We start from the raw sequence: 69,295 nt of genomic DNA, 5'->3' as shown, positions 1-69,295 counted from the left end.
CAACATGGCTTTTGTCAGGCCATGGTATGATATAAAATTTGCAAGATTTTCAGGTCTTAACTATACTTAGGAAAATGTTTAACAGACAAATGCTAAGCGCTGACCATTTGATCCCTCCGAATGGTCTTCTTTATATCGGGGGAGATGTGGTATTAAATTGAATTAAAGACTAATGTTATCATCAGGAAAATACTTGCATAAAGTATGGCTTTTAACTCTGTCCTTTGATCTTAAAGTGTTTTTTGCGATATAAAGTTTTACTGAAAAATATAAGAAGATTTTTTATATATCCCCCGGAAACAATAATGTTGCATGCACATTAAAGACATGAATTGATGAACTTTATCTCTAAACTACTGACCTTAAAATCAATAGAGGTCTTCTTTAATCCAGAAGTACTTGCTTTATTAAATTTTATTCGAAAAACTCAAAGGCTTTTCGACATGTTACCATAACGTCGAATAACGTGTTCGAATCCCACTGTGGGACGTGGGGACCGGTCGTTCGGATGAGACCGTATAAATCGAGGTCTCGTGTCGCAGTAGGAGCTCGCATGAAAAAAACCCTCACTGCTGAATGGCCCGTAGTGCCGAGTATTGAATAAAATTTGTAGCTCTCCACCGGTAGGTGGTTGTGTCTCCATATGAAACATTTTAGAGAGGGATGTTAAACTACATACGAGGGACGTTCAATAAATAATGTCATCGGGGCTCGGAAAGAAGCAAAAGACGCTTTTTAATGATTTAGTCTTCATGCTTTTACTTATTAATCTCTTTTGATTAAAATAGATGTCGGTTAAAGTTTTTATTTAATTTCTGATTGTATTTAGAACACATTTTTGGGTATGACCCTTAGTATACTGGAAAATAGCAGATCCAATGATTTCCTGGACTTGTTTTTTTCTTTCTGAAAGGTGGTTTTTCAAGTTTGGAAATAGAAACAAGTCAAAAGGTTAAAGATCTAGCGAATATTGTTAATGTGAAAAAATATTGACTTTCTTTTTATCCCGAAAACCCAATAACTCTTAAGGGGTGCAGGGTTTGGACGCTGTCATGAAGAAATTTAATGTAGTGGATTCCTGAGTCTAGGTCCTTCCTCTAATAAACGTTTCGATTTTTTTGCAAAAAGATTGCTTTCTAGACTCCTCCAAAAATTAAACTGTCTCCCCGAATACGAAATTGAACAACAGTACCACTAATATTTAAGAGGATTGCATATAAATCTGTCTTTATGTTCTTGCATACCTTTGCTCTTGTCGGACCATTGCTGTTTTTATCAAGTACGTCTTATGGTAAATTTTGCTTTGATTGTTTTAAGCAATAGATTCATGTTCCATTATCTGTTTGAATATGAAACAAACTTGGATAACTAGTTACTGATATTTTAAAATAATTGTTAAGACATTCCTACACGCTGTCGTTTTCACTCATTTTTCAAAATATAGGGTGATCTTTGAGTACCAAGATTTTTTACCTTCAAACGTTTCTTAAAAACATTGTAAACTACTCCCAATATAATGTATATCAAATTTGCTATGTCTTAAAGTCAGTCATACGTCATCAGATATTATTTGTTGAAATTGGGTAAATAGTATATAAGTTGTTATAATTTTTGTTTGCAAGGACGGTACCAATTTTGATGCCCTTTATATAATTTTTTATCATTGAAATTCATTTGCTTATTTGTCTATAAAACAGGCATTGGTTGAAGTAAATGTCACATATCTTAGTGAAAATTTCTTTGGGATTTTTAACACGTTTTACAGCAGCTTTAATAAAGCCTTTATTTTCACTCTAGTTTACTGATTCTTTACCATTCATTTTTAATGCAGTGTCTCGAATAGCCCTTGTTAACCAGCTTCTCACGATGAAACTATGTGATGAAAAGTGGTCACATAAACTGTTATCAACTCATTAAAGATTCAATAATGAGAGAAGGTCTAGCTTAATGTCATATGATTTCTATGTTGTATGTCATCGAGCTAATGACATTATTTATTGAACGTCCCTCGTACAATCAATCAATCAATTAATCGATATGACACCAGAAAACGTGATAAATATCCTCAGTTAAAGTGGTTGACAATAATAATTAAATATAAATAATGCTTTAATACCTTGAAGCTAACCCCAACAGGTAGAATCGCAGAAGACGTGCTAAAATTGATGAAATTCGAATTTCCGTGTGCATTAAGATAATTCGTTAAATCGTATGGTTCAAAATAATTCGTGATGTATGCAACAACCAATCCTGCATTGTTGCCAATAAGAAGATGGCGATACTGTAGACATCGATGTTCCATTGACAACAATATTTCTGTACTAACAATGTCGCTTATTTGTAAAATTACATCAATATGAGTCAAGCTTGTTGTGGCCATTACAGACATGTTGTCAAGATCATAAAACTTTTTTATAACATCTGCATGAAATCCGCCTTCTATAAAAAAAAAAAAGGAAAATCTTTGATAAAAGATGAATCTGTAAATATAAACATTGATCAATAGTAACAAAATACATAAATTACCGTATCTATATTGGGTTCCAAAACATAAAAATCCTTGCAAACAAATCTACATAGCAGGTTCCTGTAAATGTTCTATCAACCCTTTTCTTTACTCCGAGCTAAAACATTAACCATAGTGAAGGAAAGACTTAAGAACATCTGTGCAGCAATATATTCTAGGAGTGGTGTAAATAAGATGTGGATAAATTCAAAGGACCTTTCAGAAAATTTGAAATAAAATTTAATCAAATCAACAGCATTAAAATTTACGACTATTCAATTTTTTACACAACCATTTCCCACGATAAATTAAAGTCTTAGCTTTTAAATATCACTGACACCTGCTTTTTCAATGAAAATACAACTCGTTAATTATTGTACCTTTTCATTGGTCATTTTCAAAATAAATTTGTTAAAAACAATTTTGATTGTACATAAATACTCTGAAGTTGATTTTAAAAAGATGCTCGAGTTTCTGATTGACAATATCTATAAAGTTTTTGGCGATCAGATCTTTCACAATCTTGGAATTCCCATTGGTACCAATAGCGCTCCGTTATAAACAGACCTATTTTCACGTTCATATCAAGCAGTATTTGTCCAAAACCTGATACATTAAAGTTCATACCATTATACCATCATATACACACGAACAATATATCATATTCAACGAAATTTTCCGTTATATCCAATTCAAGACAAGTAGCACACGGCGTACATGACCGGTCGGCAGGGGATACTCATTCCCCAATAGCACCTGATCCCACTTCTGATGTTTGCTCTTCTTCAATTATGTATTGTTTAATGGACTTTTGAACTGTTCGTTATCTCGATATATATTTCATATATATACTTAGTTTTTTATTTTCCATTACAAAAACGGTACGAAAGTCTAAATTATCAATCCAAGAATGTATATTTGAGCGAAAGTTCATGAAAGTATTTTCTTAAGAACTTACGTATGATTAATTTTCATGCAAGCACTTTATCAATCTCTGCATTTGGCTCAATAATATTCAGTCGCCCACGTGGCACAGTGGTTAGAGCGTTTGCTCTAGAGTCGCAAGGAGTTGATCCTTACGTCGCGCGTTCGAATCCCACAGTGGGAAGCGGAGATCGGCCTTTGAAAAGTTTCAGATACGGCATGTGTTTGTGAACACTAGTGCCTCTATTACTCATCATGTCCAAATTAAGTTTTTAAAAGTAGATCAAATTTCAAAGTATGTAAGTGAAATTCAGAAGCATACCAACTATTTATATGTTATTATCAGGATTAAAGCTTGTAAAGTTGATAAAAGTTCATGGTCAGGGTCAAGAAGTCAACCATGGTACACATAAAAAGGTTTTGTGACAAGACATGTGACGTAGGAATGCACTCTCACCAAATCTCAGAAGTTATGGCCAACGAGTATTACAAAAGTAGGTCAAACATCAAGGTCAAGAACATGAGGACAAAGACTTTTGTAGTCAAATTGGAATAACATTTGTGAAATACATGTATGAAAGCCCTGTACCAAATTATTAATAACCAATTACGTTTTTGCCTACAAACAGACATCTAGACAATCAGACAAACAGTTAGGCAGACAGACAGAAGAGTGCGGACCAACACTTGTACTAGTATTTCCCCGAATCTTTGATTTAGGGGAGGGGTGTATGTAGATCCCATGATAAACTAGAATAAAAAGGATAGTTTTCGTCACTTACCTGTTAGGTTTATGGAATGAGTTCTTCTTATGCTCCATATATCTGAATTTTGAAACTCTCCCCAGAGATAACAGAAGTCTAAATCAGCATTCACACCACAAACAAAAATGTTTGGTCCAGGGTAAACTAGGTTTTTCTGTGTTACCCATCCACATGTACCATTTTCAAAATTACACGAGGCTAAAGCGAAAGAAAATGCAACAACAGTCAAAGGCAAGCAATAAAATAAAATTATTTCATAAAGCGTAAGCCGCGCTTAGATAAAAGTATGGAGCATTAATAAAGTGTGCGCATATTAAGACCGTAAAGTTATGATAATTTGTATGAAGAATTGATTTATTGATTTATTTGTTTATTACTTTTTACATGAACAGAGAAATCTGTATTTTATTCAAATACTGTTATTTATCTGAAAAAAAAAATGATGTTCAATTCCATTTTACTTTAATATCTTTTGAAAAGTATTTTAATTAAATGCAGGGATATTCCAAATTATTTTTTTTATTAATTTTTCATATAAATGTTAAGCAGATATAAATACAGCAATTAAAGGTATAATCGAAGTAATACAATTATTTGAATGAAATAAAAAGAAAGTAAATAGTACTCAATATTCCATTGAATCAATACAGTCTAGTGTAAAGTCATTATTTCGTACGTTTTATTGCAGATACAGTGACATTGTATGTAAATATACAAATCATTATTATTACGAATGGTTCTGAAGCTTAAAGCTGAACTCTTCTCATAAATAGGCACTGTCAGACGAGTATATAAACCGTTCCCTTTCGTTACACCCGATTCACCCCTACTAATGTGTTCGGAACCTTTTATTTGTCGGTGTTCTGCATATCATAAAACCCGATGAGTTCAGAGTAGCTCTGACATTGGCTCTAGCGAGAGCTAGCGAGACTTCAGCGAGATAGAGTAAATTATTCACGGAAATGAGGCTAGGAAGTGACTAGCACGTGGAGACATGGTAAGGCCAAAAAAAAAATACCTGTGTTTCCGGTAACCCGACCGACCCTAATTTTACGCGCCGACCCTAGCACTTTTTATTGCAAATCCGGATTACGTACCGTAATTTGTTCTAAAACTACAGTCTTCAAATCGTGCGCAGTTAAAAAGGCACTTGCAACACATAAATAAAAACGTCTTTTCAAGCATTTTAAGTCTTTATACATGCGTAGATAATAGCTCTTTTCCCCTTAGATCGTTCCCTCCTTTACCCTTTAATGACGACTTTTGACACTTAGCATCCAACCCTTAATGAGACTTTTGACCAAATCGATGTTGACACGTGTGTATATTTTCATTGTTGACCGCTTGTTTTTAAATTATCAGAGCACAGGTGGCCACCTGCAGGTTAACAATAGATGATTGCATCATACTACAGTTGGAAATCACATGATTTACTTGTTTAAAAAAACATAAGAATCTCGGAAAGTCCCACCAAGATTCAAAATGGCGGACTGTTACTTACGATGTTTTTTGAGCATATAACTCAGTCAATACGCAATATTTTCTCATCCAGTAAAGCATTACACGAAATTCAAGCTATCAACTACATATTCCTTGAAAGGTTTGATAATTATAATGATCTACACGTGTAATAATATACTTCAATATAAGATACGAAAATTTTGTGAAGTTCGGGACCGCGCGGTGCCGATTTCGATTTCGGTTTGGCTACCGCGATATAATACACAAGATCTCATTGGCTACTGGTACATATTGCACTGGTGTAGAGAAGATCCTTAACAAAATAATTTTGCATAAATAATAACTATCAAATGATCTTAAAAATTACCAAAACGCTGTCATTTTACAAAAAAAATTGTCAGAAACTTAGAACAATATCGATTTTCAAATTTGCGCCAAAATAATATTTCGGTCTTCTCATGTGTCTTATACAATTGCATCGAAAACTCCCGAGAGTACCGTAGCCAATGAGATCTTGTGTATTATATCGCGGTTGCCAAACCGGAAGTGCTGAGCTGTTTAGAGATGTACTATTTCTTTCGATTGACGAAGCGTGTAATTTTATGGCCAGTGTCAAAGTTCGCGAGGGGGTTAGATAAGGAAATATACATGAGGTCCAAGAAAGGGGATTCCGCTAACCATTACATGTGGGGTTTCTGTGGCCAGCTGCAGATAATAAATAAAAACAAGAGTTTGAATTGGTGACCTACATTTTTGGTCTCGAGGAAGATGGATACCTTGTGTTATTATATAGTAGAAAACTAAGCTTACTGTATGAAACAAGCGCCTGTGTATCACTACAATTATTGATTTCTGAGGAATCAAACTTATAAAATGGATAATAAATAATAATTCTATCATTAATTACAACATCACACATAAATGTCATAGTTTTTAAAGACAATTTTGGCATATTTGTTTAAAATATCTATTTTGCGATTTACACCTGCTTTCAGCTGAATTATTTATTTATAGAAAATCACAATAAAAATTCTGTAAATAGATGAGAAAATTTTAATTTATTACGAATCCAATGATATATAATACATAGCATAAAAGAATTGTTTGACCCCTATTAGCATGATTAGTTCAGTTTTAAAATGCACTCCAATTCATTTAAAACGCTGTAAGGAGCAGCCACTAGGCAAACACTCCAGGAATATGGCTAGTGTGTCAAATTGTGGCCCCAGATGTATTGCATCACTTATTTTATATGTGCACCACTCAACTCCAAGTCCACCAGATGTTGTCATTGGGTTTAAGCTCAAGAAATTCCACACTCATACGAAATTACTGCAATATATAACTTTCTTTGGCACTGGACTGTGGGAAATTTATTTGGAGATAGTCATAATTTTGAAGCTAACAACGGCGGCATTTATTGGCCGTGAAAGAAATGGATATTAACTATGTCTTTACATGTAATGATAATGAGGTCGAGGTAGAAGTAGGCCTGAAAAACAATCTTGAATTCTTTATTTTACTTTTTTGTTAAATGTGACAAAATTTCATTATTAAATTGTGATTAAAATTCAAATGTCTTTTTCTGTAAATCAATTTCTTGCAATTGGTTCTGCTACCTAACAAAATACAACTTGTTAATATTTTAATATCATATACAGTTTACCTAAAAAAACAGTCAAATATAATGTTCAGTTAAATTAAAAAGTAAAAGTAAAAAAAAAGTAATTGCCTACCTACCTACCCTAATTTTGAGGGACATGTTTCCGGAAACACACATATTTTTTTTTTGGCCTAAACAGAAAAGTTATGTTGTGTTTTAGTTTTCACCACCCTATAATATCATTCTGTAGAAATGTACTTCAATCGATCTTTCTTGAATTCATTCAAGTTTAAACTATTTTAAAGTTTTTTCTATGATACAATTTTCTGATCTCATGAATTAGAATTTCTTCTTAGACAAATATTTTGCATGGGAACCGGGACTATATTTTTTGGCGTCAGATTAGCAAATGGGGCACCAATGTGACTTTAACTGACAAATCAGGTGAATGAGAATTGCATTATGGGTTACTATACGAATACTACAGGAATTTTACGCTTGATAAATTCCTTTATTGTACTATCGGTGAATACAATTGCCAGGTGGATACCCTTGCCAACACACGTGATCACGAGTATACATGTATAGTTATGTAAAAAATGTTTTGTCCATTTAAATGCATAGGAGAAGCTGCTCGTTTTCCTTATCCTTGAATTGCTGGTGTTCTGAACTTGACACGAACTACGTATACGTTTTATTAAGCATATTTTTCTCTATAGTTATATTAATAGTTTCTAATGTTTCACAGGAACATTTTTTTTACTTTGCACTCCATCGATATGATCATAGATTGACCAGAACCACGTGTTCGAAGTAACATGTAAACATGTATTTGGCGTTGCTCGTGGTAAGATCCTCTGTGCGCATTAATAGCAATAGCCATATAAGGCAAACAAAGGTTTGTCAGTGTAAATGATATTATACATTTTTTACAAGCATCTCGGTCGCTAGTGAGCTGTAATTTTTGCAGTTAAGTATAAGATGTATTAATTGTTATTTACCACCCCCCTTAAGCCATCCATTTCTGTTGAAAATCATGAAAGTCTTTCAGAAAGGTGTTCAAACACACATTTTTCACAGGACATGTTTCAGAAGAAACAGACTATAGGAATTTCCCGTTTACTGCCAATTTCATTTATAAAACCGGATCTACCCTATAACCTTTGAATAGGTAAATCTAAACCACGTGTCTTGAATTTAAATCACAATAACATTAGTAGGGGTGCGATTGCACTCTCGAAACTCGTGGCCGACATGTAGTACTCCTATCGTGGTCTTAGATTTTTTTTGGCGTTTATTTCTTGTTTTTATGTGCATTTTCTGTTTGTAAATAATGTATTGACCTGTGTTTTCCATGATACTTTTGTCATGTTTTGGAAAAATACGTAAAATTTGATAATTTCATCGATATTGAGTAGCACGCTTTGTCAGATGTACGTCTACACTCGTCGGATCTCTATAGTGAAATACATTGAACTGACTAGCGATCTGCTCCTTATATACGAGTTGTAGGGAGAGCGTTGAAGAACGAGAAATATGGCGGACTATGCCTATTTACGAGTAGTGTTCAGCTTTAACTTAAAGTCTGGAAGACAGGGTCGTAAAATGATGGGTAATATTTTCATTTGCTTCCGCTGATTCAATCAGTAATAAGTACCCATTAAGTGTGTTTCCTTCAGTTTTTTGATTATACAGAGCTAAAAAATAACATGACTTATTTTTTCTTTTATTTTTCATTATCCATTTCCTGTATTCATTTGGACGTTTCCTCAACGGAAAAGACATGGGACATGGAAAAATTGATATTGTACATGTAAGGCATGCTTCTTTTAATGCACTTGACAATTGTTTTGAGAGTAATAACAGATACAGAAACATGAGTAATAATGCAAAAGAGGAAAATTCTTTCCTTATGAATTTTCTGCTGAAGGCATCTACCAATCGAGATCAAAAAGTAAACAGTATTTCGCGCATCATCAATTAGTGGTCTCTGATATAATATTCTGAAGAAGTACATACATGTACCAATGAAAAAGAGTTCCATGGTATCATTTTTTTTGTTTTCAAGATTCTTTAACTTTTTGTGTTAAAATCAATAGAATCCATCTCTTTTTAGTTAAATCGGTTTATGAAAGCTCAATATACGAATGAGATCCCACCTTCTGATAGGTTTTTCCGGGTATTAACATTCCTGACTGTAATTTGTGGTAAAGAAATTGCTTAAGCATTCCTTGTTCTTGTCACAACTGTTTTGCATGTATTGAGCTAGGGACAGTGAAAAAATATGTAGCATCACGATTTTATATCAATTTGATAAGCATGAAATATGTGAGTAATAGTCGACTAAGTTAAGGTAGAGCAAGATAATCAGAAAGTTGTAGAAACTTTAGACACAAAACCTAACAGACCGTCTAATGTAACATGTACATGCAGAAGAAAAACATCGAATCATACTATACTTTAATTTTTCCAGTGGGTCTTTAAAAGAATTTAAAGGTTTAACAAATTTGAACGTATCTAACATTGGTCATGGGTTTTCAAAGATTTCACTTTAATTAATTGATGTCTTGCTAAAAGAATGGTTTAAAATCATTGGTCGACAAGCGTGCAATTAAGCACTTGTTAATACGGAAACTATATCCTTTCGGTCCCCCCTGATTTATCTTTCCTTATCTAATACATTTCTTTATTTGTTTTGGAAAATAAATGGATTCGATCATTTAATGTATTGTCCCCTACCTAGCAAAGATTGGTTATATTTTTATATTATATTTTACTTGTGAAATTGAAGAGGTTCATTAATGTATTCTCGATTGTTTTGGAAAATCTGAAGGTATATGATAGGTTTATTCACTATTCATGATAAATTTTATAACGATGAATTATTTTATTCCATTTTTTTTAATTTTACAAAATTCGAAGGTTGTTCCAGAAAAACAACGCCGACATTTTCACTATATTTGTTGTTTCATTAGCAACATTTTTCAAATAATTCACTTATTTCAGTAAAATATCTTTATTATAGGTATTCTTTATTTTTCTCTCTGGTAAATGAATTTAAAATAAATGCTGTAAGTGCAAAACCGACGACGTCAAAATGTAGCTCATGGGGTTTATGAATTTGCTATGGAATTGGAGTTTGAAAAATTCGACATTGAACTTAGTTTTGTAGTAACCTAGTTATTCATCTGAAATATAAGTAATCGCAGAGTTATTTTTTTTTATTTAAGACTTTCTAAACCTCGAATGTTCGTATAGTTAAACAGCACTCGTCACGTTTGACGTCCAGCTCCTAAATTTCAGTTTGTTTTCATTTTTGTTGGTCTATCAAACGCTTCTTCCATCAAAAGTCCGGTCAAGCCATCTTCAAACCTCTTTAACTAGGTATAAATCAGTATCTGAGACATATGTCCATGTAGTTACATAGTTAACATATCTCTCCCCATATTGTCAGGAGCCAAATCCCGCTCAGTACAGTACTGCTTTATAATTTAATGCTCTGCATTATATCTCGACAATGTTCGACAATATCTAACTAAAAGTGTTTTGATCTATAAGGTATTTTTGTCATGTGTGATATTCAATTAATGGATTATTGCATTTCATATGGCCATGAAAAAAAAAATCACTGAGAAATTAAAGCTATTCCTAAAAATAAAAAAAAATGCCGTGAGCAGGCCACCGATATTTGATTCCTTTTCAATACTTTTTAATGCATACGAAATTATAACATTATAACATAAAAACAATTTGTTTGAATGAAAAAAAAATATTATTTTCCAATTTAGTGCAAAAAATAAATTTTAGTTGAATAGTTTTATTTATTATATTAAAAAAGTTTTCTGGGACAACCCTCGTATTACGTTTGTGGTTAATTGTTAATTCATATATTTATTCGATAAATAATAAATCTATTTTATATTTAATTTACTATTTTAGAGATGAATATTCACAAACAATACATGTTGGCATCTTTCCTAAAGAATTATGAAAGATATCTTTTTTAATGATATAAAGTCATTCGATTATCATGTACATGTCAAGTATTTCTGTTTTGTTTTTTGTCTTGGCCTGTTATTGAAAAAGAATGTAAAGAGATACTGTATACATATACTTTTTTCCTATATTTTCATTCCGATTTATTCGTCTAAAACATGTTTTATTAAAAGGAAATTAAATATCTCTGAATCTAGTGTATAAAAAGTAAAGAAAACTTACCAGAATAATTAGCTTTGGCATCAGATATTGTGTTAGTTATGCAGAGGAAGAGTAATGTGAGCATCTTATTACAAAACTAATAAAGCTGCATTCCGGGTTAATTAAACAATGCAGAATAGTGCAATCGTCAGAGAATATATAGGGATGATTTTAACCAATAATATTCAAAAAAATCAATAAACATGATTTTTGCCGTTTTAATATAACGGCACTTGTGTACTTGTTATTGTTGTAAATTATATGCGGTTTTTTTTTTTAGATTTAATGGGAAAAAGAGATAATGTCTCCATGAATCCAAGGATCTTTTTTTAAGAAATCATGTGCCCTTTCTTTTTAGTGGGTTAATACAGTATTGTGGGCTTTATTTTAAAAAAACGTAATTTTTGAAACGAAGGAATAATACTACATGTTTCCTTAACCCCAATTATCAGATGCATGGTATAAAATGCTTAATTGCTAGTAGAGATTTGATATAAGGGTGAACTGGCAGATTAATTATTTAAAAGTTCAAAATTTCAAGCTTACACAATTATACAACTCCTGTTTCATTATAATATAAACAGAAGCCAGTAAGTTATCGGTCAATCATTTAATATTTAGAGACCTGACTGTTGCTTCAATATCCATTCCAAAACTGATGAAAATTTCTCAAAAAGACTACAAGACACTGAACATCCCATAGGCAGGCATTTGTCAAAGAAAAACATATCATTTATTTTAAAACCTAAAAGCTCAAAATCTGACGGGTGAACAGGAAGCAACCTAAATGCAGACTTTAGGTCCATTTTACCCATCAAAGCCCCCATACCCAAAGAACCTAGTAACCTAACAGCATCATCTAATGAGGAATAATTCACTGAGGAGAAAGATGGATCAATAAATGAGTTAACACTTGAGTTTTCAGGATAAGATAAATGATGTATCAACCTAAATGAGCCATCCTTTTTCGGTACTAAACCTACAGGTGAAAGCCTTAGATTGGGAAAGGGTCTTGAATGGAATGGGCCTGCAACTCTTCCAGCATTAATTTCTTTAAATACTTTTTCCAGAATTTCAAGCTCATTATCTCTAGCTGACTTTAAATTAGAACAATTAGTAACTACCCTTGGACCATTGTAATTAAGTTTAAAACCTTCAGAAAAACCCTTTAACAAAATTTCTGAACTCTTCCTATCATAATCAGAGTTTTGTAAATAAGCTTCAAGAACTTCCACTTTAATTGGGGAAAAACCTAGGCCCTGTAAATTGTGATACACCGGGGAATCGTGCTCTAGGCTGGGGTGGTCTTGATGAAGGTCCCTGGCTCCTGTATTGTAATGGGTATCTTTGACCTGAAAAATCTCTAGAAGCATATTGATTTTTAGCAGACGGGCCTGTACACATCACTGATGGATGAGGGCCGCTACAGCTCAAACATTTATGTAAATAATGGCAATGCTGTTTCACACAAACCCCATGATTGTTATAGTCATAGCATTTAAGAATACGCCTCCCTACTGAAGGTTTTTGCACAGGACCGGTAAACGATTGTACCATGCACATTAGCCAAAGCCCCTGATCAACTATTCCCCATGAAGCACTTGGATTTTTAGCAATTCTCATTCGAAATTGCTCATCATAAAATTTCCACCCTATACCAGTGCATCTGCTAGCCCCTAGACGAACAGTGTGGATGTACTTAAGCAAGCCAAAAATTTTTGTAGGGTGTACTGTGGCATATATTGATGAAAAAATCAAAAATGTATCAGTCCACTGCTGAGCATTTGTAATTTTAACTGTAGCCCGTTTCGGTTCAATCACTACTTGACCATTAGTTCAATCACTACTTGACCATTAGAGACCGTTAGTGTTTGCTTACCATCCATCGGGACAGGATTGGATAGAAGCTGACCTAAATCAATGTATTCACCCTTAACAATTTTTTGTTTGATCGATTCTGTAACATTTGCCCCCAAACTACCGTATATGCTATCGATCTCATTACCTGTTGTATCTAAATTGACCTCTGGCTCAGGTTCCTTGCTGGAACTAATGTCAGCCATGCTTGAAGTAGTAATGATATCTGTACAGGGCGTGTTTTCCTCTATTGGGGTCACCGATCCCCTTTTTCTTTTGGGTCCACTTGTAGTCGATGCTGGCACTGGGTTGGCAGCGGATTTCCGCTTCGCGGGCTTGGCAGCCGGTTTTCCTCTAGGCATTTTCTGAAACTACCGACTTTAGAGTAAGAAATAATTATAGAAATCATAAAATTATTAACATTATATGTTTATTTATTTTATTTATTTATTTACTATTATTTATTGCTCAAATATTGTCTCAGCTTTATAACTTTCCTGTTTTATATTACGCATGTGTTTTTTTTCAAAATCGGAAAACATCCGAAGAATCATTCACATAATGGTGCATATACACACGAAAATAAAAATTGTTAAGAATATTCTCCTTAAATTTCAATGCAAAACATGAAAATTTTTTAACACAGTATAAAAAATAAACAAATTTACAACTTGAGATGCAGGATACTTCTGCTTTCCTTGGTTCTCTAACGGAAAAGGAAGTCGCAAGGGGTAGACTAAAAACTCGAAAGCTGATAGAACGGGGAAACACTCATAACCCAAATAACCCCAAATATGGGCCACTCTAATAACGCGATTTAATTTTCAGCAATTAAATCGAATTATTTAAAAGTTCAAAATTTCAAGCTTACACAATTATACTACTCCTGTTTCATTATAATATAAAGAGAAGCCAGTTAGTTATCGGTCAATCATTTAATATTTAGATACTATTTCTATTTAAAATGCGTTTTGAGTATACATTTTTTTCCACTTAGAAAAAGAGATATCTCACTAAGTGAAAGGGATATCTCTCTAAGTATAAGAGATATCTCTCTAAGTTAAAGAGGTATCTCTTTCTCAGAGAGATATCTTTTAAAGTTGAGAGATATTTCTTTAAGTTAGGAGATATCTCTATTTTTTAAGAAATATCTCTCTAAAATGAGAGATGTCTCTGTAAATTTAAGATAATTTTTTTTCCGAATAAATAGCAAAAGGGCTTGCCATACTTAATAGTCCTTTTTTTTTTAGAACTAAACTAAAATGCTCGAAGACTTTCATTTTTAAATCATTTGATATAAAATGAAAAGAATGAATAAGACATTTATTAGAATCTCATACTTTCTTTTTTGATTATTTATAATCTAAAGGTTCTTAAATCACTTAAAAGTTGATTATAAGCATGTGAAAAGAATTTCATTTTAAGTCATTTTTGATCTGGTCCCATGTTGTATCTTTTCAATGGAAATTTAAGCTTGATGTTTGTTCCTTATACTTAAACTTATCTCGATCACACTGCTTAATAGTAAATCATTTTTGGGGGTCATGTAGATCTGTTTTTAAATTTCTTTGCAACTCGTGATACTTAATTTAAAATGAAACATGATTCACAGGACGATGAAGTACTGTAGATACATTATAACGCCATTAAACATGATATAATAATATTACTGTGCATCATGTGGCGCATAGTCTGATAACGACTGTTTCAATGCATAATATTTTTTCAGTTTTTTTTTTAACGCGTAAAGATGATCTCTAAGTTTTTACAAGGCGGACCTATCACTTCCATGACAATACTAACCCTTTGTACACAGTCCACAAAAATCAATGTAGTAATATTTGTTTCAGTTGCACACTAAGGGAACGGTGCATACGAAACTCCTGTATATTATTTTTATAAAGCGAATTCTTCTATTTCGAATAATATTGTTTGCAAACTGAATTGTTTTTCTTATCTTTTTTTAAATTGGAAATAAATTGTTGATATAGCATCACTTAATGTGTTTGATTTCAGAAAAAAATATACATGCTCACTAATGCGACCCCTTTATCATCTGTATATGGAGTTTATATCTCTGAGTTGATTCAATACGCAAGAGCATGCTCTATTTCTAAAACGAGGTAATTATTGACAAACAAACTGATGAAACAAGGATATCAGCAGTCTCATTTAATGTCATCATTTTTTAAGTTCTATGGTCTATACAATGACCTTGTCAGCAAATTTAATTTATCAATGGGTCAGATCCTGACTGAAGTTTTTCCTACTAATTGTTAGCCCATTATTTATACACTGAATTGCCAACGGGTTTTTCCGTTATTTTCCGATCACGACAAGGAGCTCACTGCAGGTGTAGCCAATCGGCAGGGGTTGCTCAATCCTCTATGGCACCTTTCATTTGCAAGGAGAAATGTAGCCGCAAGTTTTTAAATAAACAAGATATATATCCGGAATACTTATATCGCCCTTCTGTAAGTGAAAGGGGCATAACGTTGTCAAAAATACTTGATCGTACTCAAAACAAAAGTTGACCTAGTTATTCCTATGTTTAATTTTAGGTTATTAATTTGTATACGAAATTTAATTAACCTCTATGAAGAAGATGAGCGGACACTGTTGGTGAACCTACAGACCGACTGACCTACAGACCGACAGCAGCAAAGCAAGACACATCCCTTCTTCGAGGGGGAGAGGAATGAATTAGTGATCATATATGTTATATATGAGAGATATAATTTTCAATACAGTTGAAAAATTGTGAAGCTACAGAAATAAACACATTATTTACCACTGACGCAAAATATCATACATTATTAAAAAAAATAAAAGCACATTTTTATGTGATTCTAAATTAGATCAACATAAAAGCAGACGATTTATATCAATAATGGTTACCTTTGACATGACTCTGGGGAATGTAAACGGTTGTGGATGTGCATAAAAAGTAAGTGGAGATATTGTAAACGGTAAATTATAGACAAGTTTTTAAGTGAAAAAAAAATCTAATTTGATTCAAAACATGATTGCAGACATAAAAAGTTGTGTAAAATTGGGACGGTAGAAACATTCATATAAACATTTACCTTCAGTCAGGATATTGACCTATTTTTGTGCAAGGTAGGTATCAACCATTTATTTAAAAAAAATTGTAGATTAATGAAATTTTTTTTCAACCATTTACATGAATATTCAAGCAAAACATTACACTATTTTTATCAGTAAAGCATTAGCCTGATATTGATGATAATAATATTAATTTGAAATATTAATTTTAAATTTAGAGAATGAGAATCCTCTCTAAATTTTTGGATATCTGTTACAATTATAACCAATTTCAATATTTTAATGTCTTATATTTTTAAAACGTGCTAGCGATGAGATTAATAAATTTGCTTTGAGGATGACCTTTATTCAGTTGATAAAAAGGTTTTACTGATAAGAATAAAAAAAAAAACACTTATTGTACATTCTCGTAGACCAATCATTGGAATCTTATTATTTACTCTTGACCGAATTAAAAATTTTAAAAACATTATTTCTACATGGCTTCCAATATTTCCTTTACACAATAATAAACGTCTTTAGATGATAAAATAATATATAAATGAAAAGATTTTACGAAATAAATATCAAGAAGAGTGATTTTACTACCAAATTAGTGAATATAAGAATCAGAATTTTAGCTGTCATTTTTTCTTAAATTTTTACCCATTTTTTTTAAACATTGCAAATATCTATATGATAAAAACTCTATTTTACCATTTTAAACCTCATTTTATTTTTTCGTGCTCGTTAGGCTGCTATATATATTAACATTTTATCAGCTTGATTAAAGACATTTTGATATTTTTTGTCGAACTATTTTTGCTCATATACATATATATTTGAGATACTTCAATTTCGCAAATGATATTCACAATATTCTGTTAAGAACACAAAGAACACAAACATATAGAATGATATTGCATGGAAATTGACATTTATTGAACAATTGCTCTACGTACATTAATGAGCAATTTCTAAAACGAGGTAAATTAATTAAACAAACAAGTTGATGAAAGAAGAATACAGTAAAACTCAGTTAAAACGAAGTCACTGGGACCTATGATATTACTTCATTATATCCGTAATTCGTTATATCTTTGTAAGAATCTGTTAAATCTATATACCTGGGGATCCAAGATAATTTCGATATATCCGTGAATTCGCAATATCCGTGTTCGTACTAACCGAGTTTTAAGTATATACTGTATCAGCTGTCTCGTTGAAAGCCATCATGTCATAAGTACAAACATCTTGTCAGTAAATAAAATTGATCATTGAGTCAAATGCTGACAGGCGTTTTTATACTAAATTTAGACAACTATTTAAACAATGAATTGACGAAGGAATTTTTCGTCGATTTCGTCGATTATGACATAGAGCACACAGCGGGTTTGATCCGTCGGCAGGGATGCCCACTCCTCCATGGCAACTGATCCCATCTCTGATGTTTTGGAAGTCGTGTTTGCTCCGCTCGCTCCTATTTTGTATTCTTTTATGGTGTTTTGTACGTAAAATCCTGTTTGTTATCTCCAAAGGAAGGAAATGAAAAATAACTATTTTTACCCAAATACTCCCCTGTATACCAATAAATTTTAAATTATGAATTTTCATAATCAGTATTGAGTAAAAGCATAGTTATTTTTCTAATGACTTTAACCTTTCTTATTCATTATCATTTGTATAAGGGATTTATGTCTTGCAAATAACGCGATAACATGTTTTTACCAACAATCATTTTTATTAAAGGAGACAACTATCCGCAAATAATTTAATGATACAAAGACATTAGAAATTTTTTATTGAAAGCTTAATTCTGAGGTCTAATATATGAAATATGACAAATATCAGAAGACCAGAGAAAGCAGTCGACAAGTGACGCTTTCTACTTCATGGCACTTTACAGACCTTGGTTGTCAGAGGTCTGGCCTGGAAACCATAAACTGAGAACAGACTTCAGTAAAAATTTTGAATTTTAATTTCCTGCGTTCTTCTTACCGTATTTGTTTAAAAATTTGCAATTCTCTACATCACACATCACTTAAATAAATATTTGGTGTAAATTTTGTCTTATTATCAAAATTATTTCAAAAGTTATACTGGATTTAAATTTTGACGTAAGTCTGTTCTCAGTTTATGGTCTTTTGGCCTGTTTTTGCCCTGTTTACAATTTATACTGTATAATTTCATATTTTATTTCAGCAAAATAATGCATATTTAAAAAGTGAGTCCATACATGTAAATGATTAAATGGCAAGTGCCTCAATGAAAGATTTTTATATAGCGATTACGAAAACATAATGTTCATTATCATTAAAAAGTATTTACGTCATTTCTTATAGCACTTAAAGAGTAACATAAAATTTTTCTTCATATTGACTATTATAACAAAAACCTCATAACAGACACAAATCTTTTATAAAAATAGATCAATGCAAAGGGGGTCAAAGTCCCCCATGATGTACGTAAATGATTTCTAAAATTTGAGTGTTTTACATGAATATATTTTGGCAAAAAGCTGATAAGCACCTTTTGCCTGAGTTTAACGGCAAAAATACATAAAACTCTATGCTAATTTTCCGTTATGTTGCTAAACTAAGCATAGACTTGTTGTTTGATACCTCTAAATTGTGCGAGAAGAAAGATTTTACAATTTTGATTGTGCAATAATTTGATACAGTATCTTGAATGACGATGAAAATGGGGGAGATCTCTGTTATAATATAAAATCATAGAGCTGTCATGTTGTAAATTTTGAATTTACCGGGGGGCAGTAAATACAAAATTTACAACATGACAACTAGACATTTATTTTCGTTGAAAGGATTATCTTTCTATTTGTTAAATCGTTTTGAATTTAAAACGTGAAACGTGAGTGATCAAAAAGTAATTTTACAGCTGCTATAATCTTTAAAGATAAAATGTATTCAATAAAATGGCCATATTTATACTCCTATTTCTGTCAATATGTGCCTTAAATTTTTATTTTATTGTGCAAGGACTTTTTAAAATATTAAGATAAACAAAATATTTTAAAAAGTCTTGCGCCACTCGTCAATAATTTTATCGACTAATAGTTTTGACATTACTTTTCTACGCTCTTTTCAAGTTATCTACATATGTTTTTATTCTCTCACCTGATTCAATAATCTTTACCGGAGTTTGCCTTAAACTGTTATTAAAAAAGTCTAAATATTAGACTTTCATAGGTTATTTTTGCTTACATGTATAGGATCATTACAATGACTAGAAAAGTTACAAAATGCTGACTATACATATTGTAAATTCAAAAATTAATTATATACTTTATAATTTACTTTGTAATCTTGAATGTAATTCTAAATATGTCAAACTTGATCGCATGATGACGACGTGGTAGCCTTACTAAATTTGCGAGCATGAAGCTCACAAACAAATTCAGTAGGCAAGATATGTGTGGGTTTTACATGATAATTGAACACATACATTTTGTTTAAGTATACACCAAGGGCTTTTTGTCAAGATTTTTGTAAATTCTGAGATTTTTGGCTGAGAAAATGATGCTATTTACTGCTTTAAAATGCATGAAAACTTCTTGATCATTTAATGTTTTTTTTAATTATTATTACAGTGACTCTAGATTTAGGGAAGAAGATCTAACAGATCACACTAGGAGACCATTAAATAGAAGGCAGAGCTAAGCTTTTCGGCACTCGTGTAAAATGATAGACAGTAGCTGCATTACGTGTCTTAATTAAAATTATATCATTTAAAACAGATACACATGTAAATGTACCGTTTGCACAAATTCACGGAAAATGCACTTTTTAATCAGGAAAAATCTGTACAATATACACTGTGCTTCTGTTTAAAAAAGTAAGGGTTATTTAAATTCAGTCCAAAAATTGATTCCAGATAGATTTTCATCGAAACCCTTGACTTTTTGAATACTTCTTTGAAAAATTAATTTTAACAAAAATCTTTCTTAGATTCATTGATATACGAGGGCTGTTCAATAAATAATGTCCTGAACTGTATGACATACAATACAGATATCATATGGCATTAAACTTGAGTTTCTCTTATTATTGAATCTTTACTGAATTTATAACAGTTTATGTGACCACTTTTCATCACATAGTTTCATCGTGAGAAGCTGGGAAACAAGGGCTTTTCGAGACACTGCATTATAAATGAATGGTAAAAAAATCAGTAAACTAGAGTGAAAATAAAGGCTACATTAAAGCTGCTGTAAAACTGTTAAAAATCCCAAAGAAATATTCACTGTAATATGTGTCAGTTACAGCAACTGATGCCTGTTTTATAGACAAATGAACAGGTGGAATTCAGTGATAAAAAATTTTATAATGGGCATCAAAAATGGGTACCCTTCTGGCCAACAAAATTTATAACAATTAACTTATGTAATCTTTGCAAAATTTCAACAAATAATATTTGATGATGCATGATTGACTGTAAGACACATAGCAAATTTGATAGGCATCATATCGGGAGTAATTTACACTGTTTTTAAGAAACGTTTGACAGTAATAAAGCTAGGTACTCAAAGGTTACCCTATATTTTGAAAAATGAGTGAAAACAACAGCGTGTACGAAAGTCTTAACAATTATTTTAAAATATCAGCCATTGTATTTATCCACGTTTGTTTTATATTCAAACAGATATTAGAACATGAATCTATTGCTTAAAATCATCAAAACAAAATTTACCATAAGATGTACTTGATAAAAACGGCAAAGGTCTGACAAAAACAAAGGTATTCAAGAGCACAAAGACAGATCTATATGCAATTTTCTTAAATATTAGTGGTATTGTTGTTCAAATTCGTATTCGGGGAGACAGTTTAATATATTTGGAGGAGTCTAGAAAGCAAATTTTTGCAAAAAAAATCGAAAGGTTTATTATAGGAAGGACCCAGTATCAGGAATCCACTACATTGAATTTCTTCATGACAGCGTCCAAACCCGCATGTCCTGAAGAGTAAAGGGGTTTCCGGGATAAACAGAAAGTTAATGTTTTTTCATGTTAACAATATTTGCCAGATCTTTGACCTCTTGACTTGTTTCTATTTCCAAACTTGAAAAAAAGACACCTTTCAGAAGGAATAAACGAGTCCAGTAAATCATTTGATCTGCCATTTTCCAGTATACTAAGGGTCATATCCAAAAATGAGTTCTAAAAACAATCAGGAATTGGATAAAAAATGTTAGGGACGTGCTTTTGTATTAAAAGAGATTAATAAGTAAAATCACGAAGACTAAATCATTGAAAAGTGTCGTTTGCTTCTTTCTGAGCACCGAGGACATTATTCATTGAACAGCCCTCGTAGTATAAATATATGTGTATGTATCAGATTTGATTGTTTTAAGGAATCACTGTCTAGTTTGTATAGTATGCCAGGGCATCAACGATAGTGGGAAACATGGGATAATTTGCATAACGGGCGAAGCCCATTATGCTAAAATTATCCCATGTTTCCCACTATCGTTGATGTTCCTGGCATACTGTACGAACTAGACAGTGATTCCTTATATTTCTGTTTCACTGTGAAATAAAATTGTACATTTCTATTTTAAAAATGTAGACATAGATTTAAATTACATAAAGACTCCCTTGCCAATTTCCATAGCCCTCTCCCACTGACGCCAAACACAAAGGCAGCCGCACGAGATTTTCATGCATATTTGGCATCCTTTGCATCAGACACAGAGACAGATGCGCACGAGATTTGCATGCATATTAGGCCCCCCTAGCTCCTGACCTTTCGACTTGCGTAATTTACATTCCGGCAGGTTTATCAAGAAATTAACTGCGCTAAGTTTCAAAGAGTTATCAAAGAGACAAAATTAAGAAATGGAAATATAACGAAATAATGACCAAAAGCAAAATGAAAGTCAGCAAGTAATATATTTGGATTCCTTAATCTTTAGAAGAAAAATAACTAATAATTTTCTCTACCTTTTAGGATTTTTTTTGATTGTGGACGACCTGCAATGATAAAGGTCGAAAAAGACAAGGGATGGGCGTTCGTAGTTTTATTCGCAGCATGTGGAATTCAGCTTTTTACAGCGATTTTTACCTATGGATCCGGAGTAATGCACCTGTACCTACTTGACAAATACAGAAAAGATGACGCCACCACATCAGTGATTGGATCTTTATTTGTCAACCTACTGAGTGTTTTTGGTACACTTTTTTATTTACTTCTTTAAATTTACGATATCATCTATCACTTTTAAACATTAAAAAATAAATCTTTAAAATGGGCTTGGATACAGTTGCTTAGTTTACATTTTTTATTTTAATGAAATAAATTGATCCTACACAATTTTTTCAAATTCAAATGAGCACATTATTTATAAGATCAGTGAGAAAATTTGTGATTTTTGAATAGGGCAAAAGCTATGTTTTTAAACGTTAATGTTTAAATGGGTAAATTCATTTCAATTTAGGCTGCCCTGACTGACAATAATAGTGACCTGGTTTTGATGTCTTACATTAAATCTTTTAAATTGATACACAACTAAATTAACAAATACATAGTTTGTATACAAGAAATTAGTCATGATATTACACTAAAAATTTAAGAAAATAGGAACATCAAATGTATCCAAGATCATTACACTTGGTCTAGAATACTCTAAAATTATTATATATAGCGTGCACAATAAATGGCGAAATTTTTATCAGGTTAGCATAAATTTCATCAACGAGGTTGGCTCCTGATATCTCAAGTCTTAAGCTTTTTTGTTAAGTATATTTATTTTCTATACACAAAGCTTAATTAAAAATCAAATCAAAGTATGCGGGTCAATATGATTTTTTTGGTGTTGTATGCAATAAAACCTTTTTGCACTAAAATTTGTGTCTTGACAAAGAATTACATCTTCAACGTTCCCCCTCCAATACTTTTATCCAAATAAAGCATGGAACAAAATAAACTATAAGTCTTTTAAAAATAAGACACTTTATAATTGTGACTAAGAAAAAGTTTCAAATTGCTTCACAATTATTTGACCTTTCTGCACTCACAAAATGTGCTTTTTCTGGCACTGAAAATTAGATAAGCGAGAAAATTATTTAAAAGTCTTAAACTTTTCCAGAATTTAAGCAAATAGGTAAAAGGAAAATTGGTGATTTACTTTTAAAAAATCTTCCGCCACAAAATATAGTTCTTGGCGTAATCCAACTTAAATTGCGATTTTTGCAATGGATATGGTTTAATTTGCATTGTAGAATCTTATTTCATTGTTTAAACTTAAAAATGATACACAATTTTAGAAATAAAGATCCAGACCAAAATCGACTCAAAGCAAAGGATCGAACGTCCTTAATCACATTTGTTTTGTTCTTGTTAAGTATATATGTGCAAGACTTTAAGTGTTGCATTTCGCGGGTTTCTTTCTGCAAAAGGCGCTGAACAGAAAGCACTGCTAAATATAAGATGTAAAACATTATCCTCCGCTCTGTGGCCCACCACACTCTTCTTCGGTTCATTCCCACTTAGCCAAAATTCTGAATTCCTTATTCCCATCTAGCCAAAATTGGGATATTCACACCTGAGTGGTCACCTGTGTATAGTCTGTTTTAGGCTTATTACCTGTACTTATTACCTGTGGTGTATAAGTTCAGTATCAAAATACACATCACAAATACTTGATTTATAACATAATTATTAATTAATAAGGTGTTACATATTAATTATTTTAAAATACATACCGGTACATTTCTATCAATATCATTTTTAAACGGAAAACTTAGGATCAAGTTTTATGTAAAGAGAATAAAAAAAAAAGATTTTCTTGGGAAGAATTGAGGAAAAAATTAAATCATTGATTTACCGAGAGATTATTTTTGACAATACACTAAAATTATTGATCTTGTGTTTGGATCATTACTTAATTTGATCTTTCCGATAAAGAGATTATACTCAGAATGAAAAGAAAAAGAATTATGTTTAAGTTCTTTTGCAGAAATATTTGTACTAAATAGGAATCACATGTAGACATGTACAATAAAAAATTAATTGATGGTAAAAATAAAATATAATCTGATTTATATAGTTAACTAGAAATACATAAAGTGTCCATGCAAAACTTATACTAATTCTTATATCAATAGGTTTTTTCCGGTAAAGAAAGAAGGATTTTTTCCCGGCCTTTTGGTACAATACTTATGATCAACAGTTTCAAAACCTTGAAAATTAAAAATATTGTTAAAATTTTATTAAAAAAGGAAAATTTTGAATTCTGTTGAGGGCTAAAAAGCAACTTTACGGTAATGGAAAGAAATCCATTCAACCGTAAAATAGCTTTTTGGCAAAGTTAAAGATGTCCTTAAATTTTTTGGTACATAGTTATAATATATAATTTTCACCATAAAATTAGGGTGTTGCGGCTTTGAAACTGTATATATACATTGACAGTTGTAGGATTTTAAGGCCGAGAAAAAATCCTTCTTAAGTTGTTACCGGACTTGTTTTCAAACCATTTGTAAAATGATTTATTAAAAAAAAAGTATGCTCAAACCAATTCTTAATGAACCAAAAATGTTTGAATGATAAAATTAAAAATGAATATATTTAGGGAATAAAAAGTAAATTTTTCAAAAAATTACATCTTAATATAAGCATATTTATTTCTAAAAGGTTTATTTAAAAATAAACACTTTTACATATTAATTTATCTGTCATCGTTTTCATTTTTTTTCCATTAATGTGATATTTAATTTTAATAAATTATTTAATAATTAGAATTATTCGCATTTAAGTTTAAACACATGATTACAGTACATATTAGATTTAAGATTTTAAAGACATTTATAATACTTTTCCTTTCATTCACATGTATTTTTAAAATATCTGTGATTCAAAGTATATTAAAATTGGCACTTAAAATTTTTTTATAAATTTTAAAAAAATCAAATAAAAAAAAAATTCACAATATAGAAAATAAAAAAGAATACAAATCGTTTACCATCTACAAATTAAAAAAAAAGTTAAGAAAGATTTTTTTTTACTATTTCTTCATTAATAATTAATTTTAATAAAACAATTTCGAAAAAATGGCATTAATTTATTCAAAATTAAAAAAAATATAAATAATATAATTTCAAATATTAATTTCAGTTACAATATCAGCATTTAATAATACCTACTTGTGGTTAATTTTAAACAGACTATAGGTCACCTGTAATTAATTTCTTTTGTTCTCTCCCTCCCCTTACCTGTACACCATTCCCACCTAACAAAAACCAGTCACCTGTAACATATTCAGAATTTTGGCTAAGTGGGAAGACACCCACTCTTCACCTAATATGTTTCCTGTGCATCATTTTTATTGTTTTAATATGCTTGGATATAGTATTATATTTAATTGATAAAGTATAATTTATAAAATGAAATGAGATCGATATGAGACAAAAGCTATTTCAGGTAATGAAAAATTACTTTTAATTAGATGTAAACATGAAAAAAAACCAATATTACAATAATGATAAAAAAAATAAATTTTTTTCTTCAAAATCTCTTTGTCTTTAGCTTTATTTCGGGATTTTCCCCGTGTGTTATTTTTAATTTGTTTGCGTTCATTACTTTCAAGAATTCGAAATTTACATAGCGTGAACACACATCAATTCTTGATTTCATTCACAGTTTTGACTCTATTTTTTCTCACCGTAACTTCATTATTCTAAAAACTTTATTGATAATAATAAAATACATATAATATTACTAAATTAATGATTGTTTAAATTCTTTCAAGGGCTTCTTGCATCTTACTTCATCAATAAATGGAGATGCAGATTTACCTCACTCATTGGAGCTATCATCCTCTTTTTAGGATTGACCTCTTCATCTTTCGCCAGTTCATTTTGGATCCTAGTTATAACAAATGGAATTATTTCAGGTACATTTATATGCTAATTGAATAAAATAGGAAGGCTAATTCCTTACTGTCGCTTTTTCACAGAAACAATTAAGACATTATGAAATGTTTTTCCTTTCCAGGCATAGGAGTAGGGCTTGCTCTTTTACCTGCTCTTTTTGCAGTTGGTGTAAATTTTGAGAAACATTCTGGAGTTGCTCATGGCATGTGTCAAGCAGGGTTAGGTATTGGGATGACTCTTAGCGGACCTTTCATGGAATATCTATTGAGAGAATATGGATTGCGAGGTACTTATCTTCTCTCTGGGGCTATTGCATCGCATCTGATTTTCTTTGCATTGCTTCTGCGAACGCCTGAAATTACAGTTGATGTTTTGAGAAGAAAAGAAAACAACGTTTTAAAATCGTCCAAAAAACTTTTAACTACGCCGTTTTTTATGTGTGTTCTGATTGGAGCAATACTTTGGAACATGTCTTATTCTGCGATTATGATACAATTAACAAAGTATATTGTACTGAATGGCGTGTCACAGACAGCAGCTTCCTTTTCTTTTACAGTCATTGGAATTGGAACCATAATATCAAGACTAGTGGTTGGTGTGGCTATAGGCCCAGGTGGTCTAGATCCACTTATGCTTAACGTTGCACTAACAGCCTGCATGGGCGTGGTGATTGGGACCTTTCCTTTTTATATCAGCTCAAATTCAGGTTATATAATATTTTCCGTGATGTATGGAGTCGTGAGTGGCGGACTTAACGTTTTTACCGTTCCATTATGCGTTTCCTTGGCGGGAAAAGAATATTTATCGGAAGCTCTGGGAATTTGGTTCTTACTTCTAGGACTGGGATCGCTCATTGGTGCACCCGCTGCAGGTTTGTCTTTAATTATTTATCAGTTTTACACTATTTTCACTTCTTATCTCCATCATTAGGAAAATTTCCTAATTTTCCTAACTTCAAAATTTTTATGTTAATATCTATGCATTTAAAATGTAGTCTTTCTCAAGGACATTTACAATTAATCTTTTCGTAAAAGAAATAATTTTTCTGAATAGTCCTAATCTTATTATGTAACTTAATGTAGAATTAGTCAAATCCTGTTTTAAAATAAGTGTAAAAATATATAACGTAACATTCACTTAAATTTAAGCTAATTTTGTCCTGTATACTTTTGCAGGATTTATCTTTGACAGGACAGGGTCATATGCATACTCCTACTTTATAATGGGTAATTATTTTTCATATTTTATTTTCTTCGAACTTGAAGTAATAATGTAGGTATATCTTTAGGAGGTAGAGGAAGTTTGAAAAAAAATCACAAATTAATTTTTCAGGCATGTTGGTTTTGTTAGCATCCTTTCTATCGCTGGGAGTGGCACTCTGTCTGAGGCAAAGGAAGAAGGAACAAAATAGAGATAACCTGTCTCAGCTCAGTGTTAGTGTGATAACAGGGACAACAAACACATTGTAAATGAAGAAAAGATATGTAAAACAATTTGATCATTTTCCAGCCTGCAGCAACAATTTTGGACCAGTGAATTTTATGTTTATTGTTTTACAGTTTTAGTATAAGCATAATGTTCCTTTTTGCAGAAATGATATCATTATGATTTTCCCATAGGAAAGCAAGCTAATGCATTAACAATTGTACAAAAATGTTCTTAAAAATTCCTCACTAGGCAGGAGCTTGAACGAAAAATATCCTCACTTCTCAATGGCCCTTAGTATGAATCATATTGTTTGCCTACTTGATATAGCTCAATTGCTTTACATGTAATTATACATCTCTCCCTCTAAATTTAAATGCAAGAAAAATAAGAATAAGAACTTTGTAATTTAGATGTCTATTTTTCTTTTGAGCAATAAGTTGATTCTCATTTGTAACTCTGTACCCTTTTCATTTGTTCGTTCTATAATATGTTTTTTTACATAGAAAATATCTAATGACTTAAAAAATATTTTGCTAGGAATTATAATCATGCATATACTAAGTACTTGGTTAAGGTTTCTTGATAGAAAAGAAATAATTTCATGAATATTTAGGCTATAGTTACATATACTTATAACTATCGTTAATTCTGCAACAGTCACTAGAAACGTCTCCCAAAGAATAACAAGGAAATACGTTTTGTGCAACTGTTACAAGATTCTAATCAAAAATATATAAAAATATACATAAATTGTAAAGTAAAATTGGAGTTTGGAGATGCATTAGTGCATTAAGAAACAGATGAATAAGACGTTTCTGACTTATTATCGTATTTAATCACTAGATTAGCATATTTAAAGTAGCATGTATAAATAAAAGATATAAAATGTTATTTAGATAAATTCATAAATTCAAATTTAGGTAAGACACTTTAACAATTTTTCCTTTGAAGTATTTTAAACCCTTTTAAGATTCCTTCTCGTGTTTTCTTGTGTTTTAGTTGCATAACATTAAAATATTTAAAACTTAAGCCCTCACGCATCGATTCTCTCACTTATTTCCAAATTTTCGTTCAAAAGTCTATATGAGCGCATTTCCATAAATAGATATTACAGGCGATATAGGACAATGTTCTTCACAATAAAAGTATTCTACTGAGAAAAAATTATTAAATCATATTCCAGAATTATAAAAGTTATCAAAACCACTGTACACTAGATATAAAATAATGAACTGGAGAAAACATACATATGGAATGAAATTCTTTTAAAACCTAAATTAATGTTCCAGCGAAAGCAGAAAAATTCAACAACTTTACGATAATGCAGCATTAAGTCGAATACTTACAATCAACAACTGAAATTAATGTAAATAAATAGTTTATAAAATTGATTTCTTTTGGGCGATCATCTTATTTGATAACAATTTACATGTACATAAATACATGTAGTTCCAATGGATGTTCAGTTAGAAATTTCTTCTTTAGTATTGTATATCTCTCCTGCCATGGTAACCAATGATGCCCAAACTTCCTCTGCGTTTGGTTTAATTTCCGACTCCGGTATAACAAAACCTGCTCCTCCGAAAGTAGCATCTTTCGGTCTCAGTTCGTAGGTGTAAGAGTACTTGATTCCCGCCACGGCCTTTGCCCAATCATATGATCCGCCAGAAGCAGGGTCTGGAAAAAAGGATAAAAAGGATAAATTCGTATTTATTGAACAGTTTTGAAGAGAAATTCATGTATCAATTAAGGTCATTTTGAAAATGTAAGGTTCATTCGCAATAGATATTCATTATGTACTTAATATTCTACCACTATTATTGCCGAGATCAAAGAAATGCCGCAAAAATTATTCTCCAATGAATCACGAACGTCATCAAAAAATTATCAGATTAGAAACACGTATCAAATCTGAATAATTCAAATGCATGTTTGGCTGTAGTATGAAATACTTGTTTAGACCACACCGATGCGTCGTCTTTTGCAGTATAAATACTGTAAAATGCATAAAGTTGCTGATGAATGTTTGTTTTTATAGCTAAATGGGGCTATTCCATGGACCTCCATTCACATTAAACAACTTGATTTTAGTCCCAATAAAGCAGAAAAACAGGAACATGATTTTGTTAAATTGTATGTTCATTAAAATTAATCAATACATATTACAAACGAATTTGAAATTTAAAAAGATTATTTTTAATGCAACGAAAGCTCAAATCGTCTGTATTCCATACACAGGTAAGCAAACAAATTTTCTCTCTGGTGTTAAATGGAACAGCGTAATCGAGACCTGATGACTTAAGGACAGATGATACAAACAATTTTTTTCTTTGAAAAAGATTTAATATTATGTCACAAGTTTAGAAAAGTGGATGGTTCTAAAAATTTATTCTCCGAAGAACTGGAAAATGAAATAGACTTGGAAAATATTAGTAATATTTCGATAAAAAAACAAATATAGACAAATCACATTCAGTAAAGGTTTACAGGTGAAAACAAATTTCAGAATATGTTATCTTGGCGCTAAAAGAGTAATATAAACTTAAGAAAAATATACCAAGCCAGGTGAATTTTAAAAGGAAGATCAAAATTACAAAAAATTAGCAACATCAAATAGGCTGATTTTTACCATTTCGCTTTTCCTAATAAAATTCACCTGGCTTGGTATATTTTTCTTAAGTTTATATTACACTTTTAGCATCATGTTACCATATTCTGAAATTTGTTTTCACCTGTAAACCTTTACTGAATGTGTTTTGTCTATATTTGTTTTTTCAATGAAATATTACTAATATTTTCCAAGTCTTTTTCATATTCCAGTTCTTAGGAGAAAAAATTCTAAGAACCATCCACATTTCTAAACTTGTGACATGATATTAAATCTTTTTCAAAGAAAAAATTTGTTTGTGTCATCTGTCCTTAATTCCAATCGCAACTTCTCGGGCCTTATCCGACCAAAGGCACCTGAAGTATGGATAATACCCCCCTTTTTAATGCAAAAAAAATGTAAGAGTGTATAATATCTCAAAAATATAAAATTTCTCCTTCAAACACATCTATATGTCGTTATATGCAAGGAGATTTTTTTTTTGTCTCACGTTTAAAGAATGGCCCTATTCCGTATAATAAAAATACAAAAGGTAAGAAACAAAAGTTGTAAACAAACGGGGGACCCCTGCTTCGAGACAGATTATCAAGGTAATAATTAGTGTTACCTATCATAATTTTGTAAGCACTCTGTTTGGGAGATGTTCATTTACTTGTCTCTTTACCTAAACCCCGCTATTAGCGTTTGATATGCCGTAATCGGACGATTCATTAATCGGATGCATAAAATTTTCTCCATTGGCAGCTTAAGTGATCACTATTGTCTTACATGTGACTGATTTTCGTACGATTCCCGATTTGTATGTATAACGGATGGAATAAGACTATGCAATCTTTAGCTGAACTTAAATAGGGTTATATTTAGTGAGCATCTGTTCCCAGGGCTCGCTACAACTGTGCAAAATTATTTTCAATAAGTGTGAAATTTCGATTTGCTTATTTGTGTCAGACTGGATGAAACATTTGCAATGCATTATTTGCCAGTAGGTTGCTTAACAGCTTCATTTGTATATTTGCCTATTTCATATTCATTTCTATATTTGCCTATTTCATGATGATTTTCATTTACATGTATTTGCCATTTGCCATTTGGGTTGTCAAATCGCCCAGTGTATTTGCCCATTTCATGATGATTTTCATTTACATGTATTTGCCATTTGCCATTTGGGTTGCCAAAATCGCCCAATGTATTTGGGTCGGTAACCTTGGTTACGATTGTAACCAGTAACTAAATGTAATTTCGTGAAAATTGTAGTGCTGCCATGGCCATTATTCGCCATTAAACTTTAAGAAATTTATATATGTGTGGTTTTCTCTAATAATAGCGTTTGATATGCCGTAATCGGACGATTTATTAATCGGATACATAAACTTTTCTCCATTGGCAGCTTTGGAGGAGGTTTTGGAGTCGCACTTCTGTTTTGCCTTATCTGATTGGTTAATTGTAATACAGTTTAAATATCTAACCATCACCATTGCATTATCAATCGATTATAATATTTTAGGAACCGTAATACCAAAGCTTATCATCGAAATAAGTAACTGATAATTAGATTCGTATAACTGAAAGAAGTGTACGATAGTGACATCAGAAGAAGTTAAAATAAAGATTCCACTTTTTAAGTAATCAATGACAGAATGGTCCATCAGCAAGAAAAAATTATTGAATTCAGCTCTTCCATCGTCATCTTACTTTTATATATGTAGTAATATTTTAATTTCAGCTTCATATGGTACATGTTTATATATGCCCTCCATCTTCACTGGTATGCAAGAACTTGTCCAAAGTACAAACTTTCGGTATATTAAATACGCTGACGTATTTTCAATGACATAATATAAATAAAAAGAATTGTTAATTCTATGGCCTAAACAACAACCTTGTTTGTAAGTATAAGCTGTTGTTAGATGGAATTTTAACTGACGGACGTTGCATTTCAATTTTTATGCTATTTTGCCAAATTCTGATGACTCCGGTGATCTTATTGATGCACAAAATGAAGAAAGTTGTATTCTTACACAGAATATCTGGCGGAGTTCCGGCGGTGTACACGCTTCCATGAACAGCCTCCAATGATTTCAGGCCAGCTTCAGCAACACGCAACTACATATAATTTTTTTTTTTGGTAAATGAAGGAAATTAACATGTTTATTATAAGATAAAACAATATATATACATTCTTTCTGGTAAGACAGTGTTAAAATCACAAGTCATGAAAATAGTCATTGTTAATAGAGTCTTTAAAAGCATGCAGCCAATCAAAAAAAAAAACCCAAAGTATGAGCTTAATATGATGTTTTGGTGATATTTATGGAATTGGTATTTATATGTTTAAAATACTACATCTTACCATTTCTGAATAGTCCGAGGGTTTATTGAAAGTGAAAGAACATGGTGTCAGCAGAAGTTGGGAGTAAGCATGAAAGGAAAGAAACAGCTTGATCCGCCCCTTTTCTGAAAGTAATGCGTCCCTTATGTTCCTTGTTTCTGACTCGGAAAAAGCTCCTGTCCCGGGATAAATGTCACTGCATGGATTTCTGCTGGTGCTTGCCCCTGTTTCAATGTTTAATTATAGATCATTCAAGCGATACAGGTACTCGAAATGCATATTTAGAGAGCTTTTATTTGAAGAGAAACCTAAAAAAGGGCTTTATTATTAAGTATTGTAATGCTTGATCTCATCTGTTTTAAACAGGACATCTCAGACAATTTCCATGTACTAATTTTTTTTAGCCAAGTGACAAACATTTAGAATCATAATAACTGAAAAATAGTCACCCAATTGTTGTCAACATATTGAACTTTTTTTTAATTAAATCTATTATGACCTGAAATAAATACAATCAAGCTAACATTTTATTATCTGTTAATAATAGTGCGAAAGGAGAGGTTGAAGAACAGAGTTCGATGAACCTAAAAATGTACAAACAATACAGCTGTACACACAGGACATATAACTAGGGAGACTAACATTGAAAAAAAAATCATTACGTTTTGCATATGAAATATTTGGAGATAATGAACAGTATTCAAGCTCAAAAGTCAATTTAACCGTACAAAATAAGAGCAGAGCAAACAAGGTCCTTTAAAGCATAACAGAGGAGGGATCAGGTGTAGGAATATGAATAAAGAAATTGCTGACGTAAAAGTGCTCAAAAGGGTATTGGAACAGTACAAATTGGAAACATAGCATGCACGATTCTCCGCAGCATCAAATGTGGGATCAGATGACATGAAGGAGTAAGTATCCTCTATCATCTTCACATACATCACGTGCACCTATTTATGATATGGCAGATTCCTAGACAGATAATCAAATAATGTCTCAAACATTGATATGAAATAAGTTATTCTAAATTCAACTAACAGATAGATTGCATTTACTACCAAAGAGATTACCAACTATTAAAATTGCGAAATGAAAAAAAAAGCGTTTTGAAATGAATTGAAAAAATCATAAAAAATATTTTGGACTTGGACACAATAACTTCTGATAATAAATTTCTTTATAAGGAAACATAATCGTAAAAAAAAAAACCTGGAAAAGTGTATATTCCTCAAATTTGCTAGTGCTGTATCCCTCACTCATAAATGACATTTGTCAAATTTTGATTTAGCTTTTAATTTTGTTTTCGTAAAATCGAAACATACGACCAAGGACAGAATGTCATCGCAAATTAGAAACCTGAGTAAAACAAAGAAAAGAATGTTACATATAGAAATATTAAACCTCCAAATGAGATGTTAAAGTTTCTGTTCTGATCAACACCAATACACCAGAATGACTGACGACTACGATTTTTCCTCCAAAGACGATCCTGAAAAAGAAATTATAGTTATGGAAGTTACAATGTAGATGGAAAATAATTTGTTATTTGTAAAAAAAAAAAGAAAAAAATCAATGTGCTTAAAAATGCTCAAGAAATCAAATTGCAGAAAGTAGTTCGTGATTGATCAAAGTCTGCGCATGCTCTGTATTGGAAACCACGATAACCACAACAAATCTTTGTACAGATTAACACTACCTGTGTTTTTAATTACTAATATCCGTCAGCATTGCAGAGGGAAATTTCTATAAGAAGACATTTACTTTACACTGTGTAATACCGTGGTATGACTGTATTCATAACCGTCTGGGTTGGCGGAAGGAAGTATGTGCCAGTCAAATTCCTCCATTAAACGAGTCACCACAGGATCCGATCCATAGCCCGTCAAAAGCTTTAAAAAAGAAATTGAAATCAAAATCAAAATCAATTAATTTTTTTTCGAAAATTGTTCATTATTAAATTCTGTTTGTTTTCAGCTTTGTAAAAATACATGTTCATAAAATTTCTTTTGATACTTTTCTGTTTATTGTAGCAATATTTGCTTTAAAAAGGCATTACCACTCACAATATCATGCCCAACTATTTATTCCTTTTTTATTTTATTATGAGAAAACTTATAAAAAGATTCCATTGAATAAATATCGAAGTCATAAAAATCACTTTTTTTTTTATTAATTTGAGTTTAAAAATACTCTTAAGAAACCATACCGTGTTTATTATATAGATGGCAGTTGCAGGTGCGATCCATTCCCTAGCATGAATTCCAGCTTCAATCCATATCACAGGCTTAGTTCGTGCATCTAAATTTCTTCCAACCTATAAAGTGAAACATATGGGGATAACGAACAGTATTCAAGATCGTAAGTCTATAAAACAATAAAAAATAGGAGCAGATCAAACACGGACCTCAAAACAACAGAGATGGGATCACGTACCATGGAGGAGTGATCATCTCCTGCCGACCAGTCATTGTCATGATCGTGAAATAACAGATAATAATGTATCTTCCTTAGCATAGATCAAAGTAATAACTTAAGGAAATAATATCTCTCTATAGGCGTGATCAAAGTAAAAAAAAAAATACTTTTCTGAAAATTGGTCTAAAGTCTAAATTTTACTATTTAAATTGCAGAAATTAATCTTTCAGATGAGGGACCTTTTTCGTGCCAACACCTACTGTAACACGGGACCTCATTTTATAAAGTCCCATCTGAAGGACCAATCTCTACGTCATGCAATGAATTTATCCTGCAAGGGTCTTGTGTGATCCCCTTGCCATGGAACAATGACAATTTTCGATTAAAAACCTTCAGGTTGATGTCTCTCTCTCTCTCTAAATAAAACTTTTTCAAAGGAGATGTAAAACAAGATACACTAAAATGTTCAATCAATCAATCAATCAATCAAAAAATCAGTCAATCAATCGATCAATTAATAAATTCCTTATGAAGAACATTATAATATCCTTTATAAGCATTATACCTTGATAACTTTCATATCTCTGCCTTCATACGTTATGCCGATAGACTCTGTTTTAGCTATTGCGGAGTATTGTGATGCCATTCTTAAGAGCCAACTGTCCATCTACAGATTATTACAAAAATATGTTTAAATTGCAATTAACATATTATAGATTGATCTTAATTACATGTAATTAGAAGTATATGAATAAAATAATGCGACTTCTATAAATGACTGAATTGTAAGGAAAGAAATTGACAAATTCCGAGCAAGAGAAGTGTGATTGACCTCGGCATGTCGTGCAAATTTTCCGACAATATCCGTTTCCCTTAGTTTGAGTGCTGGGAATGCCATCGCACCTGTTACATCAATGACGTAATCAGGGATCTCCATGGAAGCTTCCTCTTGGTCCATAACACTAAAAATCAGAGGTACTTTACAACTAATAAAAATACGTTTAATTCGATTCTTTTACAATTTTGAATAGATATAGGATTACTTTCAATTTTCTGAATCGAGAAAGTTTTTGTTTACAAAGGTATATATGTATGTAATTTGTACTTTGGATAAAAATATAACAATTCTTATTACCTTTGTATATCATGAACTAACAACGTAGGCTTAAGGTCAGCACGTGACAGTCGTTGAATGACGTCATCATACACTTTGATAGGCACATGAATATCTACATCAGCATTAATATTTGGCCTCTTCCAAAAATCAATCTTTAACAACAAGAATCCAAAGTTTACTTTATAGAACGCACTTAGTTCATTTTGTGACGTTTTCATTCACCAAATTATTTGCATTTTCTTTAGAGAGAGAGAGAGAGAGAGAGAGAGAGAGAGAGAGAGAGAGAGAGAGAGAGAGAGAGAGAGATTAATTTTTTTAGGGAAAACAACTTTAGCAAAACAATTGCTTATTCCTAATAAACATTTTTTACAACCATTATAAAAAAACCCCGACCAACCAACCAAACAAAAGTGTTTTTCAATAAGAACAACAAGGATAAGATACTAGTATTCAGAATTTAATTTCTTGAAGCATATATTTAACGGTATGTGAAAATAGATAGCAGTGGTAAGAAGATTTCTAACGACAGGAAATGGCTATGGATAAATAGAATAACACTTTATTTATAAATTGTAAGGAGTTGTAGAACGAAAAAGAAATTGAAGCTTGAAAAATCAGACCTCAGCAGGAAGGTTTTCTTGAAGTCTCTCCAGAGCGAGGACTTGATCTGTTGTTTTAGGATGAACTCGAATCAGCTTGTCTCTGATAATCAAAAATCACACAGATATACGAGTATGTTCATAAGAAATTGAAAATTTAAACATTTAAAAGTAAAAAAAATGAAACTTGTACATCTGAATTTGAGATACACTGACAACTTTTTAAAATAATATTTAATAAAACATTAAATGTATAACAACAAAATGCCGACAAAGAATCATATTATAAATTGCTAGTGTAGCTCGATAAAGCATTAATATATGAAAACTATAGCATTCGGAAAAAATAAAACAAAAGATGTTTGAAGTTAAACTACAATAAACTTACAGGTGATATATTTTCCTCGGAGGTATGACAGGAGCTGATTTCAGCAATGTCATCAACGTCACAAGAATAAGGAATTTTGCGATCAATTTGTACATTTTTTTTTAAATAGGCGCAACTCAATAAGAAGTACATATACAACTTATTTTTATTTATATAACGGTAAGCCCGTGATGAACATACTAGTCATGTCTTGTGGTGAATATAACAAGTTATCCCGAAAGACTTAGACATGTTCCGAGAAAAACCACATCCAGTATATACAGGAAGATCATCTTTAACTTATATAATTAAGATAGTGTCTATTATACAAGGTTACGTAATAGATGTTGTTTTTTATCTACACGTATGGAAAAGTAGTATAAAAACTTTCATAAATCTTTTAAGTAAGAATATTTGAAACCATTTATTACATTAAAAAATTGCATGATATTTTATAGTACATATAAAACGATAATTAAGACGCTTCTTATAAAGAAAAAAAACGTTTATGGTGATTTGACAACAGAGCTTAACATAATGACTTTAACTTTTCCATCGTCAATTTCCCTATTTTATTGAACAATATACTTTTTCCAACTGCATATGTATGTAATATTTTTCAATTCATCCGATACACAATAAGTTGCTCTACGTACGAAAAATTTCTAGAACGAGGTATGGTATTGACAAATAAGTTGATGAAATAAGAATATCAAATATCACGTTTAAAATAATCATTTCGTACGTTCTATATATGGTCAAAACAATTAGTATTATCTGTACCTTGTAACCTTAGTGGTAAGAACAATATACATGTAATTAAATCAAATGCTTACTTACATTGTTCATACTAGTTGTTAGACCAGTATTTAATAAGACCGACTGGGTTTTCCATGGCGCAATATTTCGCGTATCATAGTTAAAAGGAAGCGTATTTACTGTTTTATTTTTTTTTTTCATTTTATTAATTAAACTCAATAAAATTAAGAAATTACAGGTTAAAAAAAATTTTCAACTGATAGGTAGATTGACTCTGTGATATTTTTTTGACGTTATGATAACGTGAAGCTCTTTAAGAAGAGGTTATAAAATGGTATGAAAGAAAAAGTAATAAATATATGCTAGTGAAATTTATAAGATAGAAGTTTTAAAAAACTTCCATCATTTTTATAATTATTATTTTTTTTTGCATATAGAAATTCTTTGTATCCATCACTTTTTAGCATTTCTTATTTATAGTATTACTCATCATATATTATATTTTGATAAAAAATATATTGTAGTATTTGCATAATTTGCGTTAAAGTACGAAAAATTCGCACATCCCTACATGTATATAATCTTGTATGAAATATACTTCAATTAATGTTATTAAATGTAAAGATACCACACAGTCGGATTCATCTGTTTCATACTTGGATATTTTACTTGAAAAAGACGTAAATGGTAATTTAACTTTAATTTTTCTATCGTCATCTTCCCTTACTTATGCAGCAACATACCTCCATCATCTGCATGCGGAGTTTAAATATCTCAGTTGATTAGCTACAAAGAGCATGCTTTACATGTACGTATGAACAATTTCTACAAACAAGTTGATGAAACAAGAATATCAGCTGTCTTGTTTAAAGTCATCATTTCGTAAGTTTTATGGTTGATACAATGAACTTGTCAGCAAAACATTTTGTCATTGAATCAAATGCTGACTGACATTTTTCATACTTATTTATGCACTGAATTAAAGACGGATTTTCCGTTATACCATGACAAGGAGCACACGGCGGGTGTGACAGGTCTGTAGAGGATGCCAACTCCTACGTGGCACTTAACACCACCTCTGATGCTTTTTTTAGGTCCGTGTTGCTCTGCTCCTATTCTGTTTTGACAGATTCGAAATTGCATATCGAATCAACTGAGATATATAAACTCCGTATGCAGGTGATGAAGGTACATGTATTGCTGTATGAGAAAGGGAGATGACGATTGTAAAGATAAAGTGAACAGGTTAATCAAAGAGGTGTGATAATCAAACGAAATATATGAAGATTATTCAAGCCTAGAATTTCAATAATCAATACAACTCAGCAAACACAGACATTCAAAACAACCGAACTGGGATCGGATACCAGGGAAGAAAAAACATTCCCTGCCGACCGGTCACAACCGCTCCTTGTCATTATCAGGCGATATTGGATAAATATGTCGACAATTTATTGTGAAAATATTTGCCTAATTTTTGATTGATGTAGTACAAGTAAGTAAAGCAGTCATTATACAAACAGGTGCATTCGAAAATGGATATGATCGTCATGAAGTGCTAAAATAATTATTCAAAAGAAAATTCAACCCGTAACAGAAAACGTATAGAAAAAATTAGATAAAGGAAAAAAAATTCCTTTTAAAGAAAGTTTAAATCTATGCTTTTTATTCTGACTTCCGTCCGTTCTAGAAAAAAATATCTATATGGGAAGAAAGATAATCTCTAGAAAAATGAAGATTAAACATAAATAACTTTGAACGGAAGAAGATATTAAGATAATTAAATGCAACGAGATATCTTTAATATCTAATCTACGAAGAATCGTGAAAAAAAATGGGAGGGGGGCATGGAAAGAGAGAACCTTTTAGAATTACAGATATAAAAAAATTTAAAAAAGAAAATAGAATAAAAAGTAGTTGACTTTGAAGTTGTGAAGGCGATTATTAGAAAAGTAGCCAAGCTGACTTAGTGTATATATATATGTTTATTTAAATATAATTATCAAAATGATGCACTTTTCAAAAATAAAAACGTATTTCAATCTGCACTGTTTTATTCCAAAAATTAAGTCGATGGTTGAAAACTTATATGTGATATATTTTCAGAAAGAGTTTACAAATTAGGTATGATAGTTTTCTCTATCATAGGTTAGAAAGAACATTTATTAATAATTAAATGTGATTTCTTGCCTATGCTATACAAAAACATTTTCTAGTAAATTATGTATAATGAGGACATTCATCTTATCAATACCAATCCGTATTGTTTAGATAACTTTGACTTTTTTGACATAATATCTGATAATAAATGATGAAGAGGTTTAATTTATAAAGCCTGACTGTGTTGGGTTTTTACATGAAACTTTTTGTGCATGGGTTAGCTCAGTACTGATTGTTTAATGCTAATCATCTTAAGATATTAGGCTGCCATGAATTTATTTATGAAGGCATTAAAAGTTTCCCTTTTGAGTTACATATGGAAACTGAAGTCACTTGATTTTAAATTATGAATGCTAAGCCTGTTGAAAGTTTTGTTTTTTAGTACTAAAAGTTCTTCGAATGGAAATGAATTTTTAAAAGTTTTCTAAGAACGGAAGTATAATTTACCTTAAGTAAATCATCAAAATACTTGTATGTGCAGTGAAATATACCTCATCAGGTATTACAGAAGCTGCATACTTGCTCACAGGGATGTCATCTAGATAAGATATATATAATTTTTCGCGTGTGTTAGTGTTTAACTATAAGCTGTTTATAGTATTAAGTTGTATCAAATCATTCAAGTAATTTTGCAAGGGTAGAGTGGCTAAATGCAGATTCTAAAGATGGGATTTTTTTTTCTCATATGAATGAAAGATGTATATGGAAATAATGAACAGTATTCAATCTCAAAGTCCATTAAACAATATACAAAATAAGAGCAGAGCAAACACGGACCTCCGAAACATCAGAGGTGGGATCAGGTGCCATGGAGGAGTGAGCATCCCCTGCCGACCGGTCACACCCGCCGTGTGCTCGTTGTCATGATCAGGAAATAACGGAAAAAATCCGTCGTCAATTCAGTGTATAAATAATGGACTAACAATTGGTATAAAAAACGTAAGTCAGCATTTGACTCAATAATAAATTGTATTTGCTGACAAGGTTCTTGTATCCACCAAAGAACTTACGAGATGATGACTTTAAACGAGACTGTTGATATTCTTGTTTCATAAACTTGCTTGTCAATAATTTACCTCGTTTAAGAAATTGCTCATACGTAGAGCATGCTTATGAATGAAAGTAAATTTAAAAGAAAAACAATACCGCTTATTTGGTTTCCTTTTTATTAAAAAATAGTTTAAATTCCGTATTTAGTAACCTTTAAAAACAAAATAGTGTATGGACTTATAACCTAAGAATTATACAATAAATTATTTCTCGGGAAAAATGATGATCAAGGATTACAAACATTCATTTATTGTACTTCTTTAAAACAGTTTTTTAGGTTATCCTTGAATTTAGTAACAAAATACCCGTATATAAGGTTTGTTCCCGTTTTGCACACATTTGAATTACAGGTAATTAAAGAATGTGTGAAAATGGGAATTAGACCAGGTGAGATAATCACTTAATTGCTATAGTCTATACCATACTAAGTATGTAGGTTAAAGGTGAACTTATAGTGAAAAAATAAGAGAATAAATACAAAGTTTATGTATTTAATATAGTCACTTTGATGTTATAATTATCTGATGATCTTAAGACCTTCTGGGCTTGGGCATTATTTTCAAATTAATTTTTATTCTCTATTTCTTTTTGGTATCTTTAATTCATTTAGGATTTTATCATGATTGAAAAGTAAAAAGATTGAAAAGTATACTTTTCTTAAGAAATTGGACTTAAAAAAATAAATATTAATAATTTATTTTAATGCAATAAGTATTTTGATACCCCGGTTACCCATCAACTGGTTAATTTCTTTCCATCATCCTTTCAAAGCTAGAACACCTTATCTTATCCTCCTTCAATGAGTAAAAAGTCTGTAAAACAGTTTGTCGTGTGTTGCCACCTTTGTGACGTTTAATAATTTGTTTGAAATTCTCAAAAGTATTATTAATAATGACATATAATTTTTAGCAGACACAAGATATCAAGATGAGAAATAAAACCAATTTTGTAAAGGGAGATAATCCAAATTTACCACTTAGATTTAACAGAAAAATCATGAAAATGGGTCTGAAAACGCCACTGACTTGACCGAATTAGGGAAAGTTCAGACCCATAAAGGAAAAATAAATGGCAACACACCTCAAACATAAATCATACCAAAAGTGAGTAAAATTTACAAACATGGGAATAAACATATGTCCCGTAATGCAATAAAACAACAATTTGAATTCACAAGTGTCTTATGAGGGATAAACATATGCCCCCATCACAACCAAATGAGTTTACTCTTCCTAGTGTATTATGTCTGTGGGTCCCAAGTATTAACGAATCACTATGTAGAATGTCCGATAAGGGATAAACATATGCCCTTATAGTCGCAAATCATCATCTTATTCGCTGTTTTTTACTAAGTTCACATGTATGTGGTATTCATTTAAGGACTGTCTCGAGCAATGTTTTAGATGAGGGATAGACATATGCCCCCATATTGGAAAATATTTCACACTGTAAGCTTCCGCACCATTTTAAATGTTTATATGCACGCGATCTTGTCACCTACCAGCCTAAGTATTAACAAATGACTTAGGCACTATTGTTCTGGATGAGGGATAAACATATGCCCCCATACGTTAATACTCTTGAAAATCACTTCAAAGTCGAGATCCTACACAAATAACAAAACAAATCTGCTCCGAGGATCCACTTCCACTCAAGCATATATCAACATGGTGTCACATGTCTTATGTAATATTTAAATGCATCCGATTTCCATCTACCCAGGAATCTAATCTGACTATCGCTCATCCCTCGTGATGCACAGTAAGAGGCCATTCCGATTCGAAAGGAATGTTCTTTGAATCTATTGACATCCAAATTACAAAACATGAGGCTTTGCTTTAATATGTTTGAAAATTCTTGCCTTGTGACTGCAGTGTTTTGGGGGTAGCAAAAAAAAGGGGCCCATCGGTCCTCCCTCTCATCTTAATGTAGTGTTCTAATGCCCCCACTGGACAATATTTTAAAGAGTTGCAAGAATTAATTGTAAGAGTAAAAACTTTACCATCAGAATGTTTATAATTTTGAAAGTGAATCAAAACTTTACTTTTTTGAAAAGTAATCTGTGAAACTTGTAAAACCTTATTAGCAGTGCCAACTGATGTTATCTCTCCTATTCTGAGGAAGCCATGAAAAGCCAATAAAAACATTGTTTGAAATAATGCCCTTTTATATATGTTCGATATTGTATGTTCTAAAGCATCACAAATTTTAGGCAGAACTACTATGGTTATGGGTAAACGAATATCCATTGAAGGTCTTGATTTGCGACAGGAACTTAATAGTTTCTGAATGAGAAAGCATGATGTATTGTCAGGCAAATTATTAATTTTATGTATATATGCTATTGATGAAATAAATGACACGATAGAGGAGGCTGCATAACCTTCAGCAAATAAATAAGAGATAAACAAAGCCAAAGTTTCCTGAGACAACGGAAGATCATTACTCATATCAAATTTGTTTGCAAAATTTCTATAAATAGACCATGCCCGTTTATATGCTTGAGTGGAAGCTGGTGCCAATGTTGAAGTCAACAGGTTCCTCAAGACTGGTTCTAAGGAGGTAATGTTGGCAGATTGGGAATCACCGTTGGTTCTTTGTCCATCCAAGGAGCAAGTTGATGGAACTGCTGCACCTTCAAACGAGACAAGCAGTCACATAGAATATTTTCCTAGGTACCCAGATGCCTAGCTTTAAACAAAATGTTAGACTGCAAACAAATTAGCACTAACTCTCTAACCAAATACATTATACTTTTTATAGGTACACCTATGTCGGCGCAAACTGTTAAAAAAAATGCCACAAGTTTTTTGTGGCACTCTGTCGCAGATTTGTCAACAATTAGAAAATCATCTAATACATGAGTCATAAATTTAATTCCTAATTTTTCTTGTGCAATCCACTGAAGTGCTGTACTAAACCTTTCAAATATACAACAGGAAGAACTGCAACCCATCTGAAGACGTGTCAAAATACCAATGACCTTGCCAAGTGAAACCAAAGTATTCAAACTGTGATGCATGTAGGTTGATAATTCGAAATGCATTAGAAATATCTGTTTTGCAACAATATGATCCTTTCCCACACTGCTTAATGTTTTGAATAGCATCCTCTACAGAAGAGTATTGAACAAATGACTCTTCCTCGGGTATGCCATCATTGACAGACTCACCTTCCGGATATGACAAAAGATGGATCATACGGTACTCACCCTCTGTTTTGTTACTAACTAGACCTAAAGGGGAACAATTTAAAATTGGCAGTGGTTTCTCTTTGAAAGGACCCATAATTCTACCCAAATTTATCTCCTTTTCTAACTTTTTGCTAATAACTTCTGGTAAGTCCAGTGCCGATTTTAAATTTTTTGAAAGAGTATTTCTACTTTCCCCTGTGTAACCAATGTGGAACCCATATCAAAAAACCATTAACTAAAAATTCTGTTTCTACCTTGTCATACCCCACCAACCAGTACTCTAATCTACTGGGATTTACTGGAGTTGGACCCTTTTGTGGGATAGGTTGGCTTTGAGAATTTAGCATTACCTGTGTTGGTTGATGTGCCATTTCCTTGAAATGGTTTTTGGGTTCTGGATTTGTCCAAGAAACGAAATGGCCGTTGAATTGGTTTTTTACATATGTAGATTGGATGGAAGCCACCACAGTTATAACATCTGTGCTGGAATTTGCATGATGAACCAAGCCTACAATACCTTCCAGCTTTGTGATAGGCAAAGCATGACCCCTGAGGGACTTCCTCATACGCACCAAATGACGAACGGTCTGGTGTTATTTTGCTTGACTTCTTTTCTGATTGTTTGAGGCGAGCATTAACATATATCTCCATATGGACATCACCCCATTCTACCTCACCTTGTTCTATGAGTTCCCTGTACTCCTTATCATATTTTCTCCAGTCCCCCTTTTCCTCTGCAATTTGCCTTACTGATTCCATGTGTTTTGCAAGCTTTGGCTGTGCAAGTGTATCTTTAATGCAATATATTGTCACATACCTATTCCACGCAGTTACCCAGTCATGCAGGGATAACGAACCATCCCTAACTTCGTCGTCATCTGTGGATCGCATATTGTGGATTACCACCTTACCTGTCTGATCCTGTTCCTCTACCTTGATAGAATACTTACTTTTCCCCTTTTCCTTTTTTAACAACAGAGCCATATCAACATATTGTTTTGACCAAATTTTAGATTTTATTTTGTCAGAAACAGTTGCCTCTATCGGTACTGATGAGCTTACAAAACCTGATTTCTTACCGACATTTGCTGCAGGTGGAAGTTCAGTACCTACAATCTGTGAACTGTGTTCGATTACAGCGCCTGATACCAATCCTGAGATACTTGCATCTACTGACTTATTTGTTATTTGACAAACTGACCCAGAAGGACCTGCTGTTAAACTATTGCTTGATGTAGTGGAAGCATTATTTCCCCTTTTCTCCCCCCATATTATGAACAGAGATACTCCCCTGATGTTGCAGTAATGGTTTTATCTCTGCTAACACCTTCTCCGTGACTGCCTTTGTTATGGTTTGGGTTAATGCAGCCAAGGCTTCAGGAGGAACATCAAGGGGTTGAGTGCTTGTATCGACAGCCACAGCATCATTGGTAGTGGACTTTCCAGTTCCGTTATGTGCACGTCGTGGTCTTTTCACCTGACTTGTTTTGGACTGTTGGGCTTTATTCCTTTTGCCTGGCATAATGCTGGTAAATATATACCTATATAAATTTAAAATTAAGGAAGAAGTATGTGTCCAATATATTATGTTATGTATAAATATAAACTGTAAAAGGCTTCGGCCTTAATTGACAATGAACAAGAATTGTAAGACCTCACTGTAGCCAGTGTAGGCCCCAACGTCAGAGTCAGTTAGCCTACATGACAACGTATTTGAGCATATTGATATTTAACATTACATTATATAACCACTTTCATCGCTCAGTACAATGTGTAAATCTAATACAACAAACTAGAAAGTGATGAACCTTTTCTTACAATTAATTTTTTACTTCATTGATTCTGCCGCTTTTCGATAAAACACCCTGTATCACCTACAGTTGTTGACAAAAATTTTCCGGAAATAGAGTAAATAGTAGAACCAAAAGTGTTTTGGAACAGATCTGTATTTCCCGAATTGCCGTAAGCCAATAAAAGCACCCATTGTGCGACTGCAAAAGCCATTAGTCAACATCACTAAGCCGATGCTGATCAGTAAGAACTATCAGCCACATAAAACGAAAAGTTGACATAAGTTATAAATCACCACCTTTGAAGCCGACAACCCTCGCACCGTGTCAAATTCCCAAGAAGGCTGTAGTGCCTTTCCCACAGATAACAACCTGTTCGGCTGTTGTTAATTGTTTTCATCACTACTACAAACGAGGTACTTGAAGGGCTTGTAATGTATCTAAGCGCAGTTGCAGAACAATAAAACCTTAATAAATGAATAATGAAAAACAACTATTTGTACAAGACTCAATATCATATAAAGGGGATAGCAAATACAAACAGTAAACTTGTACCTTCAAAAATGAAATGCGGATTTTTTTTTTTTTTTTTTTTTTTATTATTATTTTTTTTTATTTTAATTCCTCCATAATCTGGACCATTGAATCGAACATGATTAGGTAAATCAACTTGAAGTGAAATCGATATAAAAATCATCAAGGTAAAAGTGGGCCTAACATGAATTAAAAAACCAAAACGGCTAAATGTCAAGTACAAAATACTGCCTGAAACTTGTACCTAGGACTTGCCTAAAGTACTGTAAAAATTCACAATATTTTAGTAATCAACTAATACCGAAACAAACAAATTGGCAGATATTTTTCCAACAAATTGTTTTCTTTTTATACAGAAAAAGGATAAATCTGGAAGGCATCAACATGCACTTCTAGACTTATCAAATAAACAAGCGATGGAAAATAAATCGCCGGGGTAAAAGTTGAAACTAAAATGAAAAGACCCGCATGGGTACAAACTTGGCAAGTACAAAAGACTGCCTGAAACTTGTACTTAGGACTTGCCTAAAGTACTGTAGAATTTCACAATATTTTAGTAATCAACTCATACCGAAACAAACGAATTGGCAGACAATTTCCAACGATTTTCTTTCACAGAAAAAGGATAAGTCAATCTGGAATGCATTGAAATACATTCATAGACGTCAAATAAAAACCGATGGAAAAAATCGCCATATGCATGGTAAAAGCTGAAACTAAAATGAAAAAACCCGAAAGGGTTTAAACTTGTCAAGCACAAAAGACTGCCTGAAACTTGTACTTAGGACTTGAATTGCCTAAAGTACTGTAAAAATTCACAATATTTTAGTAATCAACGAATACCGAAACAAACGAATTGGCAGACAATTTCCAACGATTTTCCTTCACAGAAAAAGGATAAGTCGATCTGGAATGCATTGAAATACATTCATAGACATCAAATAAAAACCGATGGAAAAAATCGCCATATGCATGGTAAAAGCTGAAACTAAAATGAAAAAACCCGAAAGGGTTTAAACTTGGCAAGTACAAAAGACTGCCTGAAACTTGTACTTAGGACTTGCCTAAAGTACTGTAAAAATTCACAATATTTTAGTAATCAACTAATACCGAAACAAACTAATTGGCAGACATTTTTCCAACGAATTTACTTCACAGAAAAAGGATAAATCTGGAATGCTTTAAAATACATTCCTAGATATCAAATAGAAAAACGATGGAAAAAATCGCCATCTGCATGGTAAAAGCCGAAACCAAAATGAAAAAACCCAAACGGGTTGAAACTTGGCAAGTACCAAAAAACTGCCTGAAACTTGTACTTAGTATCTGCCTAAAGTACTGTAAAAATTAAACCAACAACGAAACAATCAAATTTGCTGATACTTTTTCCAACCGAATTTTCTTCACAGAAAAAGGATAAATCCGTTTTACATTATTAGACATCCTAAATGCCTATCGTACTGTTAAAATAACAAAATGTTGTATAATTTCAAAGAATATCTATCTGAAAAATTGACGAACAATAAAAGTAACAAAATGGTGACAAACTTTTATGACTTAGATGTATATCTATTTTCTCGCTGAAATTAAAGCTCCCCTTATACTCCTATATAAATGAACATTCCCCTGACTGTTCAGATGAACTCCGTCGTGAACAAATTTACGACTGCAGTCTCCTTCACGGGGAGAAACGAAATAATTCCCATGTTCCCAAAATACGCAGTAACCCAGTGCTGGCAATGCATCTCTCAATATTGCGTTTACTTTGTCTGCAATATTATTGTACCCAAAACGAACACCAAATCGTGGCAATAATTTACAAACAATTATTTTTGCAACTTTATAGCGGCGATGCATTACCGATACCACAGATTCAATTTCTGCAGCTAACAAAGTAGCGTCGGTACTAGGACTAATATCGTTCTCCCCAATCATTAGAACAACTACATCTGGACCTAAAGCAAATACGCTCTCCATATCCTTAGATATTACATCACGAACCTTTCTTCCACCCACACCCCTGTACAGAACGGAATGCGTTTCTCCCAGACCAAGGCTCGCAGAATACCTAATGTCACCATATTTCAAGAATTCATGAAAACGACGCACAATTGAGTGTCCAAGAATGACAACTGAAGTTTTACTCATAGAAGACATAATGAAATAAATTTACTCACCAAAATCTTGATAAAATAAATAACAAACTTTGAAACAACGTCCGTCCTCCAAGGATGTAGATGGGAGAAAAGGCAGAGTAACGCACCGCATGGTCAGAATTTCATTTGTTAGATTTTAATTGGTCAGATTTTGATTGGTCAATCTCTGCCTCTCCTACCACGGTAAGACATGGAACAAAATTAACATTACAAAGCACAGCTATACAGTATTTCAGACTTTCACATTCAAGGAGGACACTTATTGATTACAATAAAAATTTTTAAGTAAACTTAAATTTATTTATTTTACAAAATATTCAATAAAATCAAATTTTTACCATGAATATATATAGAATTTTAATAAAATGCTTATAAAATTGTATTAAACTTCTTAAGAATACATTAAGCTAAATCAGGTATTCACAGGTAAATCCAGGTAAATCCTAACCAGAAATCAGACTATAATTGCTATCAAAACACACGTCACACCTATTGTTTATACCTAATTATCAAATGTGTGCAAAACGGGAACACACCGTATATAAATGGGTTCACAATATGGTTGATAAACACTAAACGAGATAGATATATCCACACAAATAACTCTGCATCTGTCAATTTTATATGGTTAAAGTCATGTATTGTGTAAGTTAAAACCAAAAACACAAGAGGGGGTATATAAGAAAGAACATACATATGTATGTGAGAATTATGATGAAGAACATCGTATTAAATCTTTCTTTTGCTCGCATTAGTACTCTACTGTATTTCTTCGGGTGAATTACAATTGAAGACTCTTCGTTTGATCTCTCTGTAGAGCAATTTTCATGCGAGAAATCAGCCTCAGATTTATCTGAAACTGTATTTATTTTATTATTAAATGAATCTTCACTCTGAGATTGTTGCATTCGTTGAGTGTTTCTTGAAGATGACATTTTTCTTGCATGATGTTTCATCTTAAGCAGCACAGGGACATAAAGGGAAAATGTAACAATGACGCTCACAGTTGAAAGTATCATCAGGAATGCAAAATAGATAGAAACCATTGGAGTTTAGTACACTGAAATTTTGCAAGTTTTTGAACTGATGTTGTTATTCAAATGCATTTTAGTTGATTCTAAGACACCTGCTTTTCCTAGAATTGGAGCAGAAGAAATAAATCCAAATGTGCATGAGCTAATAAAAGCAGATCTTTTCCAACATAATGTCATTTTAGGACCGTGCAGTTTGCAAACCAGAAGATATCTTTGGAGCGAAATGAAAAACAGAATATATGCTGATATTGCTACAACGCAAACATGAAAGAACGACAAAATCCGACATAAAATGCTGCTAGGGTAGTTATAAAATTATGTATTATCCATGACGTAAAATGGCGGATCCATCACACACGCCAAAAAATCAACAATGGCTAACAGCGGGATAAAGTATTCTTTTCTCTATTCTTAATCTGAAAGAAGTACACAAAGATAACGATAAAATTTCCCATGAGGCCTATTAATGCTCCTATTATGGTGCAAATGGTGTTGCCTAGAGCCATTTGAAAATATTTCTCTTGTAAAATAGATTCATAATTGCTTTCATTGGCCATATTGATAGTTCTAGGATACTCTTAATAAAACCATTTACTGTCTCTTTTAAACCTTCCGTACTTCTTTTTTCTACTTCCTTATTATATGATTTTTAAATGTCGCCCACGTGATCCAAATGTTTAAAGTGTATGCTCTAAATTTGCAAAATAAGGGACCGATCCTAGTATGTAAGTCACTGGTTAAAATCCTCTGCGGAACCCGGCGACCACTCTATCCTCTGAGACCATGTCAACCGAGGTCCCGAGTTGCAGTAGGTGTTTGTACCAAAAAGATATCTCACTGCTCAATGCCACTGGGAGCTGAGTATAGATAGAAACTCGTTGTCCTTTATCGGCAAATGGCTGCCATATATAATAAGTGAAAAAATCTCGAAGGACGATAAACAATACCGAAGATCTTTTTCAAAAAAATTAAAAGTAAGGATACCAAATTGGTAATGCAACTGAATTAAAAAAAGAGGAATAATAAAAAAAAATAATCAGAAGTTCTCCTTTTACTCATTCTTGTGTATATCCAAAACGATTATAATTACCAGTATCTGATTAGACTGAGTCTTTTTACTTGTACTGTGAAATATATGGAGATAAGAACAGCATTCATGCGCAATTATAACAATTTGGAGAAGGGCAATCACGAACCTCTAAAATATCAGGCGTTGGTTCAGGTGGCATGGAGGAGTGAACATCCTCGGCTGAAAGGTCGTGTGATCCTTGTCATTATCGGGAAATAACGAAAAAATCAATTGCCAATTTAGTATGTAACTAATAACCCAATAATAGAATAAATACTGTAAATGAATCATTTTATTTCATATTTTAATAAAAGGAGAGTCTATGAATATTTGCATCAAGAGATTTGAATAATGAAATTCACATTTACTTTTTACAATATTATGGGCAAAATATGGTCGATATACATTGAAAAAGACAAAACAGTAAAAAGAATTAGCATGAAAATCATTTTTTTTCTTTTACATTTTATTGCTTTAAAAAATTATCTTTTCCTAATAAATATTTCTTTAATCTGATCTCTAAATTTAGAATCAAAATAACTGTATATAAAGGGATTAACAATATGATTGATAAACACTAAACGACGCAAATATATCCATACCAAAGATTGTGTTTCATTAAAATTTAAGTAATTAAAATTCTTAATTGTGTAGGCTAGAACCAGAATTAGTAGTGGTGGAATATATGACAGAATGTACGTCAGTATGAGGCAGAAAACCATTATGTTAAATCGATTCTTTGAGCGAGAGCGGGTATTATCGTCTTTGTCCTTTTCAATTTCACCACGTGTTTAAGTTGTTTCACACCCCCTTTCTGATCCATGGTAGGCAGAGGAGATATGAGTTGTTTTTCTGTTAGCATTTTCTTTATCCTCACAGAAAAAATGTGTTTCTTTATTGGAGAGAAGAAATTCATTATCCTTTTTGATTTGTGCTAAAGGGGCAATGTGATTATTTGTTTGTGAAGCCAATGTCTTTTTATGAACAGACAGTGATTTCTTCAGAATAGATCGTCGTCTTATTCTTTGGAGGACAGGAATATATAGAGCAGTAGTCACCACAATACTTGCAAACGAAAGAATAAGAAGAACTGCAAAATACGCTGCAACAAACGGTGATTCATACATTGAATATTTGCAAATCCTTGTAGTTATTGAGTGATTCCTGTAAATTTCTTTCGATTCTACTACTCCTGCTATTCCTAAAAGCGGTACACAGCATACAAATCCAAAACCACACGAGATAACGAAAGCAACTCTTTTCCAATATAGTGTCATTTTCAGTCCAAGCGGTTTACGAACCAGCAAGTATCTTTGAAGTGAAATAGAAAGCAGTAAATATTCAGATATTGCTGATAAATACAAGTGTAAAAAACGGAAATATTCGGCAGTAAGCACTGCTTGGGTAGTCATAAAAGTTTGTATTGTCCATAACATAGAATGCGGGACCCGCCAAACAGGCTAAAAGATCCACGACAGCTAAAAGTGGTATAAAATATCTTTCTCCTATATCCTTTAATCTACGAAAATAAACAAAGATGATCAAACTGTTCCCAATGACACCCGCTTTTGCCCCTAGAGTGGTACCTATTGTATTACCAAGACCTCTTTGAAAATATCCATCCTGCAACATCAAGTATCTAGCTATCTAGCTAGTAGCATTTTCCATCATTACAGTTCTCCGCCAAAATATGGCTGAAATATATCTGACTCGGCGTTAAAGAATATACGATCAATCAATCAATTTGAAAGCCATCTTTGCTAGCTAAGGCTTTTCCGTCCGTTCCGCTTCCCATAAACCTTTGGCCGATATGCCAGTCTAGACGAACTCCAAAAACGGAGTTAACGGAAGTGAGAATTTCAGTCTAGAAAAGACTCCGAAAAAAGAGTCCCGCGCATGCGCAGTTATATCAAAACACAGTGAAAAGTCGTGAAAAGTGGGCTCTTACAAAAAGTGCTTTTGCAAAAAATTGGATTTACTTACAATAATGTAAGTACTCAGAAATGATTAATAATAAATGGTTTTAGAGAACGTTTTTGTTAGAATTTTGATTTCATGTGCAAATAGTTTTTAATTTCAAGTCAAAGTTGACCAACTTCGAGGTTCAGCCAGACATCCTAGAAGTAGGATACAAAATACAAATTAAACAGTCGTAATCTTATGAAAACATCTCTGTGGTTGAAAATTAGTTTATAGTAACTAAGTTAGTCATTTTAGAACTACTTTTACTGAATTTAGAAGTTTATTTTGTAAGTAAGGAACGCTGGCGAATTTTCAGTTCGAATTTCCTCTGTTTTTCATGTCTATAGTGTATGAATAAATTTCAGCATGTTTAGATCACTAATGAGCAACTGCATTGTAAATACATCTTACCAATAATTAAAAAAGTACTGAATTGATGATTTTAATCATGAATAAGAGTCGATCCGGTGACAGTTACATGAGAATCAATTCAGTTTCCACATTTCCTCCTGGGCTTTTTTGAAGAAAGTTTTCAAGAAATGTTATCACCATCGCTATATACCAAATGTTTTCACATATGAATAGATATAATCATGAAAACATTTTTAGAATTATAATCTATGATTTTAAAAACTAAAAAAATCATTCTTTTAAATTGCGGTTAAAAAGTCTTCTGAAATCGAACCTGTAAATATCTCTGCTCTGCCGCCAAAGTTGTGTTGTTTTCCATAAAAAAAATACGATATATAATTAAGTGTCTTAGAAATAAAATTTAAGCATCTTTATAGTAGGAATGGCATCAAATTTAAATCAACGGGACAATAAATAAAGTTAGAAAATTAATTCTTACCGACTTTATTGAATCCCGGTGTCGTACGTACATCCAAAATCACTATTATGCAAGAATACAGAGCGATAAATAAACCAATAACCACTGAATAATTTAATGGGTACAATTATTTATTCAACAAAAATTAAAATCCAGTCACAATTTACTAAATACAGCCATTATTCAGTCGTATTTGTGGAGAAAGCGAACGACAATCCATCGTTTGTTTACATCGGAAGACATTTTGCCGCAATGCATGACGGAGCCAAAGACTTCTTTTTTGGAGTTCACGCCGTTTTTGGAGTTCGTCTAGACTGATATGCACTGTAAAACTCCGGTCAGTTTTCATTGGAGAGTTGTAGCCGACCGCGGACCAATGAAAAAACTCTTTACAATTTACGGCCTTGAACTTTTGAGAAATTTTCGAGGAAATTCTAAGGCATCGTGTAAACTCGTTTTGCGTTCCTATGAACACGCCACGTCTGTCCGTTAAAGCATCAAAAGTATCGCTTCTTGTTGGAAAGCATTTAATTTTTGTATTTCAAATGTTGTTTCAATGGAGGTGCCATATTGTGTATGATTTTCTATCGAAAAATACATTAAAGCTATTATTTCATTGGCTGTTTGCTTCAACCAGAATTATCGTTCTTTCTGAAGAATTTACATATGGCGCTATGTGTGACCGGCGTTTTACAGCGCATATCGGCCGAGGGTTTATAGAGAGCGGTGCGGTATTCGAAAGCTATAAATTCAATGATCTGCGAGTTAATAATCAACTTGCCGTCAAAGCTTAATTTACTAGGGTTTTCCAAACTTACGCAGTGTTTTAATTCCATTCAAGGACAATAATCCGAAGGCAGGTACAAAATCAAACGTCATTACGACATCAACGTTTACGTTATTTGCATCTTATCTTGCATGAATTCTAATTCTCGATTATTGCTATTAAGTACATGTATATCAAAGTATAGAAATAAATTGCAGGCACATAGCAACAGGGGGGGGGGGGGGCAGGGAATATTGCCCTTTAACTATTGAAAATGTTCTTTGAAAGACTGGTTCCCCCCTCCTTTTTTGAGTTATGGCAATTATCTTTTTTTTTGGTCAACCTTTTCAGGTAAGTGACACAAAAATTCTCTGGTTGCCCCCCTATCAATCCTCCAAAACTTTCAAAAACGATACCACGGCACTGAATTGCGATTCCAATAATACCGTATTCTAGCGTTTTTTTCACTGCTGTAAATTTTTACGTATTTTTGCTGAAATAAGGTAGTTTAAATTTTTACGCGTTAATTTTCAGCAAATTGAGCATGCCAAAAAAAAAAAAAACTAAAATCGTCTGAGGCGAAATTCCAAATCAATTCTTTAGCATTTTGAATGCGTTTACATGTACATACAAATAGGCTTTATACGTCTGGAAAACCCGATGTACAAATCAGAATAAAATTATTCCCACGATATAAATGTTTATTCATTAAATTATGATATTTTTGTTCATCGAATTACCTTTATAAATCATGTGCCCTTCTTAGATTCCTGTTTTTAAAAATAAAACAAAATTTGCTAAGTTTAATTGTTGATGAGCACCACGTGCCCGTCTTCACTTTACCGGAAATATAAAGAGAGACAATATAAAAATCATGATTTACTTGCAAACTATTAAAGTGCGTTAAAAAGTCACGATTTAATTAAATGCAAACAGAACAGAAGAAAGTGTCAGCGATATTAAAAACGGGTATAATTTGAAGACTGTTATAATTAAACTCGTTATCAGAAATTATGTGTCTCGTAAAAATAACCAGGTACAATTGACGATATTTGTAAACCTATGCTTTAATTAAGATTAATTTGTTTGCTAATTGATAATCAATTTAAAAGTGCTACATGTAACAAGAGGCCCATGGGCCTTATACATGTAGGTCACCTGAGAATTATGCAACAACTTTCCAGTTATTGAATTTGATTCATTTTTTAAGCAAGATGCTAAAGCATTCACAATTTTGAAAGAGGCACCATTGATCATCATAACAATACACTTAGCAGTTGCTTACCTTGGTTACTTAATACCGATAGGCAGGGAAGGGGAACAAAAATGCATTTCAACTAATCAGTAATATTCAGCAATATTCAGAATTAATCAGTAGTGCCCCTAACATTGTGACATAAACCCCTGACCCAAAGCCCACTCATTGCACAAATTTTAAAAAGGTATTCTTAAAATTGACTATTAAAAAATAAATAAATGTTTAATTAATACAAAGGAGGAGATTTCAAACAATTAATTCATTTTCAGTATATAAGTAAAGCCCCCCGGTAACCCTGGAGCTTTGAAATTAACAATTCTGCAAGATTTGGGCCCTTGCTTATCATAACAATATAGGTTGTTTATCTTCTTCATAACCAGAGACAGAGAAGAAAATTTTCAAAGATTTAATGTATTTTCACTATATAATCAATAGAGCCCCGCCCTAACACCAGAACCCTTGATCCTGGGGCCATAAAAATCAAATTTTTGGAAGAGACATTCTTGCTTATCATAACTATGCACTTAGTTTATTTAATTCCTAGGAGCAGAGAAGAAGATTTTCAAAGAATTCATGTATTTCCAATATATATTCAAACGAGCCCTGTCCTAACACCAGAACCCCTGACCCTAGGACCACAAACTTCACAATTTTGGTAAAAGCACTCTTGCTCATCATAACTATGCACTTAGTAAGTTTATTTGATACCCAAGAGGAGAGAAGAAGATTTTCAAAGAATTCATGTATTTTCACTATATAATCAAAAGAGCCCCGCCCTACATATGTAACACCAGTACCCCTGACCCTGGGACCATAAAATTCACAATTTTGGTAGAGGCACTCTTGCTCATCATAACTATGTACTTACATGTTATTAGATATTTCAAACTTAGGAGCAGAGAAGAAGATTTTCAGACTTCATGTATTTTCAATATATATAATAAATAGAGCCCCCCCCCCCAACACCAGAACCCTTGACCCTGGGGCCATAAAATTCACAATTTTAGTAGAGGCACTCTTGCTCATCATAACTATGTACTTACATGTAATAAGCTATTTAAAAGATAGGAGCAGGGAAGATTTTCAAAGAATTCATGTGTTTTTAATATAATATATAATCAATAGAGCCCCCCCCCAACACCAGAACCCTTGACCCTTGGGATATAAAGTCACAATTTTGGTAGAGGCTTTCTTGATCATCATAACTATGCACTTAATTAGTTTATTTGATACCCAAGAGCAGAGAAGAAGCTTTTCAAAGAATTCATGTATACTGAAAGGAAAAAGAAACGCAGGGTAACATAATGTTCGAAAAAAAATTGACCACATGACCGAAAATTATGAAAATTTGTCAGAAGAGAAATTTAGTTACTGTGCAGCAAAATCAGTATTCAGAATTAATCAACCGTAAAATTTATGACGTCACGTAGGGAAAACGCTAAAAAGTCCAAAACACGTGCAATTTGATAACGACGAGTTTGTCTACAAATCTTGTTGCATTATTTGATGCATATGAGGTATGCACATCGTTTTTCAATATTTAGAGACGATATGAATTTCTAGCAATCTTGGCACAGTTTAAGGAAGTTCAATGGGGTCTTGTTTTCGAATTGCCTAATTAATGAAAAAGGCAACATCAGTTTACAAAGCAATTTCTTGTAAATTTTCCCCCATAAAACTTGTTACCCGTTGTCAGAGAGGGTCTGGAATGGTTTTCAATCAACCGTGACGATGACGTTAACACGAAACAGAGCCATGTTAGGAGCGGGTTATTCGTTCTACCATCTCTTAAATCGCCATCTTACTACCACAAAAAACAGCCATTTATACAGTAGACGATTATAATCATTACATTCATACGAAATTTGAAAGAACACAATTCCGCATTTTGGATTTTTGAGCCAGTCAACTTACAGTTGCATTCCCCTCACTGGCGCATGCGCGCGCCGTTTGACTTACTTTTTTGTGTGGTTACCCATGCCAAATATAGCCAGGGTTTGAAAGATTAAACAGAAAGTTAAAATTCCATGCAAAGAAGAAATAAGGCTCTGACAGATGCACGGGAAAGACATTGAAGATAATGAGAGTTTTCGATTTTCACTTTTGGGGGGTATCGTCATTTGAGCTTCAATAACTCATGAATTATTAGACAAAATCAAATGGGAATTTGGCTATATCTTTTTGAAAGATGATTTTAAAAGTTAGATAGGAAAACTAAAACATATTTTAAGAAAAACAAATTTAATTCACCGGAAAAGTTTACCCTGCGTTTCTTTTTCCTTTCAGTATATTTTCACTATATAATAAACAGAGCCCCCCCTCCCCCAAACACCAGAACCCTTGACCCTAGGGCAATTAAATTCACAAGTTTGATAAAGGCACTCTTGCTCATCATAACTATGCACTTTGTTAGTTTATTTAACACCCAGAAGCAGAGAAGAAGATTTTCAAAGAGTTCAGGTATTTTCAATATATAATCAATAGAGCTCCGCCCTAACACCAGAACCGCTGACCCTGGGGCCATAAAAGTATCAATTTTGGTAGAGGCAATCTTGCTCATCATAACTATGTACTTAGTTGGTTTATTTAATACCCAGGAGCAGAGAAGAAGATGTTCAAAGAAAAAATGCATTTCCACTATATACTTTTTTCGCCCTGCCCTAGCACAAGAACCCCTGACCCCAGGGCCATGAATTTCACAATTTTGGTAGAGGACTCAGTGTTGATTACAATCATACAAACAGTTTGACTGCTTGATGTCCAGGAGTAAAGAAGAAGATTTTTAAAGATTGCAATAATTTTAGTGGTTTTGGCCCTACCCCTCAGGCCCTAGGTGGGCAGAGATCATAAAATTCATAATTTTTGTTCCCCTTCACCCATAGATGCTTTGTGCTAAATCTGGTTGAAATTGGTTCAGTGGATGCAGAGAGGAAGCTGAAATGTTCAAATGTTAACGGACGACGTACGGCGACGGACGAAAACAGATAGCAATAGGTCACCTGAGTTTACTCAGGTAACCTAAAAAGTAATAAGAGTACTAAATCTAGCCTAAAGGTACTAAGTTAAATGGCAATTATAGCCGATACTCTTATACATACGATGTTGGAGAATTTTATAGACCATGCGTTTTTTAATACATCTATGAAATTCGCGAATCGTCGCGCTTTCTGTAAGCCCCGCCCCTTTTCACAAATTACGTCACGGATGCTGAGGTTGGACAAACATCTCTGTATAAACATGGCTGCAAAGAGTCAAGATCAACACGTTTTTGCAGTTTTATTCGACTTACCTAAGGATATATCCAAAAATTATATAGATGGAGAAATTTCACTGAAAGCAAGGCTTTAAATACCGGTATTACAGTGAGAATTATTTCAAAGGGTGAAATTGTATAAAAGCAACAAGGAGAATGAAGTCCCAACTTCCACAAAATGTCACCACTGAAAAAGGAAAAACGACTCTCCGCATTCTAGCTAAATCTAGACATATCGCCAGTTTCCTTTGATTTGACGCTTCGTTCATACACAACTGGGTATGTTTTGTTTTTACAATTTGATGCACAGGATTTGCCTTAAATATTCTGATATCTGCTCCATGAACATTGTACAATCAAAACCGACACTCGTTTTTTTTTCAGAGCCAGTGGGTCATGCTCTCACATTACTGGCTTGTTGATGGCTCCTCAGTATTGGATTCTAATAGGTTTTAAAGCATTCCCTGATAATTGTACCACTTACTATATAGTTTGCCCCAATAATGGTCTGTGCCAAGAGGGAGCAAGATTGAAAGCTCTGCTGCTCCCCAAATTTGCATTATTAAACCCCACCATGATAGAAAACAAAAACACGTTGAAAATGTTTTGACAGAATAAAGGCTTATAAAATAGAAAAAAAACATTACTATAGCAACAACTAAAACTTTCAATTTGTACTTGTATCTTTATATCTTTAATCTAATTTTTAAAGTTTCTTGATCAAAATTTATTACCGGAATACATTGTGATTTTAGGAAGTTTTATTTAAATGGGGTAGATGTTGACCATTTAAAGGCCTTAGAGGAATTGACAATCAGTAAAGTACTTGGTGTGAATCCCATGTAGGAGAAAATGACCCATTTGGATGAAGTTGGAACAGGGATTGGCCTAAGCACACATGTATACGTTGTGTACTATACTTTAGACTACTTTCTCTCTCTCTCTCTCTCTCTCTCTCTCTCAGACTAATATTTTACCAATTCAGTCAATCTTTTAATACCTTATCACAATGTGATATACATGTATACATGTAAAAATACTTACATTCGCTGTGTTTTTCTAGTAAGCCAACTGTGAAATTGATTTGAAAATCATTTTCGTGTATACTCATGCGTAGAAATGTACATGGAGAAACGTTCGTTACCGTGACATCACAAGAGGGCTAGCGACGTTAGTAAAAGCACTGGAGTTCGCGTACCTATCAATTATACCGAAATTTTCATTAAATAAAAAAATACGTTATACGTATAATAATAACACAAGGAGTGCAACGCAATTTATGTCACCTGGGAACCTCTCGCTTAATATCAAGGCTGTCGCACAATTAATCTTCAATCGAAAATTATAAAACACAAACCAATCTTTTTGGAAGGGACCATTCTTTATGGCTCTTAATGCTTGTGATTTCAAACGCATGTTTTACAGCAGCAGCAATGACATTTCTCCACAACTTCGCTCAAATATCCGTTGTCGCGTCCATTTACCCAAAAAGAGAAAAAACTTCCTGAAATGCTAATCTAGATGATTGAGGTCATATGCGAAAAGAAACAAGAAACAAGTTAGTAGACATTCAAGAAAATTTAAAATGGGGAGGTACAAGTACGAGGGACGTTCAATAAATAATGTCATTAGCTCGATGACATACAACATAGAAATCATATAACATTAAGCTAGGTTTTCTCTCATTTTTGAATCTTTAATGAATTGATAACAGTTTATGTGTCCACTTTTCATCACATAGTTTTATCGTGAGAAGCTGGGAAACAAGTGCTATTCGAGACACTGCAATATAAATGAATGGTAAAGAATCAGTAAACTAGAGTGAAAATAAAAGCTTCAATAAAGCTGCTGTAAAACGTGTTAAAAATCGCAAAGAAATATTCACTGAAATATGTGACATTTACATCAACCAATGCCTGTTTTATAGACAAATAAGCAAGTGGATTTCAATGATAAAAACTGGGAATCAAAAATGGGTACCGTTCTTGCCAACAAAAATTATAACAACTTATGTACTATTTGCCCAATTTCAACAAATAATATCTGATGATGTAAAACTGACTTTAAGACACATAGCATTTGATACACATCATATCGGGAGTAGTTTACAATGTTTTTAAGAAACTTTTGACGGTAAAAAAGCTTGATACTCAAAGATCACCCTATATTTTGAAAAATGAGTGAAAACGACAGCGTGTAGGAATGTCTTAACAATTATTTTAAAATATCAGTGACTGTAGTTATCCAAGTGTGTTTCATATTCAAACAGATAATGGAACATGAATCTATTGCTTAAAACACCCAATACAAAATTTACCATAAGATGTACTTGAAAAAAAAACAGCAATGGTCCGACAAGAGCAAAGGTATGCAATAACACAAAGACAGAATTATATGCAATTTTCTTAAATATTAGTGGTACTGTTGTTCAATTTCGTATTCGGGGAGACATTTTAATTTTTGGAGGAGTCTAGAAAACAATCTTTTTGCAAAAAAAGTCGAAAGGTTTATTATAGAGATTGTTCTATCTGACGTATCCGTATAAGTATACGTATCCGTATCCGTATCGAGATATGAAAGGCATCTCGATCCCGATGTCTAAACCATTTAATACAATTTCCATATCTGTTTGTCGTTAAATAAGCCACAGTCCATGTATTAGAAAATAGCAAATAGAAATTTTTGTATTAAAAATAATAAACTGCTGTACACCATTTCGTAATAAAAATTATCTAAAAAAAAAGAAAGAAAATGAAGTCAAGTATAAAACATTTTGTTTTATAATTATATTGTTTTAAAATTAATTTCATTTTGCTTCAAAATATTTGTAGGAAATCCCCTTTCTCTTTTTCCTCTCGCTTAATATCTAATATCTTTTATTGATTTTGTCTGTATTTTTCATTTGCCATGTAACGGCTTACCAATTACCCCCCCCCCCCCCCCCCGACCACCACCACACACAAACTGAAATACGAAATACGTTATCATCAACGCGATCGATAAAACGTTGTAGCCGTTTTTCAAGAGACTGTTTAAACTGATTTCATAATTAGCTTCAGGACCGTTATAAGTATTGAGTATATGCTTTGTAGAGCCTGTGTAACTTCCCCTCCCCTCACATTGGCGTCAGAAGCAAATTAAAAGTAGAGAGGGGGCTATTTGGAAGAGAAAAAATTAGCCCTGAAAAACCTTGACAGACAAAAAAGTACTAAAATACTACTATGTGTATGTGTGTGTGTGTGTGTGGGGGGGGGGGATGTCGAACTTTTTTCATTGCCATTTTTTTTCAAACACTAGTACTACCACTTACCCTTCTTTGACTGCAATACAGCGTGCCTGTTGAAAGTGGGGAGGATGCTTATCCTACCCTCAATGTTCAATGCATTGTGGCAACGCACTTTGAAAAAATTACGCACTTTGAAAAAATTTTTCAAAGTGCGTTAAAATTTGGACAAAATCAACGCACTTTGAAAAAATTTTTCAAAGTGTGTTAATTTTGGGACCAACTTAACGCACTTTGAAAAAATTTTTCAAAGTGCGTTAAGAGTCTACATCAATATATTTTACCATGGAGACACTTAACGCACTTTGAAAAAAAGTCATATTTTAGTCATGGAAAGCTTTTATTTTTTATTTATGTTTTAAAAAACTAAGCCTAACCCTAACCTAAAAAATGAATTGATTTTACTCCCGTCAAAAAGAGGAGAAGACGGGTATAAGATCTCTATGTCCAAATCTTTATCTTTCCAATACATAAGTGTCGGTAACAAACGGGGAAGGGGAGCAATAAACCTAAAAAGGGTACGCTGCATTTTCAATGCTTATACGATGTATATATATTTCCAAAATAAGTGGGGGGCTTAGCCCCTCCCATGGTCCTTTGCCCAGTCTCGATGTCTATGCTAAATTCAAAGCATTCATATAATTATGTATTTACCTAACTGGTATGACGTTGAAAACTTTCAATAATAAATGAATAAATTAAAACCGATGAAAACTAGAATTTTTTAAGTACCGTAAAAAGTATGAGAGAGAAAGAATTTTCATAGTTTTGAACAATCAAATTGGCCCCTTTTTATTATGATAAATGCTAAGTTGCTTAAAGCTGTCCTCTGTTTGTGTCCCCTATACACCTTTACATCTACTTATTAAAGATTAGAATTTAAACAAAAAAGGAGAAGAAACGAATTAATGAACTTAAACAGTTGTCACTCTTTTTTTAAAGACCCTTTAATTTTCCCTTTCATTTTATCAAAACCTTACAGTGACTTTATCATAAAAAAGTTATTAAACCAGGATCTGTTATTTATCAAACCGATTATTTGGAGTAATATTGATCAATCTTTACATTTTTTTCAAAGTGCGTAATATGGTCGATATTAACGCACTTTGAAAAAAAAATATTTTTTTCAAAGTGCGTTAGCTTGGTCCCAAATTTTAACGCACTTTGAAAAATTTTTTCAAAGTGCGTAATTTTTCAAAGTGCGTTGTAACAATGCATATATTAAGTGTATCTTTGCCAAAAAAAGTGGGAAGGGGGGGGGGCTGCCCCCCCCCTCCCCCCGTACCGACGTCTGTCCCTCATGTGTGCATGCCTCACCATGTTCACACACAAAATTTGATAAGTTAAACGTCTTTTGACTTTCATTCATTAACATCATTTGTGGTTTAATATAAAAACTATTTCATAATACGGTATTCAACTCTCTTTTTATGCACAGAATAAAATAATTATGGCTCAAAATTTTCAAAATAATACATCTTATTTTGCTAAGCCTACTTGTCCATCGTGCTAATTTTCTTTTCTTTTTTATCTTACTTTCTTTTTTATATAGTATATTAATTTGGCCGAGATCGAGATCAGTGTGCACAAATTATAGAATTGAAGAGAAGGAACTGCTTCAATGTAGCCAAGAAAAAAATTACACATTAAAGAAAAATTACAATGATAAAATTTCTAAGTTTTTCATGTTCAATTTCCAAGCTCATTGAAACCATATGGATACGCATAGGCGTCGGAACCGGGGAGGGGGGGGGGGCGCTTAATCCCCCTCCCACTTTTTTGCAAAGATGGACATAATATAAGGTATTTAAAATTGGGGTTTACCTTTTTTGTTGGTTTAGCCCCCCTTTCAATTAGCGCCCCCACTTTCTATTTCCTTCCGCCGCTCATGATACGGCTATCGACCTACAATTTAGGGAGTATTTTCAAACCGCCCCAGAATTACCAGCTATCCATTTTTTTTTTGGAGGGGGGGGGACTATGACCATCAAATACCTGATAATGAATGGCATAGAAGATGATAAAAATGGAAAAGAGGATGGACATTTTCGGTGAATCACCCATACACATTTGTTTTGCCATACAATGTATGGTTAAATCTTTCCCAGTCAATGTACAACTACACGTATTTACAATTTACAAGTTTGAGTTTAAGAGGTTTAACTGTATATATCATTATATATTATTGGAGATATGTCGTGTTCTTGTAAATGTTAATTCGAGAATGAACAATGAAACCCTAATATTGAGAAAGAGCGAGCGAGAGAGAGAGGTGAATCTAGAAATATTTTCGAACTATTTTTTTACACATCTAAATTAAAAAAAAAACATACTTGTTTTTAGAATTTTATTTTTAAACATTTAACCCCCCCTCCCCTATTAACAGGATGCATAAGTCGTGTACAGCAACTGATATGTTTTTATTAAAAATATCACACTACATATCATTTGTTAGTGAATGAGGTTAAAAACCAAACATGAAACGATGGAAATGTAACCAGATGGTTTATGCATCGGGATCGAGATGCCTCTCATACCTCGATACGTATACGGATACGGATACTTATACGGATACGTCAGATAGAACAATCTCTTATAGGAAGGACCTAGAATCAGGAATCCACTACATTAAATTTCTTCATGACAGCGTTCAAACCCTGAACCCTTGAAGAGTAACAGGGTTTTCGGGATAAAAAGAAAGTTAATATTTTTTCACATTAACAATATTCGCTAGATCTTTTACCTTTTGACTTGTTTCTATTTCCAAACTTGAAAAACCACCTTACAGAAAGAAAAAACAAGTCCAGGAAATCATTGGATCTGCTATTTTCCAGTATACTAAGGGTCATACCCAAAAAAGTGTTCTAAATACATGTACAATCAGATTAAAATTAAATAAAAAACTTTAATGGGCATCTCGTTAATCAAAAGAGATTAATAAGTAAAATCATGAAAACTAAATCATTAAAAAGCGTCTTTTGCTTCTTCCCGAGCCCCGATGATATTATTTATTGAACATCCCTCGTACGTGTACTCGTATCTAAACTTAAAAAAACAATCATACACAATTAACTAGAGATAACAATATTAATTATTAATATTGTTATCTCTAGTTAATTGTGTATGATTGTTTTTTTTGTTCCTTTTGGGTACGTGGACCGCCCTTGATGTCACGTCATGGCGTCGCAGACAATGGTTGCACTCATTGTGTTATTATTGTAGGTATTACGTTATCTTTTTTATTTACCGAAAATTTCGGCAAAATTAATACGTACGCGAACTCCTGTGGTAAAAGTATAACGATATAGGGCAGCGAGAAGTTAAAATATTGAGTATACTTTTGATGCATCCAAATATCTATATGATATAATATAAGGAATATTTTTAAGTTTTGTGTGGGTTATTTGTGTGAAGCTAGCGCGCTTTATGGATGTGCCTATGTGACAAGTCTTTGTAATTCACACACCAATAATTTACACAAAACTTAAAAACATTCGTTAATTGGGGTCAGGACAGCCGTCATGCTCTTTTCAGTCAGATATATCAAGTTATTTTTCTATTTACAATTTTTATTTCTTATCTAAAAAAAAATCAATTTAAACATTATTTTCAATATATTTTTGCATCTGAATTAGAGAGGTTTAGATACAAGATTTTTTAACGAAATTTTACAAGTGATGTCATCAATTGCTGTGTTTTTCGACATCATGACGTCAAATCCGACGTGTAGCTACAACTTTTGGACGTGTAATACACACTCTACACGTACGACATAAACGAGAAAAGTTATCGATTAAATTCTTTAATGCACCAAATAAAAAATTATGGGCAGTGATTTTTTACCTTTATAATATTTTTTATTTAAACATATTTTAACACATTTATATTCTTTATTGTTTTTAGGTCACCTGAGTAACTCAGGTGACCTATTGCTATCCCTTTTCGTCCGTCGTCGTCCGTCGTTCGTCGTTCGTCGTGTGTTAACATTTTAACATTTTCAGCTTCTTCTCTGAAACTACTGAACCAATTTCAACCAAATTTGGTATATAGCATCTACTTTTGAAGGGAAATTAAATTGTGAATTTCATGGTCCAGGCCCCCCACCCCCTGGGGCCTGGGGGTAGGGTCAAAACCAATAAAATTATTGCAATCTTTGAAAATATTCTTCTTTATTCCTGGACGTCAAGCAGGCAAACTGTTGGCATAAATGTATTGAGCATTAAGTTCTCTACCAAAATTCTTAAATTCATGACCCCAGGGTCAGGGGTTCTAGTGCTAGGGCGGGGTAATAGATTATATAGTAAAAATACATAAATTCTTTGAAAAGATCCTTCTCTGCTCCAGAGTATTTAATAAACTAATTAAATATAAAGTTATGATGGGCAAGAATGCCTCTTCCAAAATTGGGATTTTCTATGGCCCCAGGGTCAGGGGTTCTGGTCTTAGGGTGGGGCTCTATTGACTATATAGTGAAAATATATTATTTCTCTAAATCTTCTTCTCTGTTCCTGGGTATTAAATAAACTGACTAAGTACTTAAGCATGATGAGGAAGAATGTCATTGTGAATTTTATGACCCCAGGGTCAGGGGCTCTGTTGTTTGGGTGGGGCTCTATTGGTTATATAGAGAAAATGCAAAAATTTTTTGAATATCTCCTTCTCTGCTCCTGGGTATTAAGCAGATGAACTACCCATATAGCTATGATGAGCAAGGGACATTCTCCCTGATTTGTTGATTTCAACGCCCCTGGGTCAGGGGTACATGTACCGGTGGGGGGGCTACTTATATACTGAAAATGAATTGATTGAAATCTTTTCCTTTAATTTGTATTAATAAGATATTTTTGATAAGCAAGGGTGCCTTTTCCAAAATTTTGAAATGTGTGGACCAAGGGTCACGGGATCATGTGTGGTAGTGGCACTACACTGATTATTGCTGAATATTACAGACACGTAGCATCGATTTTGAAAGTGGGGGGGGGGGCAACCTGAGAATTTTTTTTTTACTTACATAAAAAAAGTTGACAAGCAAAAAAAAAAAAAAAAAAAAATAAAATAAGAAAAAAAGAAAATGGCTCAAACTCGAAAATCCTAATTCGGGGGGGGGGGGGGGGGGGGGGGGGGGAGGGGGGGGTGGTAGTGGCCAACTTTTTTCAGAGCCAACTTCCTTTAACTTCCTTTAACATTTTTTTCCTATATTTCCTTGCTATGAATATACTGTGTAAAAAGGGGGGGGGGGGCAACCATCTTTTCAATGGACATTTTCTATAGTAAAGGTAATGTTGGGGAATAAAGTGGGGGAGGGGGGGGGTGCCAGCCCCCCCCCCCCCCCCTGGCCCCTCCTGTTGCTACGTGCCTGTATTACTGATAAGTCGAAATGCATTTTTTTGTTCCCCTACTCTGTCTATGGGTATTAAGTAACCAAACTAAACATGCATAGTGTATAGTTATGATTAGCAATGGTCCCTCTTTCAAAATTGTGAATTCCATGATGTCTAGTTTAAAACATGAACCAAAGTCAATCTTTGTAAAGTTGTTGCATGATGTTCAGGTGACCTATAAGGCCCATGGGCCTCTTGTTTCAAATATCACGTAGATAATTAATCCCTAAAATATAAAGAAATCGTAGGATTTCCTTGGTGCTTAGACCTGAGACTTTGTTTTGCCTTATATATAATTCCATTCAAAATGTTGCATAAATTTTAAATATTGTGACAAAACCTTATACAATTCTCCCACTTAATTTACTTGGTAAACATTATTCAGGTTACCAATTTAAATGTAAATCTATGAGAAATATTGCTGATTTCTGAATATAGTTTGTGTTATTTATCCTTAAAACAAATATGTTAAAAGCAACAGATACAATTTGTTATAATAGGCCGCATTTTTTCTCCTCACATATATATATGTAAAGTAACTCCAAATCTATAGAAGTGATCATCCTTCTCTTCTTAATACTATTGTTGATTTGTTCTTTATTAAAAGATTCTACAAGTTCGGATAAAATAAATCAATGCATGTGCACGAAGAAATAAAAGAGCATCGAACATTTGTCTATGTATGAACACATGCAGAAACTAAACTATCTATCTCTCTCGCTCTCTCTGGAAAATCACGCAAATATTTTAAACAATGTCTGTTTAAACTTTTTAATGGAATACAATTGAAGCTATGATATATTAAATATATAATACAGTCCACATGAAACAGTGATTGAAACAAAATGAAACCAGATTAAATCTTCATTAATAAACCTGAAATTATTTTGTGGATGGCTATACTGAAAAATATGGCAATCTATTTTTACAATAAATCACTAAATATACAATGTAACCCATTTTTGCTGAAAATAACCAAATTTTCTTTGTAGAGTTCTTACTTTTAGTTTATTTACGATAGACTTTCCGAATTCTTCACGTATTTCTGCAACGATTTTTTTTCCAATTTATACCCCAGGTTCTCTTAGACTAAAAAAAACCCATCCATGACCTTCGAAAAATAGTACGTCGAGTATTATACCTATCATTGCCACTGATATCTTTTAATCATAATACTCAAATTAACGGCTAAATGAATCAAATATTTATAAAATCATGACTATGAAAGACAGAAGAATGTCTTCAAAGAATAAAATTATTGAATCAAAACGCAATTTTTATGTGTTTTTTTTAATTTTAAGTGACCTATTTTATCGATGTTGCTGAGACCTCGTTTGCAAAATTTAACTTATAAAGGAACATGTGCTACTCCAGAACTGTCGATGGCCAAAACGCGAGATTTTTTCCTAAGTGAACGAAGTCTTAAGGTAGACTTTAAAGAGAGAAGTACATACCTCGACGGCTGCAGAGAATTGGCAAACACTTTTAATTCAGGTTTGCATATATCGCTCGTGATAGCAATGCAAATGCCCGCTAGCCGGCGCTGTCAATTGTAAATAAGATGACGCAATCTTGACTCGGTTTATATGGTTTGCATTATTATGTTCCCCAAACGGAGTTTGGGAACATATTGTTTTTACTCGGTTTCTTATTATTATGTTCCCCAAACGAAGTTGGGGAACATATTGTTTTTACTCTGTTTCTTATTATTA

At 32.7% G+C, this 69,295-nt stretch overlaps 3 protein-coding genes across 3 annotated transcripts; 1 reads left to right on the top strand and 2 right to left on the bottom strand.

The window, feature by feature from the left end:
- Window positions 1-17,753: 17,753 nt before the first annotated feature.
- Window positions 17,754-29,102, top strand: LOC134245400 (monocarboxylate transporter 12-like). The gene is made up of 7 exons (XM_062727687.1): window positions 17,754-17,815; window positions 22,324-22,544; window positions 26,120-26,263; window positions 26,365-26,529; window positions 26,800-27,114; window positions 27,419-27,469; window positions 27,576-29,102. Exons 1-7 carry the CDS (start codon window positions 17,769-17,771, stop codon window positions 27,710-27,712), a joined length of 1,080 nt encoding a protein of 359 aa, XP_062583671.1. The 5' UTR covers window positions 17,754-17,768; the 3' UTR covers window positions 27,713-29,102.
- LOC134245399 (carboxypeptidase B-like) lies at window positions 28,484-37,326 on the bottom strand. The gene is made up of 11 exons (XM_062727686.1): window positions 37,128-37,326; window positions 36,761-36,842; window positions 36,159-36,292; window positions 35,856-35,985; window positions 35,589-35,690; window positions 34,815-34,922; window positions 34,387-34,497; window positions 34,010-34,097; window positions 32,630-32,832; window positions 32,298-32,382; window positions 28,484-29,348 (listed from the first exon to the last, which is right to left on the bottom strand). Exons 1-11 carry the CDS (start codon window positions 37,220-37,222, stop codon window positions 29,134-29,136), a joined length of 1,353 nt encoding a protein of 450 aa, XP_062583670.1. The 5' UTR covers window positions 37,223-37,326; the 3' UTR covers window positions 28,484-29,133.
- Window positions 37,327-44,283: 6,957 nt separating this feature from the next.
- Window positions 44,284-46,635, bottom strand: LOC134245398 (uncharacterized). Its single transcript, XM_062727685.1, has 2 exons — window positions 46,087-46,635; window positions 44,284-45,794 (listed from the first exon to the last, which is right to left on the bottom strand). Exon 2 carries the CDS (start codon window positions 45,250-45,252, stop codon window positions 44,554-44,556), a length of 699 nt encoding a protein of 232 aa, XP_062583669.1. The 5' UTR covers window positions 45,253-45,794; window positions 46,087-46,635; the 3' UTR covers window positions 44,284-44,553.
- Between the last annotated feature and the right edge of the window lie 22,660 nt (window positions 46,636-69,295).

The sequence above is a fragment of the Saccostrea cucullata genome, unplaced genomic scaffold, assembly GCF_032062105.1.
Source record: "Saccostrea cucullata isolate Sc308-1 unplaced genomic scaffold, CSIRO_AGI_Scuc_v1 ctg6233, whole genome shotgun sequence".
Taxonomy (NCBI): domain Eukaryota; kingdom Metazoa; phylum Mollusca; class Bivalvia; order Ostreida; family Ostreidae; genus Saccostrea; species Saccostrea cuccullata.
Note: the sequence above shows the minus strand (reverse complement) of the source record. Positions and strands in the feature narration are given on the sequence as shown.

Bases quoted from the DNA above. Each gene is read 5' to 3' on its own strand.
- LOC134245398 (XM_062727685.1), bottom strand. From the start codon at position 45,252: ATGGCTCTGTTGTTAAAAAAGGAAAAGGGGAAAAGTAAGTATTCTATC.
- LOC134245400 (XM_062727687.1), top strand. From the start codon at position 17,769: ATGCCCACTCCTCCATGGCAACTGATCCCATCTCTGATGTTTTGGAA. The intron at 26,530-26,799 runs GTACTTATCTTC...TTTCTTTTACAG, and splicing joins GAGAGAATATGGATTGCGAG to TCATTGGAATTGGAACCATA. The intron at 27,115-27,418 runs GTTTGTCTTTAA...ATACTTTTGCAG, and splicing joins CATTGGTGCACCCGCTGCAG to GATTTATCTTTGACAGGACA.
- LOC134245399 (XM_062727686.1), bottom strand. From the start codon at position 37,222: ATGTACAAATTGATCGCAAAATTCCTTATTCTTGTGACGTTGATGACA. The intron at 34,498-34,814 runs GTATGGTTTCTT...TCTTTTTTAAAG, and splicing joins CCATCTATATAATAAACACG to CTTTTGACGGGCTATGGATC. The intron at 32,833-34,009 runs GTTTAATATTTC...ACATTGAAACAG, and splicing joins CTTTAACATCTCATTTGGAG to GGGCAAGCACCAGCAGAAAT.